This window comes from Ixodes scapularis, unplaced genomic scaffold (assembly GCF_016920785.2).
Source record: "Ixodes scapularis isolate PalLabHiFi unplaced genomic scaffold, ASM1692078v2 PGA_scaffold10__122_contigs__length_95168666, whole genome shotgun sequence".
NCBI classification, from domain to species: domain Eukaryota; kingdom Metazoa; phylum Arthropoda; class Arachnida; order Ixodida; family Ixodidae; genus Ixodes; species Ixodes scapularis.
Window position 1 is genome coordinate 20966617 of NW_024609836.1, and position 60948 is coordinate 21027564.

At 48.0% G+C, this 60948-nt stretch overlaps 1 protein-coding gene across 1 annotated transcript; it reads left to right on the forward strand.

Annotated features, from left to right (window-relative positions):
- Window positions 1–51740: 51740 nt before the first annotated feature.
- On the forward strand, window positions 51741–58860 carry LOC120836344. The gene is made up of 3 exons (XM_040222832.3): window positions 51741–52060; window positions 56515–56596; window positions 58768–58860. Exons 1-3 carry the CDS (start codon window positions 51831–51833, stop codon window positions 58858–58860), a joined length of 405 nt encoding a protein of 134 aa, XP_040078766.1. The 5' UTR covers window positions 51741–51830.
- The last annotated feature ends 2088 nt before the right edge of the window (window positions 58861–60948 follow it).

Genomic DNA, 60948 nt, shown 5'->3' on the forward strand with positions numbered 1-60948 from the left:
CCTTCTCGCCGAATACCGCGACTGCTTTGCCACGTCGTCGAAGGTGCGCCAAACCACCGTTGCGAAGCACCGCATCGTTACCGAGGACGACGCGCGCCCTGTGCATCGATCGCCATACAGAGTCTCCGTTAAATAAGGCAGGCGATCCAGGAGCAAGTTCAAGAAATGCTGAACGACGACATAATTCAACCTTCAAGCAGTCCTTGGGCCTCTCCAGTCGTACAGGTTAAGAAGAAAGACGGGACGCTCAGGTTCTGTGTAGACTACCGGCAGCTGAACACGGTGACGAAGAAAGACGTCTACCCACTCCCCCGCATCGACGACACTCTAGACCGGCTGCGCCACTCTCGATATTTCTCATCGATGGACCTGAAGAGCGGCTACTGTCAGATCGAAGTCGACGAAAGGGACCGAGAAAAGACAGCCTTCGTCACGCCGGATGGACTGTACGAGTTCAAAGTGATGCCCTTCGGACTGTGCACGGCGCCAGCAACTTTCCAACGTGTCATGGACACCGTACTGGCAGGACTGAAGTGGCAGAGCTGTCTCGTCTACCTCGACGACGCCGTCGTGTTTTCCAGCGACTTCGACGAGCACTTGCGACGACTCCGAGCAGTTCTCCAAGCCATACGGACCGCCGGACTCACCCTGAAGCCGTCAAAGTGTCGGTTCGCTTATGACGAACTGAAGTTCCTCGGCCACGTGGTTAGTAACGAAGGTGTCCGCCCAGACCCCGAGAAGACTCGTGCCGTCGCAGCATTTCCAGCGCCAAGAGACAAGAAGGCCGTCCGGAGGTTCCTTGGGCTATGTGCCTACTATCGGCGCTTCGTTCGAGATTTCGCAAGAATTTCCGCACCGCTCACACACCTCACGAAGGACGCCGAGAAGTTCGAATGGGCCGATGAACAGCAGCAGGCATTTGACGAGCTGAAGCGACGACTGCAGACTCCTCCTGTTCTTGGACATTTCGACCAGGATGCGGAAACCGAGATTCACACGGACGCAAGTAACGCAGGGCTTGGCGCGGTTCTGGTTCAAGTACAAGAAGGCACCGAGCGAGTCATCGCCTACGCAAGTCGGACATTGACCAATGCGGAGAGAAATTACTCCACGACTGAGAAAGAATGCCTTGCGGTCGTCTGGGCAATCACGAAGTTTCGTCCGTACTTATACGGGAGCCCGTTCCGGGTAGTCACGGACCACCACTCTCTCTGCTGGCTTGCGAACCTCAAGGACCCGTCAGGACGCCTCGCGCGGTGGAGTCTCCGACTACAAGAGTTCAACATGACCGTCGTCTACAAGTCAGGCCGCAAGCACAGCGACGCCGACTGCCTGTCCAGAGCTCCCGTCGCAACACCTTCCGGCAGCAGCGACGACGATGACGACGAGTGTTTTCTGGGCGCAGTGAACATCGACGACATGGCCCGGCGTCAACGAGACGATCCTGAGCTGCGCGCACTAATAGAGCACCTGGAAGGGCGCGGGAGTGCCATGCCACGTGTTTTTTCACAAGCGCTGCCGACCTTCGCCATTAGACAAGGTCTACTCTACAAAGAGAACTTCGGGAACAACAACTCGCCATGGCTGCTGGTAATCCCGACCGACCTTCGGGAGGAGATCTTTCAAGCCTGCCACGACGACCCGACGTCCGGACACCTTGGTTACAGCCGGACCCTGGCCCGTATTCGTGAAAAGTATTACTGGCCCAAGCTCCCCAAAACCGTCCACCTGTACACACGATCATGTCATGAATGCCAGCGACGAAAGAAACCTCCGACGAGGCCGGCCGGACTCTTGCAGTCAATTCCTCCGCCAACAGCACCCTTCCAGCAGATCGGAATGGATCTACTTGGCCCTTTTCCGCCGTCGACGTCGGGAAATCGCTGGATCATCGTCGCCACAGATTATCTCACGCGGTATGCCGAAACGAAAGCCCTTCCTTCTGGAACGGCTGTGGAAGTTGCCAAGTTTTTCATTGAATCCATTGTCCTCCGGCAAGGCGCTCCCGAAGTCCTGATCTCAGACCGTGGATCATCATTCATGGCCCAGCTGACGCAAGAAGTCCTTCGTCTCAGCCACACCAGCCACCGTCGCACCACGGCGTACCACCCGCAGACCAACGGGCTAACGGAGAGACTCAACAAGACCATCGCCGACATGATCTCCATGTACGTCGACGTGGAGCACAAGACATGGGACGAGGTGCTGCCGTACGTCACATTTGCCTACAACACGGCCGTACAAGAGACCACCGGAATGACACTCTTTCAGCTGGTGCATGGGCGCAAGGTAACGACAATGCTGGACGCCATGTTACCCCACGAAGCGGCTGTCGACGCAAGCGACGACGCCCAGGTGGTTGCCCAAAGGGCAGAAGAAGTCCGTCAGCTCGCCAGACTTCGGATTCAGGCTCAACAACGTGTCGACACTGGCCGCTACAACCTTCGTCGTCGGGACGTCCACTTCCAGCCCGGAGACAGGGTGTGGGTGTGGACACCGATTCGCCGCCGCGGTCTCAGCGAGAAACTCCTGAAACGTTACTTTGGACCTTACAAAGGGCTTCGTCAACTCGGAGATCTGAACTACGAGGTGATGCCCGACGGAACACGGACTTCGTCACGCCGCCCTCTACGATCGGAAGTCGTCCACGTCGTGCGACTGAAGCCGTACTACGCTCGATAGGACTGTGGACCTTATGTGTTCCAAATGACTCTTTAGTTTACCGTTTTGTTTTGTTTTTTTCGTTTTTTTTTTTGGGTTGCATCGGGACGATGCACTTTTTAAAGGGGGAGTAATGCCGTGCGCGCAACTGGCCAAGTAGGCAGCGCGCGCGTGGCCTAACGGTTATCGCGCTTGCCTCCTACGCGAAAAGCTAGGGTTCGAATCCTGGGAGTGACTTGTCTTTTGTTTATTCCTGCAATTTAGTGTTCTGGAGAATTCGAGAATCATGTTGCTTGTTTCAGGCCCGAATGTTCTACGCGTCGAAGTTTCTACGCCGATTATTCCAGAAGACCACGCATGTACATAAGGGGCTCCGCGTGGCGAGCCACAGTCAGTTTCGCCCCAGCGTTCGACTGTGCTGCTACGCCGACTTCGACGCCCGCGACGCTCTGTTATTATCTTTCTACCCTTTTATTTTTGGCACAAGTTCGCCACATTAAACGTTTATTTCTTCCTGTTCATTTCCTGTTTTTTTTTTGGTCACCATCCGTGACAATATGAGGAGCAGAACTATCATACGCTCGTGCATGCCAGTCCTCTTTTGCATCGCTGACAACCGGTTTTGGGGAATGTCTCTTTCCGGTGTTCCGAAACGCCAATAGAAAGTGCTGTTACTTCCACAAGGTTTACAATGACGGTTATTTCACTCACCAAGAAACTTTTTCCTCAATTAACGGTTCCACGCACAGATTTTTGGTTTATCCCGTAGATGTCCTATGAACTAATACTCACTGCTGCATATCTGATTTGTTTTTCACCACCAGGGAAGGGACTGAGTCGAGCCTCAAGATGAAGTGCAACGAAAACTGCTCCTGCAGCGAGATGTTATACAGCCCCATCTGCGGCGCCGACAACGTCACCTATTTCTCCCCTTGCTTCGCGGGCTGCCGCAAAGACTACGTGGTTCGGGATACGGTGGTACGTGCCCATTTCTCTAGGTTCTCGAGAATCCTCTCTTGGTGTTCAGTTGGTATCACTTGCGAGCACTCGTAAACTATTCTCATGTATGATAGACTGTGACATAATGAAAAAAAGCAGCGCTCAAAACGACCAGGGCAAAGAAAAGAACCATGCACGAAACACAAGCACGTGTTGCTTTTCTTAGTCTTTTTGTGCGCTGATATGTTCACTATATCATCGTACCGACTCGCCCAGCTAACAACACTTCAGCGATAGGCTGTGAGGCACGCCTAGCCCATTGGGTACCTCTGAAGTTGCTCTTTGTTTCTGCACGCTTAAAGAGGTAACCGTGTGTCGAATATTGTTATGCAGCACTGAGAGTCGACCAACATTCATCAACAGCAAATACCCGGTGATTGTACAAACTCTACACCAGATGGAATAAGAATTGAATAAGAAATAAACATACTGATCATTGACCACGGACACTCCTAACGCTGGCCCCTGCTAGCTTTGAAAGCTTTCTGGTCTCGTATATTAGCATGCTGGCGATAGGCATGTCTTCACCGGGGAGCTTCTGGACACAGACGCAGTGCTGCTTTCTTTCCATTCGCGTGCTATTTTACATGAAAACGGAGTGGTTGTCTTGATATAAACAAAGCGAGCGATGACCTCTGCAGCAAGCAAGATACAGTAAAATCTATTAGCGCTTAAAGGGAAGATGGGGCACTTCTACATTTGAGAAAAAACGCTTGAATTGCGTTCATTTGGCCTTTAGAATAACAGATATCACAATTATATTTCAATGCGACGCGCCGGAGAGCCATAAGAGCAATTTGAAAATAGGGCTGAAGCCCCGCCTCCCTAGCCTTGGCAAGCCAAAGGATCCGTCAATGACGTCACGTACAGCGACTATCTTTCGCGTTTTTCTCGCTTTTAAAAATACTAGCGCGGCAAATGGTTTAAGTATTCGGGTTCACGAGGTAAAAATACACTAGAACTCACTTCTCACTCATTTTTTTCAAGAAGCTCCATAGCTTCCCTTTAATGTTTGCGAATCCAATTAATCTCAAAATACAGGACACGCAAACATTTCGATCAATAGCGAGTTTTAGAATACGTCACCTTCGTTGAACGACAACGTTGTAGGCCGAGGCACCTTAAAGGACTCTGAGCAAAGTGGAAGGGTGAAGAGGATGCTCGTTCTGCTCTCTAAAAGAAAGGTGTAGCTTTTACACCCCTTTTCACATATTTGGCACTCCAAAACTTCGGTTAAACGTACAGCGCAATAATGTTGAACTGACGGCCCCAACCTTTACGAGAGGTTTGATGACAGTGGGATATATAACATATTAAACAGCTAAAGTACTTATCAAACACTACAAAAGAAAATCACTGAGGTTTTGCAGTAGGGCCAAAAAACCCTCAATTACTTTTTTTTTTTTTGCAGTGAGTCGTACGTACATTAGATATTTTAATAAGTTGTACAACTGGGCTGCCAAGCCGTTCGTGAAAGTTGGTACCTTCGGTTCAACCTCAGGGCGCTGTGCGTCGAACTGAAGTTTTGGGGTGTCAAATATGTAACAAGGAGTGCAAAAACCACACCTTTTTTTTAGAGTGTAGGCGGTTACAGCGATGCAGATAGGCGGTGAGACGAGGTGAGCTTGCGAAGAGCGGGCGGGACTGCGAGACGCAGAGATACCGACGGCAGATAAGCTGGAGAAGCGGCCGCCACTTTTGCCAGATTGGAGAAGGCCTGTGGCTGTTTATCCTAAAATCGGCTCCAACGCCTAAAACATTTATACTGCGAAGCAGAAATCTTGCAGGCTCGCAATGTAATGTTAGTAAAATGTGTCCTTTAAAAGGATTAACTAATATGTTCCTAAATCACACCAAAATAACGTTTTTAACATAACTTTTTACTACAACCTCGTAACCTGACGTCCGCCGCGTCTCCTCGAGTTGCATCGAGTGGAGGTAGTGTTCTCGAGGAGCTCCTCATCCGAGGAAACGCCAAGGCGCCCCTCTGAACCCCGATGGCTCCTCAAGTGGAGGAGCGCTTCTTTCCTCCACTCCATCGACCCGATGGAAGGCCATCGGGCATCGAGTCGTGGCGGGGTGTCGAGTCGAGGCCTGTTTATGAATTCGGCTGTGAGACGCCGCAGAACGGGCGAGACCAGGAGGGGCGCGCAGACGACTGACGGCGGAGAAGCGGCCACCACCGTTGCCAGACTGGAGAACGAGTGTGGCTGTTCTTCCTAAAACAGGCTGCAACACAAAAAAAATTGGCGATGCGAAGCAAAAAGCTAACAGACTTTAAATTCAATGTTAGTAAAACGTCTATTTTTAAATAAAGTGAACTCATATATTTTCATAATTCACACCACAATAATCTTTTTAAAGTAACAATTTTGCAACAACCTCGTAACCAGACGCCTGTCACGTCTCCTTGAGTTTCCTCAAGTGCAGGAGGGTTTCTCGACGAGCTCCTCATCGGAGGGATCGCCTAGGCGCGTCTCAATTCAATTCAATTCAATGTTTTTTATTCAGACAACATACATCAGACAGGTGTCTAGGGGGCCGTCGCAAAAGGCAACTAAATGCCTGACGAGGCGTCGACCCCCTTCCCTCCCTCCCCCCCCCCCCCCCCCCCCCCCCCTCCCCGCACATCAGTCATCGTGGCACACACGAAGGCAGAATAGTGAAAACTTTGAAGCTCGACGGCTCCTCGACTCGAGTGGAGGTGCGCTTCTTTCCCGCACCGCACGGAGTCGTGAATATGGCTGTAAGCGTCTAGCGTATGCTACAACCAACGTTACTAGATTACCTTAGTTGTGGAACTGTATACCTCGGAAGGGGGTACCCCCCTCACTCACTTCAGTCCGCCTCCCGTCGTTCGAAGCGCCATCTAGATTTTCGTTTACGAACTATAGAGTACGGTGGAGCGCCATCTAGACAGTGGGCTTCGAAACTTACGAATCCGATAGAATACAGTACAGTTATGGTGCCCCTTCTAGCCACCATAGTACAGTTACCAAAGCAGCCGTCCTGCGCGTCGAACGACGGGAGGCAAGTCGTGGTAAGTGAAGGGGGGGGGGGGGGGGGGGGGGTGTACTGCTCGTGCTTGCAGCGTCTATGAGCAGTTCCTTAAAAGGGCCCTGCAATGACTTTTTTACTAATTTTTAATTTGCACCGAACCTGAGCGCCTGAACGTAGCAACTTAGTGAAACTTTTCTTTTCTCGAAATTCCCATTAGTTTAAAAGTTATAGGCAAATTAAAATTACAAGAACAAGCAAAAAATAACCTCCCTCATGACGTCCTCTGAGAGTGGCCGTGAACTAGAGGAGAACTAGTGAGCTCATCGAGCGCTCACGGCTGCCGCAGTCCGTGTCGACGGCGCGAGACGGCGCCATTAAAGCGTGTTCTGGATAGGCTGTATGCAGCGGGCAGCCAGAGCGGCTCTTATGGCATTTGCTGCGCGATTAAACACTAATTCGGCGCGACACTTCGTTGGCCATAAACGACAGCAAACACGGGGTAAAGATCAGTTCAGAAAGGGAGCTACTTTACGCTGCCATACCGCGAAACGGCCAAACCGCAAGACAAAGCTTCTCGCCGAAGGCCTTCGGAACGCTCGGAGCCGGTCGGATCCTCCTGCCCATACGACCGCAGCGCCGCCGCGTACATCCGGGACCTTTCCGTGTCGGCGCCTGATCCCACTACTCCTTTCTAGTATGCGCCGCCTTCTCCACCGCTTGGTGGCGGGTATGTCGACTGGTCATTTCTTGTTTTCGTACTTTATAAACTGCATTCGTTTCTTTTTTTAATCTAAAATACTGAACAAAAACTACTTTTATAAATAATTGAAACGGTTCGCGCCACTTATTTTTTGTATTTCGACTAAAAAGAAGCTTTTAGCGGCTCTAACCAGTAGTAAGTCCAGGACCAAAGACGTCACGTTTTGCGCGCTTTCGGTACCGCGGGTCGCCCTCGTCGGTGGAGGAGGTTTCAGCGTCGTCCGGTTAAAATATGACGCATTGATATTTAGTTACTGTCTCCGTCCCTGCTGGCTTGCCCGAACCCCAAGAGACGTGGAAACTGCAAAAAAAGGTAGACGCTTAAATATGATTGCAGGGCCCCTTTAGAGCTAATCTAATAACGTTGGCTACAACGTAGCTGTTATACCCTTCTGTTTGCTGAGAGAGAACAGCTACTAAGCCCAATCCACTGGCGTCTGCGTGGAGCCCTGTTGAAGCGGAGTTATTCAAGTGTCGTAGAATAGGATAGGACTTCAATAAATTGTTTAGTTTCTCAAAAGACTCTTCACATACGCAATGCGGGAAGCGTACATACACACTGAGTCACACACAGATCGGAATCTCCTTAAAATATAAATAGTGTTTCGCCCAACGGCGCCCTAGTTCGTACTTATAGACCGCGTATTACTGAAAATAAGGGTGCTGAGTGGTTTCAGCCATGAATGCAAATCACAGGAAAACTCTTTTTAAACCATTTAAGGTGTAACACCTTTCGGTGTGTGTGTTTCGTAAGCAACTGTACCGTTCGCAACATTTCAAGTTAAAAAAACTACCAAAGTTTGATGTTCGCGTGCTTGTATTTGAATTCTTGGCGGATATATCCAAGAAGGAGGTTGGCCGAGAACTAGCGTGATATAGGTAAACAATAACGAAAGAGCGCTCTATCCTGTCTTTAGGTTGTTCCTCTCTTGTCTTTGCGCTAATTTTACCGAGAGGGTTGTTCATATACTAGAGTTTCTTCTGCCTTGAGACTACAAGCCCCTAGTATCGTAATTGTTTGGATGCTACGATGTAGTCGTGGATGGCTGAGCGTATAGCGTTGTGTGTTCAGCCAAGAAGAGTTGCTCCAAACGAAACAACGTTATTCATGGTGAGAGGACTGTGAATGATTGAACGAAATCACGGCGGCACTAGCACACAAATCGGTGGCGGGAAAAAAGTACCGCTTAATAGTTTCATGGACAAAGGAATGTAGCAGAAAAGCCAACTCTGTCTGAGTAAAAGTTGGACCCCGGAATCCTACATCGCAAGCGCGTCAGTGCTACCTCACACTGTAGAGCCTCACAGTAATCAAATTTTCAGGAACATTTTAGAAATCTAGAATAAATCATAGTCTACAAAGTTTTGATGGATCGACTCGTTCAACGGCTGACTGCAAACCGCCAGTCCGAGTGATTGTTCCTACACGTGCTCTGTCAGGCCCTTACGCGTCGCTTCCGACCAGGTGTACTCCGACTGCAGCTGCATCAGCAGCAGGCTGAGGAAGGAGCCCGGGGATCCTAGGACCGTCTTTCAGGCTGAGCTGACCCGCTGCCAGACGACCTGCAACGCCATCGTCCCCTTCTCTATCGGCCTCTTCCTTGCCCTGTTCGGGACGTTTCTCAACACTGCCCCTGGCATGAGCGCCACTATCCGGTACGAGTCGACTCTCCGGTCTCAAATCATTCGTGTGTGTACATGCGCACTTGTGTTACATGAAACAGCCTATGTTTCTCTCACGTTTTGGGGTTCATTTCAATAAGCTAATATCTTTAGCACTGGCAGAGCTGCTGGAAGATGCATTGCATGCAGCATCTGTCAAGGGAACTGCAGCGGTACATCTGCCAGCTCAATGCCACATATGTAAATGCATTGCAGGTTTCAGCAGCATCACCATCCTTGCAAAAAAACAAACACCTGTATGCCCGAGAAATGCCAGAGACCTTGGCTATTGAAGTTAAGAAAAAAAAACTATTTTCGGTGTGTTTCGTCCCGTTGAAGCTCGCCAAAAATGAAGAAAACGGTATTCGCGGTGTGTCATTTTCTGCTGAGCGGCGGGTTTCTCAAATTGGGATTGTATTAGGATTCTGGGATTCTACGGCTTTCTTGATGAGGCGCTACGCGACCGTTTTGTGTGCGGCCTCCGCCGAGAAGATGTGCAGCGCGTCCTCTTCACAGAAGACAAAAAGCTGACTTTCCAGAAAGCCGTAGAGAGGGCTCTTGCGATGGAAATAGCAACTAAAAGTGCAGCGTTAACGCACACCAGCGGTGCATCGGTCCCTGACGTCCACAAGGTTCGGGTCGACCACAAAGCGCGGATCGACAAGCAAGTACCAGAGCAGTCAAGTTGTTTCCGTTGTGGCTCGACCAACCACCGCAGTGATGCGTGCCCCCACGTCGGTGACACATGTTTCAAGTGCAACCGGAAAGGGCACATTCAGCGCGCCTGCCGTTCGGGTAACAAGAAAAACGGGTTACAGAAATCAGCCCGGTTAGAACACGGCTGCATGCTGTCGCTCGGGTAGGCAGTCAGTCAGTTCACGCGAAAGTCTCGCGCGCACGCTGCACGTCAAGGCACGAGCACTGCCACAGATATAACATTTCCCCCGGCGTAATTGAAGAAACCAAAGGAAAACACACACTGCACACAATGCCGAAAACGTTATGCGTCGTATCTGTCTGGAGGACGACGATGTCTTGTGGGGTAGCGCTGTTGCACAGCGGGATTGTCGGTTGCCCTCTGTGGGGTGGTTGCAAACTCACTGACCACAGGCTCGTCGACGCAGTTCTCTGGATCCCTCAGGTCGGGCAGGAATCCGTCTGATGTGGCTTGCATCGAGTTTTCACGATGATGAAGCATCTGGTTTTGGTGACGGCGCCAGATATATATGCCCCGAGCAGTCGTGACTCGAACCTGGAACGACACTGGGCCAGATTGCTTCAGAATTGTGCCGGGAATCCACTTCTGGGTGCCTCTATAGTTCCTCGCGAGAACATTGTCGTTCACACTAAAAATCCTTGTTCGCGCCTTTCGCTGCGAGGTCTGGACGAACTGTTGATGTCCTACTCTTCCCCCAACGGAAGGCTTAATGGCATCGAGTCTTGTGCGAAGTCTTCTACCTAAGAACAAACTGGCAGGTGTTTCTTTTGTCGTCGTGTGAGGGGTATTGCGGTACGTCAGAAGAAACGTTTGTACCGTCAACTCCAGGGAGTCTTGCGGTCGTCCTTTTCGGAGAGCAGACTTCAATGTCTGGACAAACCTCTCCGCGAGGCCATTAGTACTCGGGTGATAGGCCGCGCTCAAGATGTGACGGCCTCCTAGATTCTTAATAAAAGACTTGAATTCTGTTGAGACGAACTGAGGACCGTTGTCCGTAACAATGGCCTCAGGTACACCAAAACGACAAAACAAGTCCTGGAGACGTTGGATCGTGTGCTGTGATGTCGTCTTCTCCATCACATAGACCTCGGGCCACTTTCACTCTCAAGAAAAAAGGGTGTCAAAAGGTGTATTCTTACACCCTTTGTCCCATATAATACACCCCGGAATTTCAATTCGACGTACAGTGCCCTACAGTCGAACAGAGGGCCCGAAATTTTACGACCGGCTTGATAGCCGTGTGGTACAACATTTTAAATAGCTAAAGTACGTATCGAAGACCACTGAAAGAAAACACCGTGTTTTTACAGTAGGGCCAAGAAAACCCGGATTATTTTTTTCGTGTTCAGTAAAACGTACACTAGCTATTTTAATAAGTAGTACCACACGGCTATCAAGCCTCTCGTAAAAGTTCGGGCCGTCTGTTCGACTGTAGGGCGCTGTATGTCAAATTGAAGTTTGGGGGTGTATTATATGGGACAAAGGGTGTAAGAATACACCTTTTGACACCCTTTTTTCTTGAGAGTGTTGAGTGTGCATCTACGGCGACCAAAAACATCTTCCCCTTGACTGGACCCGCGAAATCCAAATGCACCCTTTGCCAGGGCGATGTCGGCCATGCCCAAGGGTGGAGGGGCGCAGGGACTGGCTCGTTCCGCTGTTGATAGCATTCTTGACATGCTTTCACTTGCTCTTCCAGGTCATTCTCAATTGAAGGCCACCAGATGTAGCTCCTGGCTAATTCCTTGCTTCTGACAATACCTGGATGACCCAGATGTATCTCCTCAAGCAGGAGATTGCGCAGTTTTGGTGGTACGACTACCCGCATGCCATACATCAGACACCCTTGATGCACAGTGAGCTCCAGACGTCTGTCAAAGAAAGGCTTCATTTCCTTGTCAGTGATGGACGATGGCCAGCCCACGTGTGTCAAGTCGAGTACTTTGCTTAACAAAGGGTCGTGGCGTGTGGCACGAGCAATGTCACGGCTGGTGACAGGTAGCGTATCTAGACGCAGAGAATAGAAAGTTTCGTTTCCTTCGGTAGATTCATCTGCCACAATGTCAAGTGGCAATCTTGACAAGCAGTCTGCTTCAGTGTTGTCACTTGATTTCTTGAACTGGAGCGAGTAGCTGTACGTAGACAGCGTCACTGCCCAGCGCTGCATCCGTGCAGCAGCCATTGTTGGAATACCTGTTTTCGGGCCGAAAATGGTTTGCAAAGGCTTATGGTCTGTAATCAAGGTGAAGAAACGGCCGTAAATATACACGTGGAATTTTTTAACTCCAAAGATCAGGGCCAGTGTTTCTTTCTCAATCTGACTGTAGTTCTTTTCAGCCTCCGATAAGGTACGAGACGCGTAAGCCACAGGTTGAACTTTTCCGTCCGGAGAAACTTGAGAAAGAACGGCGCCTATGCCGTATTGCGATGCGTCACAGGCGAGCTGCAGGGGTCTTTTGGGATCATAATGAACTAAGATCGGTGGGGAAGTCATCGCAGCTTTGATTTTCTGAAAAGCGGACTGGCAAACCTCGTCCCACGTCCATTCTTCTCCTTGTCTCAGCATCTTGTACAAGCGGTGTGCCAGCGTAGAAAGTTGCGGAACGAACTTTCCGTAGTAGTTCACCATACCAAGGAACGACTGCAGTTGCTGCTTGTTTTTCGGAGCAGGAGCATTCACTAGTGCAGACACTTTCTCAGAGGATGCGCAAACACCTTCAGCGTTGATGACGTGGCCGAGATAACGTAGTTCGTGCTGAAAAAACGAGCACTTGTCACGCCGCACTCGCACACCGCGTTCTTGTAATCTCGACAAGACGGCTTCGAGATTGCTGAGGTGTTCTTGCTTCGACTTTCCGGTGATCAGGATGTCATCGAGATAGCAACTGACACCCTTCAGGCCCTTCAGCATATTATCCATTATCCTCTGGAAGATGCCTGGTGCTGATGAGATGCCAAAAGCAAGACGGTTCATGGCGTACAGCCCTTTGTGCGTGTTCAGCGTTAGCAACTTTTTTAAGTTGTCCGCCATAACCACCTGTTGGTAAGCCCTGCTGAGGTCGATCTTTGAGAATTCTTGTCCGCCAGCTAAGGCCGCCAACAGCTCATCAATACGTGGTATGGGGTACCTGTCCACCTCCAGGCAGGGATTGAGCGTAGCCTTGAAATCTCCGCAGAGGCGTATACTGCCATCCTTTTTTACTACAGGTACAAGGGGTGTCGCATACTCGCTGGTAGCCACGGGCGTGATGACTCCCAACTTTTCCATTTTTGCCAATTCTGTCTCGACTGCTGCTTGCAGTGCGAATGGAATGCTTCTAGCCTTCAGAAACTTCGGCTGTGAACCTTCACGAAGAAAAAGTTCGGCTTGTTCTCCAGAAATGGTGCCAAGCTCATCTTTGAACAGGTCGCTGTGGTTCTCCAACAAGGCGTCCAACTTTTGTTTGAGACTCTCCGACGTGTCGAGCCTGTTGACAGTGACCAGGTTCTTCCAGTTTAGCCGAATTTCTCGCAGCCATTCTCTGCCAAGCAATGCCGGTCCCTTGGTTTCCACGACGTACAGTGGAAGCTCCTTACTTTGGTCGTTGTGCTGCACAAAGACCAAGGCCCGACCCTTCGGCTTCACAAAGTCGACAAAATCGAAACGACAAAGGCAGGTGAAAACGCTGACGTCCGTTCACGACGCGGTATCTCTGCAAGCGGTCAAGGCTGCGGGCTTGGAACCGGTCACCGTACCCATAAACGTTGACGGTGTGAAGCTTACAATGGAACTTGACAGTTTGTACGGAATGATAGCGCGGCGGATACAGTGGTATCTGGAGACATGATAGATTAGACCCAAGACAAACCGGGTTCAGGGAATAGATGGTGACTCAGGACAGCATCGAGCTCCTGTATGAGGATGTAATGGCAGACAAGAACCATAAAAAAAGCCTTCGACGCCGTGCCACATTGGGCGGTCAAGGACGGGGCGGCGAGATGGGGATTAGAAGGGAGAACGCTGAAATTCATCGACGATTTCTTCGGCAAAAAAGATTCAAAGTAAAAATCGGGAACACGATGGGCCCTGAGACCCCTAACAACAAAGTAGTACCACAGGTAGCAGTGATATGACCCACACTTTTTTTAATGTGGTGATGGCTGACCTACCCACACGACTCAGGCGTATTCAAGACCTTGGATTAACAATTTAGGCTGACGATGTCACGCTATGGACCAAAGGAGGCTCCCTGGGCGAACAGGAGCAACATTGCAAAGACGCATCGACGAGGTTACGAACTACTTAGGAGAAGTGGGGATGAAACCATCCCCAGAGAAGACGCAAAACATGGTTGTCGCAAGACCAAGGGATCACAGGAAGGGCATCGCTCACCTAGTGCAACTTCAGCTGAAAGGACAGACCATAAGCAGGCAACCAAGTATTAAGATCCTCGTAATCACTTTTGAAGAGACGGAACAAAGCATTAAATGGCTACTCGAGCTAGAAAAGACATGGAACCAGACACTTAAACTCATTCGAAAGATAACCGGAAAATCATGGGGGACCGATGAAAAGGCAATTAGAATCATGGCCGAAGCGCCCCTCACCTCTAAAGCACTGTACAGTTGCAATTGGATGAACCTAAACAGGACCCAGTGGAAGAAGATTGAAAGATTAAACCATCAGATTATGAGGATAGTTACGGGACTCCCAAAATTTACACCCCTCGAAGCCGGAACCGGAAATACGCGGGGATGAACGCGATAGAAGAACTGGCGGAGGCGCAAAAACTCGAGCACATTCAACGCCTAGAGAGAACCCCACACGGCCGGCGCCTTCTTGAGATTTTGGGCTATGCATCAGAAGGAAGGTACCCACTAGAGGACGGCCTGGCACCTTGGAAAGACATTGAAATAACGGACCACAAACTGATACCCAAGAAAGGGATGGGCAGAAGAGCCTTCGCAGCAAAGAAACACAAGTGGATGGAACAACGTACAGAAGAAGAAAGAAAGGGAGAAATAAGGTACACGGATGCCGCGAAGAACACCACGGCCGTTTCTATAGCATGGACAGAGGAAACTGGGAACAACAAAACTCTCAGAACAGACGTACGTCAAAGAGGCCGAACTGAAAGCTATACTGGCAGCTGCTGAAAACATTAAAGGAACTCTCCAGCCGGGCTACACGGTCCGAATATTCACAGACTCGCAGACGGCGCTTAAAGCGTGCAGAAACAGCAGAAGAAGAAATAGGACAGTTAAAAACATCAAAATAATCGCAAAAGAGCTTAAAAAAAACCAGGCTCTACAAAGTCTACACTGATAATTGAATGGCTACCCGGGCATACTGGCATCCCGGGCAACGAGAGGGCACACCAGGCAGCCACGGAGGCAGCTAGTAGCACCAGCTCTGCAACTGGCCTAACCTCTCTGGAAGAAGCAACCGAGGAAACTCCAATTGACCCAGAAGAAAGAGCCGAATTGGCAAAAGAAGAACGCAAACTCTACCTGAAAGGCTACCTGCTGACAGTAGAAGACCCCATCCCGCGAGGGTACACAAGGTGGGAGAATTTACGATTACGAAGAATCAGGACCGGTACAGCTTTAACACCGGCAAGAAAAGCAACATTTACAAAAAAGGGAGAAGGAAATGAAGACATCGACCCTGTGCAAGAAGTGCATCGCAGGAGGGTTGCTGACGACAACACACATGCTATGGGTCTGCAAGAGTCTGGAGAAATTCAGACAAGACGCATGGGCCTCGCTAACGAGTGAGTCGAAACCAACGAATTTAGAAGCCTGGACCCACCCAAAAGGACAGGCACAACACAGCAAGCAAATCCTGGATTCACTGATATGTTTTATCAGGACATCCGGGGTCCATCAATTCATCTAACCTAATCATCATAATAATCCCCTCTCCCTATAACTTTCACAATCCCCTCCCTCCTGCCTCAGGTTCACCAGACCATAGGCATGCAGGCGAACCTTCCTCATCAATAAAGACGCGATTTCGATAAATCAATCAGTTAGAGATGAAAAAATGAAAGACGTTTATAAATCCCTGTAATGCGAAAAAGAGCACAGCTCTTGAGGAGGAGGAGGGGAGGGTATGGAGAGGAGGGTGTGCCCCTGCTCCTCCTCGGTACCCTCCCCTCCTCCTGCTGCGCACTTTCCCATCCTCCTCCTCCGTACCCTCCCTTCCTCCCATTGTTTCCCCGCTAAATTTAACTGAAAAATTGACTCCATGTGACCTCAACACCAATTCAATATCCCCGCTAAATTTAGCGAAGAAATGGCGTCAGCACTTGGTATCACGTCACCTATGAACAAATTAAGTTTCTCCGCTAGATTTGGTGATAAATTTATGTCACGTGACCTCAACACCAATTCAATTCTCCGCCAAATTTAGCGGGAAATTGAATTGGTGTTGAGGTCACGTGACGTCAATTTCCCACTACATCTAGCGAAGGAACTGAATTTCTCCGCTGAATCTAGCGGAGAAACTGAATTTCCACGCTAAATTTAGCGGGGCATTGAATTGGTGTTGAGGTCACATGACGTCACTTGTCTCGCTAAATTTAGCGAGGTTACGCCTACACCGACGCCGACGCCGCGAAACCCGGAAACGAACGCCTGAGAGCCGCGCTCTAAAAAGCAGGTAGATTCGTGAAGAGGAAGAAGCATTGAACCCATAGTCTGGACTCGGTAGTTCAGCAGTATCTCTTTCTTTGTCTCTGCACCAACTTGTTCAAGTCAAGCCCGTTACTCAGTTTCTTTCTAGTCATGTGGGAGCATTTTCTATTCGTTTTCATTTCCTGCTCGCCACCGACATGTTACAAGCTAGGTTGCTGTCACGCTGCATCAAAAGGAAATCCTTCCGGACGATGTTCAGCAATGTTTCAGCTCAGTAATGCCGTCCCAAGGTCCCGACATGGGTGTCTCTAAGATTCTTAGGTTAGACTTTACGCCAACAATGATTGCTCACAAATTTTCTGCAGGCCAAATATTCCAACTGCAACGTTTTCATCAATCATCTTACGATCGCGAGACACTCCATTGAAATTATATGGAAAGATCGGTTTCTCCACATTCTTAAACATCTTGCAAGGCAAGACAAAGATCTACCAAAAATATGGCCTCTTCAGATTATCGGAGATGTTAACATCTCACACAATACCTTGCAAGCCCTCGAACAAGGTCCGAAGTAGGCCTAACCACCAAAGCTTATGTGTGCCTATACAGCCATTCATAAACATACCCTAGTTAGGAAGATCGGATCTAAAACCTATGATGAAAAAGCCTCCCAGATATTAAATGAAGGAATTGACTGCCTCATAAGCCACCCGAGTCCAAAACAACCAGGTATGAGCTTTAGCTCCCCAGTCCAAGAGCTCCGAAGCAAAAATCTAAAACTTTGTGGAACAGATAAAAAAAGGTGGTTTTGTTGTACTTACTTTGGGAACATACAGAGAAAAAGCCTCTTAGGCTGTGGCAAAGAACTTCATCCAGGTTAAAGAAAAACGACGCAGAAGTACGAAACAAGCCGTCATGAGGTTCATTCAAGAGAACCACCTGAACAGCCAATGCACAAAGATTAAAGGAACAAAAAAGGGCCCTTAGAAGTATTTCTCTCAGCCAAGACACACTAAGAGGGCTTACTCTTTCGGGTCATCGTGTCAAAGAAAGGTACTTGGCAAGTACATCTTTGAACCTTCTCTGCCAATCAGTTGTCTGTAATACAGTGCCATGATCTGAACAAGACTCAAAATTCGGAATGTGTGATTTCAATCCAATGTTGCCTCAGGCTTTTCAATAGACATAAAACATGTTTATTATTCTATTCCGCAGGCAAGCCTCGTGTCAATTTTTCCACAAAACATAAAAGAGCACAACAGCTATTGTTCCAAAACGCGGCGGGGATCAACTTGGATACCTTCTTGGAACTGCTGAGTGCATACCTAACAGGCGACAGTCGTTGCACACCAAGGCAAGCATTTTTTACAAAAAAGTAGTGTGTGTATAGGCTCTCGTGTAGCCGCACTACTCTTTGATTTGTTCCTAGCAGCATGTATCACCGCCATCTTCAGGTACGTTGATGACTTCTTAATTCTTACAACAACGGAGGTAGAAGATCAAAACAATCATTGCAAAGAAGTCGTTGTACTGCGCTTCCAAAGAAAGCTGCCCAATGTGCCGCAAAGTAACCACAAGAACATTTGCAACATCTCTCACAAGACACAATATGCCCCGTGCGAAACACGGGCTGTTAATAACACTTCCCTGCCGTGTTGCGAGTGCTACAGAGGCCAGACCTGGCAGATGCATTAATTATTTATAGGACACATGAACATGCAGGATCTGTCAAAGGAACTTCAGCGGGCAAACTACCAGCTTAATTACGCATCTGTAAATGCAATTCAGCTTTTAGCAGCACTACCATTCTTGCAACAAACAAAAACCCGTGTACCCGAGAGATGTTGGAAACTTTGACTATCGAAGAAAACGAAAAAAAAAAAAAAAAAAAAGAAACAATATTTGCGGTGTGTCTCGTCCGACCGAAGCTCGTCAAAAATGAAAAAAAAAAAAAAAACGGTATTTGAGGTGTGTCATTTTTTCTGAAGTGCGGGTTTTTCAAACTGGGGTTGTATGTGGAATGTGTGTGGCTCTTATTTCATTTCATGTCACTTTTTCATACTTGGTTTGTTTGTGATTAAACAAGACTCTTATGATAAAAACATGAAGAAGCAGATAGGTTCATGAAGAGAAAGAAGTTTTAAAACCATAGTTGGTATTCCAGCAGTATCTAAATTTCTGTCGCTTTTATCGATCTTTGATTTTTACGTTTTTCGTCCCCCAAATTCATGCTGGTCCTATTCTCGTCTTTTGTAAAGTTCGATGGATAGCCAAAGCGGTCAAAATAAATGGGTAGACGTAATCAAATCCCACGATAGCCAAACCATGCACGAGCAAGAAACTCCTTAGCTGCACACACCAGTCGCTCAAGGCTGCCGCCACCTATAGGATACATCTGTGACCATTCCAACTGGGCATGGTCTTCCCGTCACAAGCAGATCTTGCGAGAAGGCAGCGTTGGACTCTCCAAATAATCAGAAAGCAATAAACAATCGCAGAGTGCGGTCATATATTTGACGGGTCTTTTTGTTATTCAGTTATCACTGACTTTAAGTACCCAAGTGATCGCACACTTCCTTTTACCAACAATAACCGCTTGTGGCCATTATACAGTACCCACATTGTTTTAATGAATATGTGAAATAAAATAATGACGTAGCTTTCTCATCGAATCATTTACAATGGGGATAAGCTGAGCTAGTAAGCTATACACTGGGAAAACCCCGCTGAGCATTCAACTCTATCTCCTCTCATTTGTATGAATGTTTCTATAGTTGTGTGTCCAGCTGGTTCTTTCTAATTGTCCAACCAGTGCGTCGCATTTGACATTCAACCTCTCGCTACCTAGCAGAATGGACAATAGAGCAACCTGGTATGAGTTCATCGTGAAAAGCAGCGCGAAAGAGACAAGGACAAAAAAGGAGGCCAAGGGCAAGCACTAACAATTGATTTTTATTGGAATGTAAAAAGTGTGATCGCACACGGCACAAAGCTTACCGTGGATTTTGCACTTATTTTTTTTTTTTTTTCACTCCACGGTCTAATCAAGATACAGAAATTTAATTTTACTGTTCGTTAGAGTCAAAGAAACTTGGCTCACACACGAGGGTCGATTTTTGTGTTATAGTATACTATAACACAAAAATCGACCCTCGTGTGTGAGCCAAGTTTCTTTGACTCTAACGAACCTAAGGTTTAGACCTAAGGTTTAGGCGAATGAAATAAGTGTATACACTTCTTTCATTCGCCTAAACCTTAGGTCTTGATGTTTAAACAATACGGTGGTATTGAAAAACGTGGTTCACACCCGACAGTGCTTCGGTAAATGCGAGTACGCAGTCCCTTTCAAGAAGCTATGGTGTTCTCGGGTTCGAACGTTAAAGCATCGCCACGTCTTCCCAATAAAGGAGTGCTCGCAGGAGAAAAGGATGAAGTAGACCGTGCCTTTTACGCAGGTGGCGAACTTACTGTCGCCTGCGTAAACTTGAACTCTCACCACCTATGGGCATTTGTTTATCTAAGAAGTGTACACATCCTGCTATGGTCCTTATAGAATATGTAAAAACATTCCATTACGTGGGGCTTTCTAAAGGCTTAATGCTTCAATGCTTCTTAAAGAATGCCTGCGCGTAAGTGGGGGTCCAACCGCCACCTTAAAAAAAAGAAAATCGGATTGAAACTTTTTGTCAGCTTTTCAAGTCTCGGCTATTTATTTTTTTAAATACCATCGGACTCGAAGACACTGCAAAGGGGTGGAAGGAAACACAATCAGCAGGAACATTTCGGCAACTTGGTAAGAGCTCATAGTCACCGCTTCTTCTCACTTTACTATCCTCATCCGAGTCACACTGTTTTTTTACTAAGAGCAAAAACAAAAAAAGAAACTACAGGAGTAAGAAATTATATGAAAATGTGGGCTCCAAAGTTTAACGTAAATGATTGGTTATCGTAATATTTATGAATCGACTGTTATTATTGACACTAAAGATGCGGGAATGCGGTTCCATTTGGAGGACGTTTTGGATATGAAATACTCTATGTGTGCAGTGGAGCAACAGTTTAATTCCAACTGCAAACTGATGGTCAATGCGAGCAGAAATATACACAGATCGAAGAAAGAGCTGATCTTTCAGAGCAGGGTAAGAGTAATAAGTTTGATTAAAAGACGATGCGAAGAATGGAGAAAACGCTCTCCATTGTGAGCGAGCCCATGTCGCATAGAGTCTACCATCAGCCCCCCTCAATGGACCCCACGGTATCCCGAAACGCCGCACACCTCAAAACCTCAACGCCAACCACGTAAACACCAGCTCACCGCATTCAATATGCTTTTCAAGCCTTCTCTCTCGCCCGTAGGCTCTCGCCACAACAATCTCAATTCTCTCCTCTCCGCGTTCCCAAAGAGCTCTCCCCGTGCTCCTCGCTGTGTTATTCCCATGCCGTGCCTGCCGCTTACTTCGCTTTGTGTAACAGACCGTCCTCGCCTCTAGACATATTAACATGGAATCCTTAAACTCTTCGATAAAGTTCCTAATCATCACCTTTACGCTCGGCCTCAGTCCTGCCATGCCTCACATCTGGCGCAGGCGACCTCAAGAACTTTAAACTAGCCTTCAAGCCTTTCTCGCCCTTCGAAACTTTGCCAACGATCCCACTCGACTTAACCACCCAACTTCCTCTTCGACTCATCTCCCTTCTTCCATGCTGCTCATCAACTGGAAGCAAGCCACTGCCGCAGAGCTTGTCGGCTTCACGGCGAATCTCATTTGTGACGAACTCGGTTGACGCCAACTGGGCAGCACTGGTAACAAATATGAAATTATTCAGCGTCTCCTGACCGAAAACGCCGAAAAAAAGCCGCTACCCAAAACCGAAACCAACGCCCATGGAGTGGGCCTGTATGACTCAATTTCAGCGGGGCAGCCCGGCACATCAGCCACGCCTACCTTCACAGCCGACCCCGTCCTGAACATGCAGCTGTTAACTGCATATTTCCAGCACAACCTGAGATCCCGGCAAGATCCATGAGCGTTACAACCCTTTCAAATTTGTTGTCTTCGCTCACCACGTTCAGCGGAGATGGAGGAATTTCTGCTTCCGATGGCTGGAGGACCTCGAGCGCACCCCACAACAAGCCTCGCGGGAGCTCTCAACCCTTCTAGCCATCGCGCTAGGCAAACTCCTAGGACCAGCCGCTGATGGGAAAGTGACAACCAGGAACCAATTCAAGGCCTGACCCGAATGGAAACAAGCCCTTTAGACACAATTCGGTGAATAGCTCTCCCTTATACGGTGGTAAGGAAGAGTGGCCGCTCTACAACAAGCACAGGGTGAGAGCCTCGACATTTAGGCGCTCGCGAAACTCAAGATCATCGCGAGGTGTCCCGCCACCCTTATCGACCAACAGCGGCTCGACTACGTGATCCAGGGCCTCCGCGATAGGCAAGTTGCCACCGCCATCGCGGTGTAGCGTCCAGGCACCGTGCCACTCTTCATAACCATCGTTACGGATCTTGACCGCACCCTGGTACACAATCGAAGCCCTACGACGCACCCCTCGCCCAGAGCTTCTGCCGCTCCAAACCTGCCCTCCACTCGACCATGCCCATTGCAGCCTTTCGCCGTCGCGCCCGCGCCTCTAGTAAGCCACGGAACTTCTCCGTCCACAGTCCCGCAGCCCCAACGACCCGAACGAATCTCAACGCTGTCAGTTGAGCAACAAAATGCTCGCTAGCGGGACATTGAAGCGAGAGATGGAGCCCCAGCCCTACCAAAGTTTGAACAAACAACAATTTTAAAAACTTTTCCAGATCGGGCTACCAGAGAAATCCTGGGAGCGTACCACATAGCAAAATTAAGGGAGTGTTGTGTCAATAAGCCATCGATAGCGCTCTATGAAAAAGAAGTGTTTTTTCTGAACAGCCTTTTAACGACTAAATGTTACCTGAACCTGCAATTAGTCCTGCATGTGTGTCCTTATAAATTTTTAGTGTACATAAAAGGTTATATGCTGACCTGGATGTTCTAGTTTTCTTTGTTTTAGGTTGTCTAGACAACGTGGGATAGCCGGGAGTGGGATGTCCTGGAACATACGAGGGATATTAGTTTCCCGACATCTGAAGGTTTTGGGGTATAGCCTATAGCAGGGGTGGCCAAACCGCGGCTCGCGAGCCGCATGCGGCTCTTTGCTGGTCCAACTGCGGCTCGCGGATCTCTCGTAAGGGGACACCCCCGCCCCCCCCCCCCCCCCACCCCCTTTCGCCCCTTTCCGCGTTTTCCCAGGAAAAAAAAAAGAGGATTTCAGAATAAAGCACACTGCAGCTTGCAGTTTGACAGCCTTGTACTCCCATACGTACAGTCGTACAGCCTTGTGCATCCATACGTACAGTCAGACTCTGAACAAAAGTTAAATTTGCCCCCCCCCCCCCCCCCCCCCCCCCCCCCCGCGGCTCTTAGAAGTTCCGTGGTTTTGTTTGCGGCTCGTAGGCCAGGCCAGCCTGGCCACCCCTGGTTTATAGGGATACTGTATGTTTCCTAGCCTAAACTTTGGACGTACTCACTCCGCACATCGAACTAACTGGCGCTCGCTACATTATCTTTCTAAGAATCAACTCGACAGGAAAAAAGGGCTCTTGTTTTCGCCTAATCAACGTTTGACTACAACATCCTAGCGAGAATAAAACTCAGGCTCGGGCAATTTAGGAGCTGTCTTTTCTTATTTATCGACCACTCATCCTTTATAGAAGAAATGCTTTTGACATTTTGGTCAGAGAGAATTCAGTCATGTTTTAGCTAAATATGGTCACATTGGCGCAAAATTTCCCAATGAAATCGTTTTTTTTTTAACCGACAAATGGCTTGAAAGTAATCATTGTAATTATTCACTCCGCAAAAAAAAAAAAAAAGTTTTTATGCACTGAGAGTTTGAACTTTAAAGATTAATGCGTTTAGAAGTTTTATATTGCTTTACGTTCATAGACGCGTTCGTAGTTAGCGACTCAAGTTATTCCATTTTTCTCGTTGCAGTAATTCGCTTTACAGGAAAGTGGACAAGCCGACATAAATGTTTAGGGCCTAAAGATTTTATCATTGTACTCCATCATTTTGGGCCCTGTTCTGACTTGCTAAAGAATCGTAGGTGAGCGGAAGCTAACGTTTCGGACTTTTCTAGCATTTTTGCATCTTTTCGAGGGCCCTCCAGATATAAAGATAAAATGTTGCAAAATCCCACAGGAAATGCTCACTGCGTGGGCCACTAAGCTCCAATCTCAGGACGGGCATCTGAAAACGTTCAGAGACGATCCCAAGCTACTATATAATAGGTCGTATCCTTCGGACGCCATATTTGTCGCTGAACGTGTTTGGTGTACGCCCCTTTAATCATGGACCCAAGAGCTCGGAGAGTAGGGAACCTGGGTAGCCCTCATTGCGTCTGTTACCCTTGATGTTGACGGTGGCTGTGGCGTCTGACTAACGAGGCGCTCGTTCGCAGGTGCGTGGGGGAACCGTCCAAGTCGGTGGCTCTCGGCTTGCAGTGGGTGTCGGTCCGTCTCTTCGGTGAGCCTTTCGAACTTTTACCTACCGTCAAACGGGGAAAACGGGCGTCACTTTAGCGGCGATACAGCCATGCCTTGTTACGTTACACCCCACCGCGTGTTTGTATTGCCTCGACCTCTATGTAAGTGGCGGACAAGTCAAGTGACACATGATTCGAAACCAAAGACGACCAGATGACACAAACACACAACCAAGTAGAATCTATTTTATTTGCGCATCACGTTTGAAATTTCACCCTCTCACACACCCTCCACCGTGTTTGCACATTTGTAACGCAGCCGACGCCACGCCCTCTATATAACACAGCCAGTGTTACAAAACTCGCACTTATCTAAGAAAAGCCGTTTAAGGTCAAGCCACAAAAGAAAAAGGAATCATGCGTAACGTTAACAAGCTAGCATATTTAATTACTTTGCCTTTTCTAAGGCAATTAACGCAAGAAATAATTCTCGGTCGCGACCGTTTTGGCCAAAAACACAATTCGCGCTCTTACACCGTGTGCAGTGTTTTACGTGACGTATCGGAATGCATGCCCAAGTGCGAGCGTTTTGAGCTTCACCACACCTGCATTCCTCCTTCGATGATCATGCTCTGCTAAGAAGTTTGTAAGTCGTTTTGTCATGTGATGTGAAATTTTTTTAGCTTGCCACGCGTACTTGACCCGAATGGCCTATACTTTCCCCGAACTGTCCGTCGTGGCTTCTGCTCGATACAGCAGAACCCGCGACGGGTTTTGCGGTGCTTGGTGAGCAGGTTCTGCTTGAGAGAGCGTCCGACATCACAGGAGACGTGTACCATGTGGGGTAGGCTACAAATCCCTATTGCGATTCACGGCCACCAGGCTCCCTATACTGTCACCAAGAGAAGGATTATCTGCCTTCGGAGTGCTTTTTTGGTCAACTTCGGGGTGTGTCCCTCGCAGTCCAGTTTTACAGTGAGCTCAGCGTTTATCAGACTCTGCTTCTTTTAGATTTCGAATTCTCAGCGATTCCCCAGTTATAACGTTTTGCCAAATAAATACTGCCGCGTGCATGACCGAGAAGAAACGCTTCTCCGTACTTCTAGAAGGTTCGAGTTTACTCTTACCCCGAGTGTAAACGAAAGCAGACCAACATGACCTTGTCGAGTAATTCTCACCCTACCTCACTTCCGAATATTCTAAGTAAAGTATTCGAGACACCCAGTGGAGTAGATAAGGAGCTGAGCGCGACCTCGCCGGCTCCATCTTCCGACGACGGAGCACACGCTCTCGCAGTCTCGTTCCAGCCAGCTGTCACGCCGACGCCGCGACGTTCGCTGTTAAGCGCGAGTCACATGCGCGAAAAAACCATCCGATCCGACGTCCGATCCGGCAATACGACTGCCTGATCCGAAAAGTTTGATCGCTTCAGACGTCGGATCGGCGATCCGACGTGCGTCCAACGCGCCAGATAGTTTCGCACGGCGGACGGATTGTCGGATGCGTCCAGCCAATGACAGCACAGCTAGCGCGAACGTCAAGATGGCGTACTGGGTCTGTCGGGACGAATATGAAAACGGGACGGGCGATGGGAAGCCGGACGCGTGGATCCCGCTGTCCCATTCGAGAAAGATGGCCCCGGCAAAGAATGCACTCGCTAACGAGAACGAGCTTCTAACTTCGCTCGTGTGAGCTAAACCGTCAATATGGGACCAGAGATCTGTGAACGCGGACCTCCGCTGGAGTGCTTGGATCTCCTGGGCGGAGCCGAACGGATCGTTGTGTCGCATGCAAGTTCGGAAGCGTGTGCCTCAAACTGTCGCGTGCGGCGATTCGGAGCGGCGTTCGGACTGTCGGATCGGACGTCGGATCCGACGAATCAGCCGTCCATGTGTCTCGCGCTTTACTCTTTCGACGCTCATTCTTTATTTTGTGTCCGGCATAAGTTCGCCGATTAAACCTATATTTTTAGTTTTACGCTTGTCGATCCGTTTCCATCCGCGACAATAGTTCCAATCCTTTTTTTATATATTATAAATATAAAATTATGTTCAAGCTCCAATGAATGAAAAAATGAAAGATGTTTACAATCCCCTGTAACACCGAATTGGAGCGCAGCTCCTGAGGAGAAGGGGAAGGTACGGAGAAAAGGAAAACTTCCCCTCCGTATTTAGCGGGGAAGTTTTTATGCTAAATTTAGCGGGGAACTTTTTCTGGGGAAATTTTTCTGCTAAATTTAGCGGGGAATTTTTCGCGCTAAATTTAGCGCGGAAATTTTCTGCTAAATTTGGTGGGGAAATCGTTCCGCTAAATATAGCGGGGAAATTCTTCCGCTAAATTTAGCGGGGAAAATTTCCCGCTAAATTTAGCGGAGAAATTTACCCATAATGCACCGCGCCGTTACGCCGACGGCGACGGCGACGGCGACGCCGCTCAAGCCGGAAACGGGCGCCTAAGAGCTAGCTGCGCTCTAAAAAGGAAACCCACTTTAAGCATGAGCAAAACATTTTAAAACAGCAGAATTCGCGCGTAAATCTTTAATGCCGCCGGGTGTAGATAAGGGCTCATGATCAACTCAAAAATGCTTAACGATGCCGCACAAGAGCAACCGCCCTTTGAACGTTTGCATTAGGCACAGACAGAGCTAGCAGTCTCAGGCTCGGCTTGGATTGACAGCTCGCACCCTTGTGACAGCATTGGTTTCTATTACCTGTGAAGACTCCTTCAGACATTTCCGTCTTGAAGTGACAGAGTGCTTTACATACTCGGTAGTATAAAGAGGTAATCAAGGTTGTCGGCGGTGGCTGCGAATACCTCGAAGAAAGTAACTTTTTATGGGAAATCGGGAAGCGAAGGAAACAATTTACTTAGTTTACAATATGCAAAAAGTCTAAAGAATCACAGTTAATGTTTTTTTTATTGCAAAAATAAACTGCGCATTACCGAGCGCTCATTTTGCGTCAAAATCTAGCGATAACAGCTCGAACCAGATGCCAAAGTTAAAAAAAAAAAAAAATGAAAGCCGTTTACAACTCCCTGTAACACCGAATTAGAGGGCAACTCTTGATCGGAGGAGGATGGAAGGGTACTGAGGGGAGGGTATACCCCTCCTCCTCACCTCGTCATCCTGCCCGCTACTCCTCCTCCCCCTCCTCTTCCTCTTCCCCCTCCTCCTTCACCTCCCCCCCCCCCCCCCCCCGTAGCCCCCGTGAGGTCACGTAACCCCCACGACGTAACGGGGGTCACGTGACCTCACGGTTACGCCGACGCCGACGGCGACGCCGCTCAAGCCGGAAACAGGTGCCTAAGAGCTGCGCTCTAAAACCGTTATCGCAATCAAAAGTTAAGAAAGATTTTCTGAAAATTTCAACAGAAATTTCGCCCGTTTTCGTAATTGGCACCATTCAGCTCCATGTATTCGAGAGCCCCGTCGGCCACCCTTTTCCCTTTGAAGGTCTTAGAAAACATAGCTTTCGATGAAGATAACGTTTAGTTCTGAAACTCTGTCATCTAGTTCGGACCGCAAGCGCTACTTTTGGGCGAAGAATGATCTTTAGGTGTTGCGTACTTTATTTCTGTGGTGAAAGAAACCCCGTAATTCGTTTTTTGGGGACACCCTCTGCTTGATCTTGTTTATTCTTAAGGCCCTTTCACACTCTTGCGACCGAGTAAGACTGAGAGAGACCAGACCGATTTTTAAGCCTCTTGTAATATCTTAGGACCAGCTCCACTGCAGCGCATTCGGTCCTAAAAAGTCGCAAGAGGCTTAAAAAACGGTCTGGTCTCTCTCGGTCTTACTCGGTCGCAATAGTGTGAACGGCGCTTTACTGTTCTTGCCATACCGAAAACTTTTTAATCTACCCTAATACAAACATTTCTTGGAATGGCTGAAAGGGGTCTCTCAAAGTAAAATTGAACTACTTTTTGTTTCTCGGAGAGATCATTTTGTTACACGTGTATCCTATCCAGGCACTTTATACTTTCTGGGGAGCCGCATGATCCCTCTAAGAACGCTGACACTAATCTGCCGAGGCTAATTTGAATTATTCGAGATTGTGGTTCTGTCGTCGCCGCCTTGCTCCACTGCTGTTTTTTTTTTGTTTTGTTTTGTTTTTTTACAGCGGAGTTGGTAAGGTCTGATTTCCCCTGGGTCGTGTCCGTCAGCAAACAAATGATGACACTAAACTCTGGACAGCTCTGCCATCTTTAAGAGACGGCGACAACCAGACAATTGACTTGCCGGTTGTCTGGTTGCTGCCGTTGTTTATAGATGCCGGCATTCTTTGCAGCCTTTCCACTTGGGCTTGACGACTTGCGGCCGGCCATTACTTCATTCCCCCCATAGTACAGCTTCGCTGGTCTTACTTTTTCACCTAAATAAAAAAAAAAACTAAAAGATTTTTCTTATACATTAAGATTGACGTTTCTTTTTTTTACTTGCAGACGTCTATCTAATTTTTACGTTTAATAAAAAAAAGTAGTCTGGGACCCAAGCCGTGAACAGCGTTTCAGTGCCTAGACCCCACCCCGATGTGTCGCAGGCACCATCGTGTCGCCCATCCTGTTTGGCTCCATGATCGACCTGAGCTGCGTCCACTGGCAGACGCTGTGCCAGAGCCAGCGGGGCGCGTGCACCGTCTACGAGAACTCAAGCATGAGCTACAACATGTACGGGTTCCTCATCTTCCTCAAGACCTTGTCGGTGCTCTTCTTCTTCGCGGCCTGGCTCAGCTACAGGCCCGTCGCTCAGGGCGCTGCCCCTTACACGCCGGGGCTCGCGCCGGTCGCCCTGCAGAAGCCCGAGTCCGTGGGCCACGCGCCAGCGCGGCCGCTGGCTCCGAGCAAGTAGGCTCGAGCCAGAAGGGCTCCAGAAGGTCTTCGACGCCCGCGCTTCGCGGGCGAAACCCGCTTTGTCTCCCGAGTGAAATAAATTATAAATAAATGTAACCGATATTTTTCAGCACAATACATTTAAGCCACTTTCGCCTTGTCGGCGACGTAGGTACACGGCGCACCGGAGTTAGCGTGTATTGTCCCATTTTTCGTCGTTTGTCGTCTCCGGTTTTTCAAAAATGTGTAACATGAACCATCTCGCCTGCCTACTCTCTCTATCTTCAACGACTGCGACGCTAATGTAAGTTGTGTGGGATAGTTAGGGACCCACAATGTCGTCGTCTCAGGGCCCATTCGCAGTATTGTAACGTTTCACTACTTCACGGGGGTTTCGTGGAGGTACGATTTCGTGTCACCAGTCGATTCGTGATTCATGTGAAGCGTGGCAACCAATTCAGCGAATACCTTCCCACGCGGCGTACAAAGTGTCGATGGGTCGCCAACCTGAGTGCTGTCCATCTGCGATGTAATGCTGCTATGTGAACGGCCTAAAGTGGTTTCGATACAGGGGAGAAATCCCCAGGGATTTGTTGAGTAGCACCACGTGTCGAAAACTTCGAGCTTTCGCAATGCGGCGCGGCAACGTCAGTTCCGCGGCGGAAGCAGAGTGGTATGCTCGGGTTGTAAAAACAATTTCTGTTTGCCGGCTGACCAAATTGCTTCTAACAAAACTAACTTTTACAGAAATGAACACACGGTGACTACAGGATCACATTCCGATGCTCCCTCGAGGGCAAGGGAACTGGCAGGAACGCACATAGCCACTAAAGTTCCCATAAACTTGCCACCAAAGGTTCTCTGGAAACGCTGTTTTTTTTTTTTCTTTTTCTTTTTTTTTTCATGGAAGGGTTTCAACTCCGGTTCTTCTGACTAGACTCTATAGTCGATCAGTATTCTCAGGAGGGAGGACGGACGGACTAACGTTGCCGACGGACGGATGGACGACGCTAATCATAATGGGCTGTAGCTTGCGCCACCTAGCCTAAAAACCAAAAAAAAAAAAAAAGAAGTATAATTCCCTTTCTTGCCTTTTTAAGCAACTTTGCTTCCCCTCTGCATTTTTGTAACTATCACCAGGCATTGTGGGACATCGTCAGGGGGAATGGGCAAAGAAACTAAAAACATCAGCCCCGCCTGCTCTCCCCGGCGTCGCTGATTTTTCTCCGGTCCAACCTAGTCGGCGTTTCCCCAACACCTAGCAAGACAGGGTTGAGACTGGGCCGGGGAAAGTCGGGAGGGAGTCCCAATTTGCTTCTGCCCCGCCTGTTTCCAGCTGTGCTAGCTAGTTTTACCCTTCATTCACTTTTCTCTGGATAACGTTCATCAGTCTTCTAACCTCTTCTTTGTGACTGGAGAGTGTGTTCAGATAAGGAAGGTCATAGGGGTGACAGGCCTCTTCTTTGTTTTCGCTTAAATTTTATATGAGCTGGCAAAACATGTCCGTACAACGAAATAAACATTGCTTAAATATACATATTTCTTTAAAAAAAAGGTGCGTCTGATAAAAGGTGGAACTTTGACGGTCACAGGAATAAAAATAAACTCTTTTAGAATGTGAATATTTTTATGCATGAAGCACGCGAACTAGTCTACATGCAGCAGTTAGATAGTCTCTTAAAGTTTATATTTCCAGTGAAAAAAAATTATAAGCTTGGCCTCTTGCGGAACTCTTTCATATTTAAGAAGTTTTCGGCGATTGTTTAGAACACCTTGGATTTAAACTGTTAGGCTGACACCTTTTGTACAGAGTAATTCATAGTTTGTTCACTTATAACTAAAAAAGTTAGCGCTCAACTCTTGTAAATGAATGGTCTTTTCTTTATGTGTATGTTTGTTCTAGTTAAGCTGGCTTTACCTGAAGTATGAATCAAGTAGCTCAGCTTAAAGGGGCGATGCAACAATTTTTGTACTTTGCACAAATACCGCTTAAAACGGATCCCTGACGTTAATGACCTATGAAACGCGCGTTCGTTTTTCAGCCCACGCAATAGAAGTTCTAGAAAAAAATGAAAGAAAAACGAGCACCGTACGCCCCCTCAACTCGCAGCCAGAACAAGCGGCCACGTGATCTGGAGCCGATTATATTCCGCCAATGTTGATCATAGCCACGCGCTTGGGTTGGCAAAGCACAGGACACGCGCTGAGTTTTATGGCTCGGCTATTAGCCCCGTGCGCGACCGAAAGCGTCGCTGTGGTCGGCCTTCCACAATTGGCCGAACGCTGACTATGACGTAGGAAAGGGGATTTATCATCGACGGAAATAAGGGGAATGAAAGAATTTTAATTTCGACGGTGTTGGCAGTGTTCCTTTGAGAGCGCAATGATTTCAAGCTTCCACCATGCTATTTACAAACACCATCGAACTTGTTGTTTGCAAGGTAATGACGTAACAAGGGGGAACCATAGGAGGGCGCCACCAAAACATCTCGCCGCTAATTGTCGTCGTTGCAGCGATTGGACACGGGCCACTACCCGAATGCATGTTGAGGCATCGATTGTCACAAACCCAGATCGAATGCGTACGCAGTCTTCGCGTCCACTGTGTGAGCAGCATTTGAATATCGTCACCACAAAGCTCGATGACGCATTCCCGGGGATCGTACTGCTGCCATTGTCCCCACAGCTCGGTCATCAAATTTCGCGAAGGAGCAAAAGGCGGCTTTGGAAGGAGAGACTGAAAGAAAAGCTCCGCTTTCATCCTTTGAATTCCGCCGTGACGAAGACGCTTCTTGGTCAGTGGTGTTGCGTTCGAGTATTCTTGGGTCCCACTAGTGCCAGGAAGCTGGTGTAAAGTAAGAAATATTCCTACCCAATGTCGTTGCACAGCCCCTTTAAGTCCGTTACAGTGTTACTTCCATTGCGCCCGGAATATTTCGAAATATCAAAAGTCAAAAACGTAAAATTTTTGTGCGGCAATTAAATATATATATATATATATATTCTTCCTCAATTTTTTTTAAATGTCCTTCGATGAATTTTTTTGAAACGGGTAATTTATAATCCGCAATAACATGTTGTATTATGTTGTTTAAAATAAAAAAAAAAGTGAAAGCCGTTTACAACTCCCTGTAACGCCGAATTGGAGCGCAGCTCTTGAGGAGGAGGAGTGAAGGGTACTGAGGGGAGGGTTGACCCCTCCTCCTCCTCCTCCTCCTCCCCTCATTCTTTAATATGCTCTGGGGGTCACCTGACCTCGGGAGAGGGGGTCACGTGACCTCGGCGGCCACGTGACCTTGGGGGCACGTGGGGGCCACATTGGGGGTCACGTGACCTTGAGGTGCCCTTGGAAGGAATCACGTGACCTTGGGGGTAACGTGACCTTAGGGTGATCTTGGGAGGGGTCACGTGACTTGGGGGGTCACGGGACCTTGGGGTGACCGGGGGGCCACGTGACTTCGGGAGGGGTCAGGTGACCTTGGGAGGGGTCACGTGACCTTCGAGTGACCTTGGGAGGGGTCACGTGGCCTTGGGTGACCTTGGGGGGTCACGTTATCTTGGGGTGACCTTGGTTACGCCGACGGCGACGGCGACGCCGACGGCGACGCCGCTCAAGCCGGAAACGGGCGCCTAGGAGCTGCGTTCTAAAATACGCGTTTTACCAGGTCTGTGCTGCAGTCAATTACAGTTGGAGGCTTCATGACTTTACGGCTAGTGGCACTCGAGCACCGCATCCACAGTGACCGGGGTTATTATCACCCAGACCCAATGATGCCTTGTACAAAAAGAAAATGCGTTTATCTTGTTTTTGTTTTAAATTATTATTTTTATTATGAGTGATGTGGCTGATATTACCTATAAAAAGAACTTTGCGGCGCATTCCGCCTTTAGGGTATTGTGCTTGGTTGAGTGTGCTGCACTGCGCTAATTTTCCAGGGCAGCATTTTTATGTGGGTCGCCTGTTTACAAACTGATTCGATTCGTTTATCTATACATAACTATATAGGACGGATTGTAGCGGAGGTTACGGGCTTTCAACCAATGTAGCGTGTCAAGTTACGTCATTGCGCCCCTCTCAAATGTCAGGTGACACACGACATTGGATATACAATCTGTAGAGTCGTCTGTTGTTCTTCTTAGGGTACCACGGAGCATATACACAGGAGACATTAGGAATCTTATGGCCCAATCTATGGCGGGCTCGGCGAGGGCAGAACAAGACCAGATTCTGTCTAAGAAGTGGAAAGCTAAGTGGCGTCAATGAACCACCGTTATGCCGTCGCGCAAGAGATGCTTCTGGTGTTTGTAACGCCAAAGGATAAAGTTTGCACCATGCAGTGGAAGGCTGTGCCGGCTCAAGGAAGGAACTCCAGGAACGAGCTGCACCTGCCTTTCTCAAATACCTATATGCCACGCGGTTTTATAGGATCCTTAAAAGTAACCTAGGTGACGGAAATTTAGAAAAATAATGTTTTTAATCATTGTCAGGAAATTTTTGTTTTGTTGGTAATGACCGCATGTTAGCGTGCCACTATCTGAAAGTTTGCAGACAATCAATCAAGGTGCCATGTTGTAAAGTTTTATTTTTATAAAATATAAGTAATGTAATGAATATTATTATTTAGAACGACTGAGTTATACCCAAACAATGTTTCTCGAAATTAATGAACTTCTAATCACAAGTTTTATTGTAACGTACACATTTTTTTCGTTTCCAAAGAAGTAGCGTCATCGGCATGTGCCAATCCGAAACGCGGTTTGGGCTTGGCTAATGCGCACAGACGACTAGGCTATTTTTAGCTTACGCGAAGCTCTTTAGTACTCTATTCTAAAATTGCCTAATGTTAACACTTAAGCTATTTACTAACAAACATGCTCACGCCGGCGGTGCACCTAAATACAGGTGACAACCTAGCTCTTCACGATCTACAACTTTTTGTGTCGGAATATCTTTTATGCAAAAAAGATTCTGGATTTGATTATACTATCAATTGGGCGATGCCATTAAACTGTCGAGTGAATTAAAATATCGACCGTTTACCAATTGTTCAATCTCGTCTAAAGTTACCTAACACCATGGTGTTGGGCGAGTCGAGCTTTCAGTTGCGTGGTATAAACATCAGCCGGTGTGCAGTGGCATTCGAAACACCAGAGTCATCAATCTTGCGCAGCACTGGTTCAGTGGTGCGACCTCGCTTTCTACCTCTTCGTCCCTTTTTTTTCTAGGTGCAACCTATTCCGCCCTCGCCACCAGGTGCGGATCCAGACCTCCATTTTAGGGGGGGGGGGGGGGGGGCGGTTCCTCGGTGTAAAACGGCGGGGGGGAGGGGGGGGGGGGAGGGGCGTTTATATTTTTTGTAGAGTTATCGTTTTTACTGAACTCTGATAACATAATATAGAGAGTATTCACTGGACGCCATATTTGTGGGTGCTGCTTAGAGCGCATGCTCAGAACGAGCTCACATCAATAGGCTGCTAAGACCGGCACTCTTGATGGTGCGGAATGCACGTTGCAAAAGAACTGTGGAAGCTCGCCATCAGCACGCGCTGAGCATTGGCGCACACAGCTATGGCCGCCAGTGAATACTCCCTATAGATCTTGAGAGCTTTTATATCGGTTTACCTGTCAGGGATCAACTCTTTGAATTAAAATCTTTCGGGTGACCACGCTAAAGGTAAGTATCTAAAAACTTGTGGTGGCTAGGGTGCCTCAATGTCCTTCTGTTTAGGGTGATGCCACCCTTTGAAGTACCCGATGCCGACAGCACGCGCTCACGGGTAAAATACAAAGAAATCGACGAAAACAAAATGTCGCCGTAGCACAATCAGCGCCACGAACGCGTGCAGGGACACGTTCTTTCACGCGCTTCTGAACAAAAAATAAAAATAAAAATGTGAGACAAAATGGCCAGATGTCTCCACCCTAAGCAAAGCGCACATGAAGGCACCCTAGTGGTGGCACTATCCTTTCTGAAACTTGGGTTTCAGACCGACACTATGTGAGCAGTCGATTTAGGGCAGCTTAAAGACATTGCCTTGGCAGACATTCTGGTTGGAGCTAATGCTCAACTGCTGCGGCAACGGGAAGAGCGGCTTAAATCAATGGAGCGAGTACGTTGCAAACAAGCGACGAAAATGGCCCGGCGGCTTCGACGCTGCTCGCGGCGTCAAAACACTGTTGACGCAGCGAGCGAAACGAACGCTGCCAGGCAAGTTTGTAGATTGTTCGCCGTATATTTGGAATGTCCAGAGCGCAGCACATGCGGCATTGCCAACCCAAACTCGTGTTTTCACGTGTTCTGGATGCAACTCGAGATACGCAAGCGAGTAATTGTTGAACATTTTTGAAAGCATGTTGCAGTTCGGCAACTATAACTTTTAAACTCAGACAAGACCTTAAACCAGCAATGGATTCCTCCAAATTATATTCAATTGCACTTCGTCTGGATATTTACTGTATAAAAGGAACATTTACTTGTTTCTGGGTAGTTAGCTCATTCGTCAGGGTCTAGAGGACAGGTGCAGATATATGATGGGGCAGAGCGGTTGTCCGGTCGGCGAATCTCAACTGGGCCAAAGGCCGATCACGACTGCAGCATGGATGTTTGGGAGTCGGTGTTCACTCGAACGAGCACAGGCACTGTCTATTTAATTTATGTATAGTCGCATCTTTGAAAGGGCTCGTTCTCCCCAAGTCCCTAGGTAGGGAATTCGAAGCCGCAGTTGCAAATCGACCCCCGCCTCTGTTCCGTTCGACACACACATATTCGCTCCTGCAAAGCCACGCGAAAGCTCTGCCGTCAATCCACAGAAGCCGCGTTTAACTCGAAAAGTAAAGACGGCGCCAAGGGGAGAGAAGGGGTAGCGGGCGCCTTTCCTAAATTATGTCCCGCCACCCTAAGTTGAAACGGCATTGTTTACAAATAAATGCCTACGGCGTCGGCTTGAGGACCCCCTGTAAGCAGCCTCCAGCCTTTAGAGTGCTCGTACCGTTTATCTTTCTTTTATTAGGGAGTTTTAGCAGGTCGTTTCCACACGAACGATTCGCCTTCGAACGCATCCGCGACGCCACTGCTCATGCGCGCGCGAGTCGTTCGGGGAGTCGGGAGGCTCTTCTCGTTCGTTTCTCCCATTCCGGCCATTGGATTCGTCACCAAAACGCAGCCAGCACCGTTCACATCTAGGGTAAAAAAAAGTGAAAGCCGTTTACCACTCCCTGTAACGCCGAATTGGAGCGCAGCTCTGGAGGAGGAGGAGGGGAGGGTACTGAGGGCCACGTGTTCTCGGGGGGGGGGGGGGGGCACGTGACCTTGGTGGGGTCACGTGGGGGCAAACACGTGCCCCCCTCAGAGGTCACGTGACCTCGGGAGGGGGTCACGTGACCAAAATTTTTCCACTAGATTTTTCCGCTAGATTTAGCGGGGAAATGTTTCCGATAGATTTAGCGGGGAAATTTACCCATAATGCACCGCGCAGTTACGCCGACGGCGACGCCAACGGCGACGGCGACGGCGACGGCGACGCCGCTTAAGCCGGAAACGGGCGCCTAAGAGCTGCGCTCTAAAAAAAGATGGCGGTCGGTTCCGCGACCGCCTTCGCCGACACAGCCGAGCGTTAGGCTTAGGACAGCGGGAGCCGATTTGCCGTCCTGTTAGTCTGCTTCATTTGAGAGATTGAACCAAATAATTTCGAGGACTGCTCACAATGGTAAGCGATCGTGAATGCTGTAAACCGCGCATGCTAGTAAATTTTTGCGATCTGCGGGCAGACTAGCTGCCGTGCCGACCGCGAGCAGACGAAATGATTTGGTTCGACGGCACACAACGTGAACGATCGTTCAAGTTCAAGATGACGGAGACTCACCACATACCTTTACGGTCGTTCAGACACTTTTTGCTCTATCTAGCTTCGCAATTCTTGAAATTCCGACCGGCAAATGTTACGTCGGCCGTCTTGTTTACATCAGTCGTACGCCGGAAACACGAACCGCCACCACGGTGTCCTCCACCGAGCAGAATGTTTCACATGTTCACTAGAAGATGGCACCACCGTTAAGCAGGATCATCATCATCGTTTACACGGTCGCGCCACTTTCACGTTTTGCTAAAGTATGTCAAATTTGATGTACGGTTTCACGAAACGGACCAGCTGTACCGTTCATGATTTCGGAACCGTGTGCTTGAAAAAAGACTCGCTAAAACTCCCTATTAGCTTCCCGCCACGAGAAGTCGTACCGCAGGCAGTATGAAGCCCATTATTATGTTTAACCCAAGGTCGTGGGGAAGTCCGGAGCGTCTCCAGGAGATGCTCAGACCCAGACTACACTGTACCCAGGGCATTTGCTTCCTCTCTCAGTTGAGAAGAAAAGCAATTGGTCACCTGGTTGTACAAGCTGCAACCCCCCCCCCCCCCCCTGGAACGTCTCCTCCTGGTACGTCCCCTCCGCACTTCCCTTGACAATGAGCACACCGTGCCAGTAAGATACCTTTAGTGAGCCCATGGGCGACAGCATCTCAAAGCAAGCCAAAAACGACATGCCAAAAGACAAGCCCAGAACCACGAAGAAACCATCAAGCGAAAAGTGATGAAAAGGCGGCCGCTAGAGAGGAAGGATAGTCCGCTGTGTATAGTACCCTTGAGGAAGGCTGCTTGGCGTCTGTGTTTGGGAGCTTTCAGGGCACAAATTTTTCACAAACAACCTCCAAAGAGAGAGAGGGAGACAGAGAGAGAGAGAGAAAGGGGACTAGATATGTTGAAGGTATTTTCCCCCCGTGCTCGACGTGCAGGCCTTGTTTGGAAGTGTGCCTGCAGTCGAGGACCCTGACATTTGGTGCGCCTCCCCACTGTTTCTCCACTTCGAAACTCTTGGCGCCGTTCCTGTCGGGAAGACGTACCGTGACCTTGACGGAGATAAACCCCACTTTGGTAGCGCCCAGCAGGCGCGTCCACCCACCGCTGTTTTAATCTTTTGTCCTTCGCGTCGACTGCTTACGTTTTTTTTCGAGCTGACGAAGAACCCCGGGGGGGGGGGGGGGGTTGCATAAAGAGGCGTTTGGGGGGGGGCGATCGCCCCCATCGCCCCCCCCCCCCCCTTGGATCCGCCACTGCTCGCCACGCCCGCCATCGGTTGGCCATGACGTCTACTGTTCATTTGTTTTTCTTATCTTACGATGGATGGACCACGGACAACGAGTGCTGTCTGAGTGTCACTTACGATGGATGGACCACGCCCGCCGGGGACATAAACACGGCCGGCCGGTAAGGATTGGCCAGAAGTGCTGATTCTCAGTTTGCCCGCCGGGGACGTATAGCCAATGCTGTCTCAGTGTCACGTGACTCAAAACACGTAACAGAACATGACCTGGTGTGCCAAAGTAGAAAAGTAGCACTTTATAACTGCTAAAGAAACCCGATAAATGAGAGAATCCTTGAAAAACCAAGCTCCGAAACACGGGCAAACGGCAGGCAACACGCTACGCGGGCTGAAACAAGACCGCAAACATGGCTCCCGCGGCTAGGGAGACTCTAGTTAGGGTGGGCGCAACTGCTAGATCGGGGATCACGGGATATGGACGCCATTTAATTTCTAAATTTTACTGGGAGTCTACGGGGCAAAGGGTCGTTTTATTTCCTTACTCAGGTCATAAAAGAGCCCATCAATGTGTTTGAATAATTTACGCAAGGTATAAATGATTACTTTTCTTTAGCCACCAGTTTGGTTCCGATAAGTTAAGTATTTGTTTAACGCGAAAAAATGGTAAATTCCGCCATCTTGGACGCTGCTGCTTCTCTGGCAACCCTGCTTTCTCAAGGAAGCGAGCTCCAAAATGGATTCCGAAGAGATAGAAGACTGGAAGCTAACTTATTCGTCACCACTCAATGTATAGAAATAGCAATGAAGAACCAAACTCCTTCATGGTTAGCTTATTTGGACATCCAGGGAGCGTACGATAATGTGAACCAGGAAAAACTCTGGGGTCAGCTGAAGGAGTATAATTTAGATACAAATTTGGTTAGGTTTCTTCAACAGGTGTTCACAGTACACAGACAATAAGGTAGTGAAAACATGGGAAGCAGAAACTACACAACCCGCAGCACTAAAAAGAGGAGACAGGGCTGTCCACTGTCACCACAGCTCTTCATAATATATCTCAGTAAAATGGAAAATAAATTAGAGCAGTGCAAGATAGGTTTTGACGTGCGTTATATGGAAGGAGGGAGAAATGTAGTACAGGTAATACCAGGACTAATGTATGCAGATGACATAGTACTCATGGCAGATGACCAGGGTACATTACAGGAACTAGCTGGAATATGTGAAGAGGAAGGGACACCTTGGGCATGAGTTTTAGTAGTGACAAGTCTGGAGTAATGGTGTTTAACGATGAAAAGAGGGAACCCCTGAGGATACAAGACATTGTAATAGACCATGTAGGAAAATACACATATCTGGGAGTCTGGCTCAATGAGGAAAGGAAATATCTAGAGGAACACAAGGACAGTATAATTAAAAATGGAAAAGAAATTAATCTATTATGAAGCTCAAGGCACTATGGAACTATAATATATATTAAGGTATATAAAAAGGAGTGATATTACCAGGGCTGTCTTTTGGCAATGCAGAACTGTGCATGACATCTGTGGTTCAATCAGGATTAGAAATTCAACAAAGAAGCGTAGGCAGATTGGCGCTAGGAGCACATAAAAAAACACCAAATGACGGAGTACAGGGGGACATGGGATGGTCGTCTTTTGAGAGCAGAGAGGCAATTAGTAAGTTGAAATTTGAACAGAGGTTGAACGAAATGGATGATACGCGGTGGGCACGGAAGGTATTCAGGTATTTATACATGAAGAGTTTAAACAAAAAATGAACTAACCGAACCCTAAAGCTTACATTTAAACACCTACAGATTGGTGATGGGGCTGAACAGACTACTTCAGTGAAAAAGGGGGTGAAAGACGCAGAGAGGAAAATATGGGAGGGGAGAATGCAGGAGAATTCAGCTTTAACAATGTACAGGTCACGAAAGCAGGAAATAAGAAACAAAAAACTGTTTGACAATTCACTGGGAAGTGATTTGCTGTTCGAAGCAAGAGCGGGAGTTTTGGATATGAGGACCTGCAGGGCTAAATTTCAGGAGACAGACACATTTTGTGCCGCCTGCCATAATGATAGCAAGACACTAGAGCGCTTGGTTTTGAAGTGCACGGGGCTTCGCCCTGCCCTCCCTGAAGAGGTAACGGATTCGGCTGGAGCCCTGGGCTTTACTGGCGACGATGGAAGGTCATAAGAGAAAAGGATCACAGTGACAAAGAGCGATTAGAAGATTGGTGGAAATTATCTAGGGAAAATTAAATGACGCACAAATAACTAGCACAGCTGGGGACAGGCGGGACAGAGGAAAATTGGGACTCCGTGCCGCGTGGCACCGGCCCAAAGTCTCAACCCTGTCTCCCAGTGGGTCCGGTGCTGGGGTAACGCCGACAAGGTTTGACCTCGCCGTAGGGAAGAAGCAAGGGGGCCGGGAAGGGGGGGGGGGGGCAATGTTTTTAGTTTTTTTTTTTTCTCGATCCCCCGAAGGTTATCCTGGTGATATCCCACACTGCCTGGTGATAGTTAGGGGGAGAGAGGACGGAAGGTATCATGTTTTTGTCTTTTGAGACTTAGGCTAGGTGGCGCAAGCTACCGCCCGTTACAAAGGGAATAGCCATCCATCCATCCATCCATCCATCGAGAAAGGCTACGCCAAGGCGTTTGTTGCTTGTAATGGGAGGTGTGAGGAGAAAAGGCGCATGGGGCAACAGGGTTGCAACAGAGCGGGCGTCTGCTCCCGTGCAGGCAACATTGGCATATATCCTTTCCCAATCCCCTCCCTCAGGCGCCGCCATTAAATTGCAAACGCTCTCCAGAATTTGAGTTGCACCCACCCTAACTAGAGCCTCCATACCCGCGGTGGCCAATGCTAGCGCCCCTTGCGATGTGACGTCATGTGAATATTGCACCTATAAAGTGGGTTAGCCCTTAATAATCAATGGCTCCCGTTAAACCTGAAATTGCAACGTAGCCCACAAAACCATTGATTTAAAAGTTAGTTTGCAGTTTTTTGTTACCTTTGCATAATTTTGTGGCGGTCATTCACCTATCTAATAACTTAATAAGTGCAAGCCGATTGGGCTTGCAGATATTTAGAAACATATAATGAAGGCGACATCCGCTTAATTCTGACTCCCATATTTTTTTTTTTTTTAATTAAGGCAAAAGCTTTTGTGTGTTGCACCGGTGTCACTCGAAAAACAAATTATAATTACCGATAAATTATATAAAAAGAGCGTGGCACAAAGAAGGAGCTCAGCGAAGTTTGTCGCTTCTGCAGCATCTTCAGAGTCCAGTTGAAAGTCACAGGCACAATAAGCCAAAAAGGTTGCTCGTCTGGTTACTATGCATTGTTGGCGTCACTTCCGTGAATGCGTGCAGGTGCCAAAGATCGACGAGGGTGAACGAAATTGTTCAAGCAGGAGGATAAGCGTCTTCGTATGAACGTTCGTGCTCAGAAGTTCGTCACAAACGTCTAAGTAAACAAACTGTAGGGCCAACTTGTTTGATGTCACCTGACTAAAACGGTATCGGAGACCGAAAACTTGACACAGCACGGATGAATCCAAAGCCGGGGAAAGACGATCATCCCGTGCGCCTCTCCTTGCAGCGGAAGAAGACGAAAGGGTGAACTATTAGGGAGTTTTGGTAGATCGTTTTCGCTGTCCGCAACGCTCGCCGCAACCCGCTACGATAACCGGAATTCTACAGCCAAGGCCATCGGCGCGCAGGCACCGTAGCGGCTTCTTCGTTGCGGAAGGCTTAGCGGAGGGGAAAACGCGGTCTACGAAAACTTCCTATCATATGAGTTCAACACTGTGGGTCGTCTGCACAACTAAAATTAAAAAAAAAGACAAAAAATGTAGACGCCTATGAGCATTTAGAAGGAGCGAGGGTAGGACAGCTGCATGAAATTTGGAAAGCCTGTCTGTAGGCAAACATCCGCCGCCATACAGACATTGGGGAGAGGTGAATACTTTTTTTAGAGGTTTAAGTCGAAATCCCACAGACACTGGGGCACCTTCGTTTTTTGTCATAAGTGCCTTCGACTCCGCCGCTTACCATGGTCGGTTCCATCGGTGTCCTTCCGACTGTCGGCAGAACTGGTAGTGTAGTGATTCGTCCCCAGAGCTGGAAAGACTCGGCAAACGAGGAACGACATTTTTACTACCTCACCTGGCCTTGCTCATTCATTGCATAATTCATACACGCGGGGCTCAGTTCAAGTTCCGATTTAAGGAGGATGGGGATTACCTCCTCCTAGATCGCCGCCTGTTCGTACCTCACGGCGGAACTGTCTCCGCGAAGTTTGTTTGCGACTACTCAGTGTCCAGAAAGACGGCGGCTCTGAAAACGTAAGAAGACTCAGAAAAGGAAAGTGGGAGAGCGAGAAGGCAGAAACAAGAAAAGGAGTGGGGGGTTCAGGCGTACAAGAGAGTCAAAAGAGACGACGAGGACAAAAAATTGCGGAGAAGAGCCGACAAAAAAGTGAGGCCGCCCGGTAAGAACTCAAGTGGCACCCAAAGCTCGCGGGGTCTCTCGTCAAGGCCAGAAACTGGTCCTAGATACGTCGCCTACCTTTTCAAAGACAGTAAAGGCAACGAGGCATTTTGAGTTGCGTGAATTATCGCTCATTCTTCATAACCTTGAGGCTGTAGTGATCTGTTCAAACTTCAAACCGATCAAATGGATGCTATTTTTTTTTTTTTTTTCGTTGTGTTTGTGAGAAGTTGGAACTTCGAGTTGGGGATTTCGGAATGCCGCCTGTTGACAATAAATTTAAAGCAGGTCAAAATAAAATGAAAGACGTTTAAAACACCCTGTAACGCCGAATTAAAGCGCAGCTCTTAAGGAGGAGGAGGAGAGAAGGGTACTGAAAGAAGGGTATAGCCCTCCTCCTCCTCCTCCATGCTACTCCTCCTTCTCCTCTTCCTCCCCTCCTCCCCCTTCTCCTTTCCTCCTCATCCCTCCTCCTCCCCGCGCGGTGCATCTTGGGAAATGTTTCATAATGCACCGCGCGGTCACGCCGACGGCGACGCCGCTCAAGCCGAAAACGGGCGCCTATGAGCTGCGCTCTAAAAGTCTGTTCGAATGCAAAATCTCAGGGGGGGGGGGGGGGAACACTTGCAGGGGGCGTCCACCCAGTCTTATCACAGGGAAAGTTGGGACCCCCCACGTACGCAATTGTGCGTACAATAAATCAATAACATGAAGAGCACACCTCCACCTAACAGCTTTACTTCACACCGCCACCTACAGTTCCTGCTGGACTGGAGTGGATAGTAGCCGAATTGTATTGCCTCTTGGCACAGTACGAACAAGTGATTCTTCGCTGGCCACTATAACAATCACTTCCATTTGCTAATTCAAAATAATGCCCGGTGTTACATGCGGTCTTGAATTCCAGCGTGCCATATAGACGCTTTGCAGCAGCTGTGCATGGACGCCGCCATAACTGACCTTCAGTTTCTGTTTCCTCTTATTCCGTTTATTTCACTTCCTCATTACCATAGCAGGCCAGGTTATTGCTATATTACATTCAACTGTGTCCTTTTCTAAAGCATCGGCTTCTGTAGAGGATCGTCAACTACCGTTTCAGTTGCTCGGCATCTCGGTAAGACAAGAGAAGGTCAGGAATGGCGGCTGTAAATTGGCGCGCGTGTAAAGCGTCTATAGTATCGCGTTGAGTTCGGCTGTAATCTGTGCTACTCACTTGAAGCATTAAGGTAAACTGCATTGCTGGTGCAAGAAAACGTGCCACACTTCACTGTAGTTATGTTTGCTTTCAGGTTGATACGCATCGTATTGTAAGTTAGCTCGTCCGCGAAATTACTCACTACTGGGTGAAAAATTTTATGATCTTATTGTCTAGGCTAATATTTGCTTATTTTTGTCAACTTAATCCGATGCCGTTAGTCAAGAACATGAAAAAGCTAACGCGAACGCTAATCCACTTTTTGTCTTCCGGAGATCGATGCTTTGATCATCAGCCACAATATTGCCACCCTACGAGGAGTCTTGGGGTTTTCTAATATTCCGCCTTGCAAAAATATGTGCCCTGGACATTTTCCAAAAATAAAGCTTGAGCCCAATTTGAGACATACCGGGGATGCAAATAGAGTTCACCATGAATGTAGATATTAAAACATAAAGCGATCTTTCCCGTAGGGTTTGTCGTGCTGTGGGAAAAACACAGTGCGGGGCGAGGGCTGGAGCCGCAATTAATTATCGCTCTGGGAACTTGAGAGAATGCTATTAAATATTAGCTGTTGGTACGTTTTGACAGCATACAGTCTCTACTTAGTATACCTAGGGGAACTTTCTGAAATACCGGATGATTGTTTTATAAACTCGCGAGAACTACAAAATAGAGTGGGATTTATAAGGGTCTATGGAAGTGATAACTAATTTTTCTTTGGGAACCTAGAAAAATAATCGGAGCGTGTTGAAATTTCTTTTATACCTATAAATCGCCCTTATCTCAATAATCTCGGGGGAACTTTTCTTCATTTTATCTTAATCTGGTAGATTCTATTGTTATTTGGTCGATCGCGTACACCTGCCAATAGATGGTGCAAGTGGGTCATGCTCCGCATGTTCCGTAATGTTGTGGGTGGGTCTAATTTGTGTTCCTAACGCGGTGTGAACGTAATGCGAACCTGGGGGGGAACGCAGTGCATGATCTTAACGTTTTCTCGTGCCGCTGTCAAAATTAAAATTCCTTATTTTTCTGTTTATTTATTGTACTCTCGTGTTTCGCAACGTCCCACTAAGGCCCTGATCGTGGTAAGAACGCATCATTAGGGCCTAAGACTTTCTTGGGCCGCTGTAGAAGTTTCTTTTCTTCTCACAATCTTTTTTCAATGGTTTTTTTTCTTTTTTAGCATTTAGCTCTGTTGAAAGAGAAAGAGGAGCATGTGGTTGCGCGTGTCACTGTGTGCGCGTGCAAGTTCTACTAAACGTTTGGTTGTTAGTCAGCATATGTCCTGTGTCCGTCTTCTACTTTGTGTCCCGTCCTTTTTGCGCTGTTTTTTTATTATGTCGAATAATCGCGTTTTTGGAGCGTTGCAGAGGCTGGTGGGCAGCGTGCTGAAGACACGTTTTTTACTTGTTCGTCGTCATTCGATGAAGAAGTCCTTTAAAACCGCGTGTACGCCGCGAGACTTGCCGTTGAGAGCACGTGGACATTTTTACAGAAGCGCACTGCCGCAGAAAAAAAGCACAACTCGTCGAAAGCAAGTTTTGCAGGTCTCGCGGCGTGATCAAAGCTTTCTTGGCACGCCGAAGCGCTGCATCTCTGTACCTTCGCACGTCGAAGCGCTGCGTCTCTGTGCCTTCGCACACTTGGATACCGATTAAGAATCAGTGCTGCGGCAAAGTTTTGAAGGTGTGACGCGTGATGATGTCTTTGCATCATATATCGGCCACGGAGTTCTGGATCGTCCAGCTGTTCCGGCAAGTTGCTATCAATAAAAGGGGAAAAACAATCGGTACGGTTGCTCTTACGCGCTATACATGCCTTGCACCTACGTCAGATGATGACGTCGAACACCGGTATCTACCATGCTGGTGGTTGACTCGACGGCCCTTCGCAGCGAGAGCAATGGTAAACTGCGCCGCGCTCGGCTATAGCAATTACCCTGTATACCGATGATTGTCCGATCGTTTCGTCGGCATGCCCCGCAAGACAGAGTAGCCGTCAAGTTAGAGAAAGTATAAGCGGCAGGAAAGGGATGTGGCCGCGGATTATCGAGTTTGCGGGGCGCATTTCATAGCGGCGAACGACGGCAGTTTTCTACCGTTGTTTACGTTCGCGCACGCCTTTGCATCGGCTTTTGCTCGTTCGGGGTGGGCCTTTGACCTCCCGGCCGAATCCGGGCGAGTGTCGCGCCGCTTGCCCGGCCCGACGGCGATAGGTCGGCGGCGGCGGCTGCAAGCTCGCCGAGCCGCCCGGCCATCGGTTTGTGCCGTCCGCGATACGATAACCTTTGCAAGGAGCGAAAGTATGCAGGCGAGCCGGTTAGGACACATCATAATATAAACCCTGAGACATTGAGAGTTTCTTGTCCGTTATTTGATTTATCCTTGTCTTAGGGTTAAGATTATGCCGGTAACGTTGCGTTGTTTACCAGTATTCCGCAAAATCGCAAGTTTTTCTACAAGCGACCCCTAGAGCCGCTCGTCAAATTATGAAGCGCGCAATTAAGCTTTTTCTTTTTTTGGCGACACGGTATCCCTTTGCGTCAAAACTTCGTCGGCGGCATTTCGAAACGTTCTGCTCGTAGTGCGATCGCACCAATGCCGAAAATTCCGCATGTACTGGATAAACGTCATCATCTTAAGCTCAGCACGTTTTTCTAAGTTCACGGTATCTTTGTTGAAAATATGGTGCATGTCCGGGCCGTTAGCGGCATCCTACGCCTTGGTAAGCGCATCCACGCGGTGTGAAGTCAACCACTGGTGCCGGGCCCCAACCTTCCCTAGATGTTCCTTAGCGTGACGTCACTTGCGAGGCATGTATTAACCACGGTTATGCTCCAAACCAACTCTAATGAATCACATGGCAGCGCAAATAGAGCAACGCTATGGAGCAAGGAGGGTTTTCGAAGGCAAAACTACAAGGCGGCGATAATGAAAAATTTTGAAGCGGTCATGTCATACGGTCATGTGCGAATTGTTGACCAATCAGTCTGTCTATGCTAGATCGCAAACTCAACGATGAATTTAACTCAATCGGTCGCTGATTGGCTGCCCTTTTGGTCACGTGATGTGACGTTGCGATTGAGTTTTTCCCTACGGATTCCGATGGAGTTCGAGCTATGCTGGTGAAATAATGAAGTTCGCGGTGACGTCTAAATGTCGTCACGATTGAGTTTGGCGATGGAGATAACTTTGTAGTAGTCGGGCAGCAAAAGTTGCCAAAGTCAATGAAGATGGCGACGTTCAAGCTCGCGGACGGGGCGGACCAAAGCGGACTATCGCTACGTTTTTACGTGTTCGCCGTTCAAGGTTCGTCAGGGACGTAATCGGGGAATACTGCCCGACACTCGCTGGTGCTGACATTTGCCGTGGAAGCTTTGGCGGCGTCGCGAGGGGCCCCATATGGTGACCGCCGAGCAGCAAGTGCTCTCTTTGAGCGTTGCTGGCGGCACATTTTGCTGCGACGAAGACGTCACCGTGCGTCGGTGTGCTGCGAATCGCATTCTTTGGATGCTACAGAGGCGATAATCGATAACCCGGGGCTGAAGGTGGGTGGGCTTCGCGCGCCAAGTGAAGACGGAAAGACGACGGCCAAGAAGTTCAGCGATGCGAATTCAGCGGTGTTGTCGGTAAGTGCTCAATACACATTTTCTCAATGCGCTTGCACGAGAGCTCTCGGTAGAAAATGGGTGCCTCGTTCGCCGTGATGAGTGTCGTGTGAGATAGTCGCACGGATTCAAGCTTACTTGTGATTGCATGTGTATCATCCAAATGTCTCGGGCCTCAACATCTGGATATTGTTCTGCTGCAGCACGTTGTGTACATTTTCATTTTACGATTGCAGGTTCAAACTGGTGCAGTATCTTGATCTTTGCTTGTGTTGTCTGAAACGTTTCTGCTGCTTTTCTGCCACACCGGGTGGGGCGCCTCGTCAAGCTGCAAGCCATGCAGCTTGACGTTTGACATTATATGCCCCATCTCCCACCTTTGTATATAAAGATAAATAAAGAGATTATGAACTCAATTGACACCTCTTTGCTCTGAAGGCATAATTTTGGGTATTGTGCAAGACAAGTGGAATATCTCCACCTTTTTTTCAACTTTTTTATTATTACATTTTCAGCGTTTTTGGGATGCTATGCAACTACTATCTCCAAGTAGATGCTGCATTAGCATGTAGAATTTCTATCTAGTCTTGATGTGCTTTTGGACAACTGAAAAGGTTGTGAAACATTCATGTCAGATACCGCCTCACTGTTGTGTGCAGGTGACAGCGACAAAACCCTGAAGCCATGCTTGCACACCAATTCCTCGCAACCTCAATGGATGCTCTGCTGTTCTGAGGCCAAGCTTAACAAAAAGCATTGCTTAGGATTCTGTCGTAGAGCAGTGCAGGTTCCGGTAGTTGCAAAGGTGCTAAGCACCTTTGCAACCACCGGAAGACTATCGAAAGACTATCTTAAAAATGCGGCGAGGTCATTGCTCATGCTTTGCGATTTAAGTGAGGTAAGGCAAAGCGAAAGCCTCCTGCCCCATTTATTGCTGACTAACGCGCCCGATATTGCAGCTACAACGACATATCAGTTCCAAAGCGAGCGGCGCTCACTCACCGGTGCACCGCCATGTTTCCCCGCATCTCTACCGAGCCAGTCACGTGATTTTAAAATCCCACTCCTAGGTACTGCGGCTAACTTTAGTCGCGGTTAGCGCTTCGAGCAAACGGGCCCAGGCGGAAGAGGCCGCCATTCCACTTGCCCCCCACGTAGCACGAAAACGTTCTGAGAACATTCCGGGAATGTTCAAAATAACATAGACAACATTCTTGGAATGTTGAAGATTTACGTAAGAACATTCTATCAACGTTGTCAGAATGTGGCGCAGGCACTTATCGCTACATTCGGGGAATGTCTTCAAAGGGATATTCTTAGACCGTTCTGAGAACGACATAGAACATTACCAGGTCATTCAATCAACATTGAAACATCCTAACAAGGTTCTAAGAACGTTCTCAGTACATCCAAAGAACTTCTGCAACATTCTCTGAATGTTGCTAATTTACGTAAGAACATTCTATCGACGTTGTCAGAATGTGGCGCAGGCACTTATCGCTACATTCGGGGAATGTTTTCTAGTTGATATTTTCAGAACATTCTGAGCGCGACAGAACATTTAATCACCATTCTAACAAGGTTTTAAGAACGTTCCCAAAACATCCATAGAACTTGAGCATAGTTGTAACCCGAGACTGGGGATACGGACAAGGGCAAAACCTCCACTTAATTTGCATATTTTTGGCACAAGGTGGCATATAGTGGATGGTGTTTCGAAACACAGGTTGCTTGAAAGCTCCGTAAAGTTGGCTTCACCTGCGAAAATCCTAGGAATGTTCGGAAGCGAACGTTCTAAGAATAGGGAGTTTTCGTAGACCGCGCTGCCCCTTCCGCTAAGCGTTCCGCAACGAAGAAGTTGCTACTGCGCCTGCGCGCCAATAGCCTTGACTGTGGAGTTCCCGCTATCGTAGCGGGTTGCGGAGGGCCTTGCGGGACGGCGAAAACGATCTACGAAAACTCCCTAATGTTGCACATATGAATGTTCAAAGGAGAACGTTCTGAGAACATTGTGCATACGAATGTTCGCCAACAAACGTTTTTAGAATGTTGAGCAGCTTACCTTGTAAGGAATGTTCGCATACGAACGTTCCTAGAACGTTCCGAATGGTGTTTAACGTTCCTTCAACATTCAGAACACCCAGGGAATGTTCGCACGACATTGGATGCTACGTGGGCTAGGCCTCACCGCCACGCCATGCCCCCCGAGGTCATCGTATTTGACTCAAAAGCTGCCATCCTGAATTTCGCTAAAGGTTACATATCTGCCCCGGCCCAAATTATCCCAAGAGCCAAGCCTTTTAATTCGTTTGAATCAAATGTCAGCCTAATCTGGACGCCAGCGCACGCGGGACTCTGCGGAAACGAGTTGGCCCATTCCCACGGTGTAGGAAGACCTTCCTACACCGTGCCCATTCCACAGCCTGGGTCCATCCCACACCGACCGGGTCGGATGGACCCAGTTTCGAGATCACGGGGCTCGTTCTCATTACCGTCTCTCCCACCGCCTTTACCCGCCTGCGACCCAAGCCCTCTTTCGGGAAGAGAATATGTTATGTGGCGTCAGCTACAGACACACTTCTTCCCCACCCCTTTCGTCCTTTCCCATATCTACCCATCCCTCTACAATCCCACCTGCATTTTCTGCAGCGCCAGAGCTACCCTCTCCCATATATTATGGGCTTGCCCTTCGTCCTTCGTCGTCCCCCCCGGCCCTATCCCTTCCCCTCGGAGGAGCGGTGGGACGCTTCCGTCGGGCTGCCGAGGTCGCCGAGGCCCGTGGGGTCCCGACCGCAGGGTGGGTTTAACTGCCGAAAGAGCGCGGGCATAGCCTCCACCGAGGCCCTCGACCTCTATAAATAAATAAATAATTTCCATACACCCGTTGATGATCGACCAATCACAATTAGGGGAGCCGCTCTCAAACGTCAAGTGTATTAATCAGTGTAGGGTGACCACGCGACTCGCGGGACTGTCCCGCATTGAGGGCTCGTGTCCCGCGTTTCGCGTGAAATTCCCAAATCTTCAAAATGTCCCGCATTTCACGCTATCGTAAAATTCACTCTGCAATTCGCTGCCGAACAGCGGGGCACGGGGAAGCGCGGAGGTCGCTGGTAATCCTGTGAATCGCTGGTATGCAATTTTCTATCCAAGCATTGCGGCAAGCGACCGTCGTTCTTGCAGGAAATCTGACACGCATGGTCCGTTGTGCCTCTCCCCTTGGTGGCAAAATATTGTAGGAAGAATTGCTCGCCAAAAGCTTAAATATAAAATGTAAACTTTAAATTTGCCAAAGTTTGAATATAAATAAAAAAATGAAACCAATTATTTTCTAATTGCTGTCTCAATGCGAAAGGGTTTCTGTGGATTCTTATTTTTTTTTTAGTGAAGACAGTTACACAAGGCAAAAAGCCTGTAACTCGCAACGGTTGAAAAATAACAATGTTAAAACTTTGTGTAGGACCATATTGAGAAAAGTGAGCGTTGACAGGAAACAATAACCCGAAAAAGATTTACAGTTTCTTATTTTCATTTGATGCATCAAGTTCTGCGATTTTTATGTTTTCAACTTGGTTCGGGGTGTGCGTGTTAATCTAGACTCCCCCCTGCCCCGCCTGGCAGGGGGGCCGGGGGATACGCGTGGCAGGGGGACGCGCGCGGGGCAGGGTCACGTGTACCGCGTGCACGCGGGACATTTCGCTAGCAGGAAGGTGGTCACTCTAGAGATCAGTGACAAGGAGCTTTTGTGTGCAGTATTCTGTAAATCGTCTAATGAGGAAAAAAGACGTACCTTCTCCCCACTCTTCCGTCGGCCTGGACGCTGGGTCAAGCTCATTTCTAAATTCTGGACCGCGAGTGCCGCAAGTTACAAATACAGTAGCCAGAGTAAAGTAAAACGCTGCTCTAGAGGCACACACGGCTTCACGCACATTGCACTCACAAAACACATCCACACGGTGTCAAGTCTTGATAGGTATCCAAGCGTTTGAACTTTGAAGGCACAGACACTGTGGGCACAGAGGCGCAGCGCTTCGGCGTGCCAAGGAAGCTTTGACCACGCCGCGGACGCCGCGAGACAGGTGAAACTTGCTTTCAAAGAGTTGTGCTTTTTCCCTGTTGCACTACGCTTTTGTTGAAATTTCCACGTGTTTTAAACGGCTAGTCTCACGGCTTACACAGAGTTTTCGAAAATAATTCTTCGGCGAATGACGACGAACGGGTACAAAACATGCCTTCAGTACGACGCCGCCAGCCTCTGAAACACTGGCGAAAACGCAATAGCGCCACATGCAAGATGGCTGCCCGGTGGCTGCACTCGCGCTGCAGCAGTGTTCAAGCGGGCTGAGCCTTCAAAACTAATTTTCTAACAAACATACGTGTAATTCATAAAATAACTATTTAAATACATTTTTTATTTATATGTTTTGTTTTAGTGCGTGCTTACCGATTTGCTACCAGCTGCTTACCTCGTTTAATATGAGCCACTTCTCGTTTTACTTGCGCCGCGCGCACCAGCAAGTTTCGGATAATCGTCGTGGGTGCGTGCACGTTTGTTAGGTCCATGGTGTGCCCAAGAAAGTTTCCGCGAAACATTCTGGCTCCGAAAGTGTGACCTCGGCCGTGCCATCGCACAAGTAGGCGAGTCCCCGAATAAAGAGGGACATGCAGACGGACGGCGACGACGCGGCCGACGCCGACCCGTCGCCGGACGAAGCGCTCGGCTCCGCTGGTAATTTGTTGACAGAGTTTACGAGTCACGTGTGGCTCGGACAGTGGCAGTGCGCCCGGGCATGTGCCCTGACCGTCTTGCGAGCCCCCTTCTCCACCTCGGAGGATAGGTTGTTCGTCCGAGACTACGTCCGAAGCGTCGCTGCTCGACCCGGCCAATTCAGGTACGGAGATACGCCCCCCTTTTCATAGCGATTTCTTTGCTCTACAACGTGGGAGTAAAGGAACGCGATACCGCATCGAAATCGACACCGTACAAGCAGTCATCTTTTTCAACTTTATGGAGAGCTCAAGTTCGTCTGCTTCCTGCAGAGGGTTCGCGATGATGTCAGAACGCCAAGATCTTATTGGCTGATTGACATCTAGCATTAGGTCTACCCACTAGCCTTTCAATCAAAGCCAATCAGAGCTCGGCACCTTTCTGACGTCACCGCAACTCCTGCGCAAGTAGCAACTCCTTCGCCGTTTCACCTGTCCAGGGTGCAACCCTTCATGAAATATCAACCCCGATATTAGAAGCGTATCATAAGTGCCTGAAGCTCGTTTTAATAAATGTTCATTCACTCTTACACTTCACAGCGCACGGGAACAGACACGCCTCAAAAGTTAACTCCCACAAAGAAAGAACACTCATACTGTACTGACTCTCAACTGGCTGCTGCAGAACCCAGGATCTTGGGTTCAATCCGCACCCCCGCCCGTTTCGATTTGGGTGATCATCGTACCGGCGCGCGATAGTGTATCACTACTGCGTGATGCACGTTAAAGACCCCAGGCTGGAGGTTGTACTGCTCTGGCTAAATGCCTCATCTACAGCTGGGAGACTTGTCGCTCGTTAAGGCAGACCAAGTTCGAGGCTGTATAAACATACACACAACCCATTTTTTTTTCTCAACTGGCTTGAATTAGTTTTTTTATATATAAGAGTTAGAGAAGACAAAGATGAAGCTCAATACAAACCAGTGTTGAGAGCCGACACAGTGTGAGTGTTCTTTCATTGTGTGAATCAACTTTTGAGGTGTGTCCGTTCTCGTGCTCTGTGAAGTGTAAGCATAAACCACCAACTCGCCCAAGCTGAAATAATGACCAATTTTATTCACTCACTTTGCAGAATAAAATAAATACATTGAAAAAAAAAAAAAAAAAAGAAGGAAGTTTACGGCTACGTGACTTTTGGTATCTTTTTCCCCAGTCCGGTTTCGGTTTTGTGCAGTTGTATTTTTTTACTTTATTAAAGTTATATGCGACACTGCAGCGATATATTGATTGGGTAATCTTCTGACACCATGTAAAGTCGCCTGGCAAAAACTTCAAAAAAATTTTGGGGTGTGTCATGTTCTCTTTAGGCGGGCTTTCCAGCGGGCCAGGTAGTGGTTCAGAGTTTTGAAGTAGCCCAGGTTCATTTGGGCTGCCAGCTTGTGTGCGTGCTCTTGAAGCGGGCTGCAGTGTTGCTTATCGCTCGCCTGCTGCCCACTCGGTATCCAAGAAATTCACGAGTGCTTCATCGAGCTCTTCACTGAAGACTGGCCGCCTGTTGTTTATGACTCTCGTAAATTTGTTTTTCCCGTTGCACTGCTGCAGAATTGACTGGTAGTTGCTGTTTCATTTGTGACCACGTTTCCTGTCCAGCTCAATATCTCTTGCAGTTCTGCTGACTTTGTCTCCGTTCTTCTCGTGCCACTGAAGAACTTCCACCTTTCTCTTAATCGTGCAGCTGTTCCTCATGGTCGATGCTGGAAGGGAGCGCGGGTGAACAGTTGCGGGGCAGGCAGAGGGATGACTGTAGAGTTTGTTCACTTGAGCTGTTTCTCCTTTTCTTTGGCACCCTGACGTCTCGAATCTTTCCCTTCTACTTTTCCCTTATCTCGCCAATCTAACCGGACAAGTATCTTCTCTTTTGTTAGAAATAGGGTCAACGGTGCTGTTCGTGGACGGGTCATCTAAGGTTTTTCCAAAGGGGCCCTTGGACGTGTTCACGGCAGGGGCTTCCCGGGCTTTTTAACGCGAATCAAAATTAACTGTTGGGCTAGTTGGCTACACATTGTATAAAAATTCAAAAGCGCAAACACCAAGGAAAAGAAGAGGGGACAGGACAGAGCGCTTTTAGGGGTCGGCGATGTTTGGGAATTTGTTAAAAAAAGGTATTTCATCCAAACAGCTGGGTGGGCGATATTTCGGGTGGGGGTATTCTGTTGGAACTTTACGGTAGTTCCCGTCATCACCTTTTACCTACTTGGGCGACTTGGTGATTCATTCTGTATTAAAAATAGTGCACAAAGGACAAAACGGAGACACAAAAGACAAACAGAACTCTAGCTCTGTTCTTTTTTCTTGTCTCCTTTTTGTTCCTTGTCCTTTGTCCGTTGTTTTAGGGCGCAGCTCTTGTGCTATGATATTTAGGCGCCCGTTTCCGGGTTGAGCGCCGTCAGCGTTAGCTTAACCGTGCTAAATTTGGCAAGAAAATTGACGTCACGTGACTTCAACAGCAATTCAGTTTCCCCGCTAAATGTAGTGGGGAAAATGACGTCGCATGACTTGGTGTCACGTCACCTATGAACAGATTATGTTTCTCCTCTAGATTTAGCGGGAAAATTAGTCACGTGACCTTAACATCAGTTCAATTCCCCGCTAAATTTATCGGGAAAATTGACGTCGCTTGACCTCAACAGCAATTCAGTTTCCCCGCTATATTTAGCTGGGAAAATGACGTCGGATGACTTGGTGTCCAGGCACCTATGAACAATTTCACTTTGTCGGCTAGATTTAGCTGGAAAATTGATGTCTCGTGACCTAAACAGCAATTTAATTCCTTGCTAAATTTAGCGGGAAAATTGACGTAATGTGACCTCAACACCAATTCAGTTTCCCCGCTAAATTTAGTGGGGAAAATGACGTCGCATGACTTTGTGTCACGTCACCTATGAACAAATTCGGTTTCTCCACTAGGTGTAGCAGGAAAATTGACGTCGCGTGACCTCTACAGCAATTCAATTACCCGCTAATTGACGTCACGAGACCTCAACACCAATTCACTTTCCTCGCTAAATTTAGCAGGGAAAATGACATCACATGACTTGGTGTCACGTCACGTATGAGCAAATTCAGCTTCTCCGCTAGATATAGCGGGAAAATTAACGTCTCATGCAAAGGATGAGGAGGGGAAGGTACAGAGGAGGAGCAGGGGGAGAGGATGAGGAGCAGGAAAGGAGGGGAGGACGAGGAGCAGAGGAGGACGGGAGGAGTAGGAAAGGAGGGAAGACGAGGAGCAGAGGAGGACGGGAGGAGAAGAGGGTACGGAGGAGGAGGAGGGCATACCCCCCTTCTTCTCCTCAAGAGCTGTGCTCTAATTTTGCGTTACAGATTTGTAAACGTCTAATTTTTTTTATACAGCTTTTACCTACTTGTTGGCTTTTGTGGCAACCTGGCATTTTTCATATCAATTCTGCTGAATCAGTTACCAAAGTAGAGGACATGACTCAACACAAAAAAAAAAAGGTGCACTGCCAAATTTCTTTTATTTTAGATGAATTGCTTGTATGGGAGGGCCTCCTTTTTGGCACCCGTCCCTCTTTCGCTACAAAGATAAGGTTTTGTCTGCCCACGACTTGAGTAATGCCCTGCGGTACCTTCTTTGCTCAAACATGGTGCCATTCGAGCGTAAAAGTGCCGAGATTGATTGAATTGATTCATTAAAAGATTATTTGTAAGCAGCGTTTGTCACTCCAGTGGAATGAAGCAATCCCGAAACAACCTTTCTCCCGATGCTTAGAAGCTACTCCGTTAGCCTCACGGAACAGGAAATCCTGCGGCTGTTCTTCCCTCTGTAACAGACGGGCTCAAATTTCATTCTATATATTTTCTATTTCTTTATTCTCTATCTTGCTATTTATTTTTTCTTTCTTTATTTATTTTCTCTTGTCTTTGTAATGCCAAAGGCATTACTGAGAGGAGGGTGGCACTGTAACATATAAATGCAAAGAATGAATATGCAAAATTACGAAATTAGTGCAAAATGTCATTCAACAAATTCTAACGTAGTAGTGTTGTAATATGACTCTGGGAAGGTGATTCCAATTAATGGAGGGGCAGGGAGGCATTAAAAGTAGATGTCGTGCAACAAGGGACCCTAACATTTAGTTTGACTGGTGCATGATGACATGTAAGGTGGTTCTGAAAACAGCACTTGAAGTGTTGGTTGAGAGTGATAAATCTTGTCAAAACAAACATAGGCAAGATTTTCTTTTTTCCTGAAAAGACAGGCAAGGGTTTCATACAGGTGATGCTAGCTGTGCTCTGATAGCTAGACCAAATGCCATGGTCTGGGCAAAATAGTTCAAATATACCTTAGCACATGGTTATGTGTGAGTCATCCCCGAGCTGAAAATGGTGCATAAAAGGACCGGGAAGGCACCCCCATGTCCTCTTTCTGGCTGCCCCTTCCCCTCACGCTCCTCTCCAACCCATCAGTGTAGCTAATTTTTAAAGTAATCGAAATGCCCAGGTGCGATTTTGTTAGGTCACGGTCAGGAACTACTCTCGAAGACAAGAATTGCCGAGTTTGAAAGGCGAGGCCCCTTGTGCTCGAATGAGCGGTTTCTAACGCCTTCGCTCCTCGCAGTACGTCTGCCAACCCGCTGTTGCTGTCGCCGAATCATCTCAGCTGGCTCGCATGTTCCTTCCTGGAGGACAACTACCCCGAGGTTTGTAAGCGCCTGCGACGTCCACTTGATGTCGCGTGTGCATGCCGCTTGGAGAGACACTCCCGCATTTCTTTGAAGTGCCTCCATAGCACTTGCCTGTCACAAAACAAACAGAGGAAAAATAAACAGTTTACCTTTTGGCAATCATTTGAGAGTCTAAAAAATGGGCTCCTATTTGTAGCTTGACAATAAGGCAAACAACAACGCGAGGTTAAAAAGAAAGGGGGAAGACACATCAATTGAATTGAAAATGTTATGCAGTGTCAAGTATGGCAGTTTTGTTAAGGGAAAGTGACATCAATTTCTAAGGATGCCATATGTTGTAGTAGTTCCGGAAGTGTATGCTGAACTCTCAGACTTGCAAAATTGGTGCGTGATTTGGGAATATGCCATGAATGAGTGGGCTTGATATTGATAAACTGTGCAAATGAGGTTCAGCGAGGTTGAGGAAAAACCTCAAACTTAGCTTTTATGGCAGACTGATAACTCAATGTTAATTATGGGAAATAAAATTTTGATATACATCTGTTGTGGTCAACTTACGAAATAGTGGTGATGACAGGCATATTGAAGGAAGATTAGCCTACTGCTGGAAGAGCTTTTTTCTCTTACATATGGAGTATATTTAGATTGGTTTAACCAGTTAAAGCATATTTCGGAATACCCCGACAACAATTTTCGTAGGTTCAGTTGTACATGGTAAATAAAAACAATGCAAAAGACGAGAACAGAAGAAGAGTAATTCGACGAGACAGCACTGTTTTAGTAAACACCGCTTAGAACTATTCCTTGACGTTCGTAACTAATGAAACTCTCGTTAGTTTTTCTCTGCATGCAATGGTAGTCGTGGGAGAAATGTATAAAAAATGAATGGCGTTCACTCGTGTGGTAAGCTGGTGAGTTGGTAAATGTTGAACATGATGAAACATCACGCACAAAGAAACAAGAAAAAAAAAAAAGGAACACAGAACCCAGGCAGGCACATATTCATAACTCTGGTATATTAAGTGAAGAAAGGAAAGATGAAGCAAAATTCATTCATGACAGGGGACACCGGCACCAGGGGGAGTACGGTTCAGTCAAAGCCATATGATCACAAAAAGGCAACTTCTTTATTTGGCTGTGACTGAACTGTATTCCCTCAGGTGCTGGTGTCCCCTGTTGTGAATGAATCTTGCTTCGTCTTTCCTTTCTTTGCCTAATATATCAGAGTTGTGAGTATGCACCTGTGTGTTCTCTGTGTTCCTTCCTCTTTTTTCTTGTTTTCTTGCGCGCAATTTTTCATCGCATCGCTGCCAGAGCAAGCAGCCACGTGACCCGGAGCCGATCATATGTGGCCAGCGTTTATTGTAGCCACTTGCTGGGTTTGGCAAATCGCGGGTCACACACCGATTTCCACACATTGTTAAGGTTCGTCTATTCCCGTCATTATGGAGACTGCACAAGCACGTCGAGGCATTGATTGTCACGAGCCCAAATCAAACGCTCCCTCGGTGCTCGCGTCCACTGCATGAGCCACATTTAAGTATTGTCGCCTCTGGGACGCAAAGCTCGATGACGAAGTCCCAGGTATCACATTGTTGACAGTACCAACAATGGGATCGCCTCAACATCTCAATGTTGCAAAGGAGAGACAGAGATAAAACGTCCGCTCGTATCCTTGACATTATGGGTTGACGAAGAAGCTTTTTGGTCAGTGGCTTTGCGTGCAAGTATTGACGACTCCGGCGAAACCGATGCCGCGTAGCAGCACAGCCGAGAAGCTTAGGAGAGGAGGTCGTTTCGACTTTGTAGTCTGCCATTGCTGCTTGGTTCCCGTAGGCAGCAGAGAAACAAACATTGTTTCCAGTAATTATTTTTATGCTTCCGCCGTGTCATTCCTACGAACTGACTAAAAGGAGGTCTCTACCGTCGAAAAATCGCTTTGCTTTCATATGTAACACCCATTTTACGCTCCAGTGCACAAAATTTATGGTGGTCCACGTGCTGAACGATGCAAACGACCTCCTTTCGTCCGCCATTTTGCCTAACATGCGCGCCCCCTATAGTTCGCTGGAGTCGCGAATACTTGGATCCCACTTGTTCTGGTAAGCTTGTGTAAAGTGAGAGATCTTCCTAGCCATTGCTCCTGTAATTAACAAACTGTTTGCTTTCTCCTTTCCCATCATCAGGAGGCGATTGCAGAACTGAAACACGACGCAGAGTTCCGAGTGCTCCTCTCCACTTTTGCTGCGGATCTTCCCGACGCGTGCCGCGAGGTTTAGTCTTTTTTTGATCTTTTTGTCATTGCTCGCAAGCACTGTAGAAAGTGCGGGTCCTCGCTCGTGGCACTGGGGGGAGTGCTTGCATGGGCACCTGTTGATGTTGTGCGTGTCGCATACTTTGCTGGCAGGCCTTGACAAGTGCATGTGGGTTTGTGAAACGTATAGTTAACGGGAAGTCTATTTGCAAAAATACGGCGTGTTCCGAAACTATGAGCTTCTTAAGCCGCAAAAATAAAATATGCGTCGCGGAATGCTCAGTTTCCGCCCAAATGGAGCACTAATGGTCTGGACCGGCGGCCATAGTTTCAGAACTTGCAGTTATCTTACTCAAAAGTATTTACTGATTTTGTGAGACTTCCAGGGAAAAACAGGGCCCGTTATCGGCAGTTTCTGCCAATCAGCCCCGCGCATTCGTGTACTTTGTCAGCCACCATTTTACCGTAGAAAATGTCTCAAAATCGCCTATAAAAATAAGATAGGTTGCTCCGAAACTTTGGCACCTGTTTGGACCACTATCGCTATATTTGGGCAGAAACCGAAGCTTCCACGAAGCATAGTTCATTTTCGCGCTGAAAAAGAACTCCGTAAATAGTTCTTTTGTGGGATGTAGAATGAGCAACGGGGATGCCCCGAAAGCTTTCAGGTAGGCTGGCATTATTTTTGCTCGTACCAGGTATCGGAGTCTTAAAATGAGAGTGCCAAAAGGTGACCTCTATTTTCCTCTAGTCATTTTGTTTGTATGTAAATATATGTGCGAGATGGAGGTGCCCCTTGTACCTGGGTTAAATTTATACCGTGAGCTTCCGAAGGATTGCCTCCCCTAAAGTTGGACGGGGAGGTTCCAGGCTGTGAATTAGACACGAGTGCTGGGCTCGGCCAGGAAGCAAGTGCCAGCTAAATATCCGTGACCCGTGCGGTCGGAAACCAATGCACGTTTGGGACGGACCACGAGGACGCCGACTGAAGCCCATCTTGTTCGCGAAGACACACCCGGCACGACGCAGGACTGGCTAAGGTCGCACCTTTTGATGCACAGGGGTGTGACATCTGCGCCAATTGCTTCATTTTGATACAAACCCAGTTTTCTGTGCCTAGTTACGCAAGAAACGTTAAATCGGTCGAAATTGTGCCACACTATGCCAAAGTAACTCGGGAAAAAAAAAAAAAAAGTTTGCGGCGATGCTAGATTTACCGGGAAACGAGACCTTGGTTGGTAACATTTAATCTCGTCGTAGTAAAATACACAACGCGGGTAGAAGGTGGCGCAAGCAACCGTCGGGATTCGAAGGTTTCAGCTGTAGTACCCTTCTATACCTATGATACGTGGTCTTTTCCCGATTTTCCGCTGTCATTTGTGACTGCATGCTACCGGTGCGCTGTCATGCGGTCTCGCTGTCGGGCCGCGGGAGGTACGACTCACAGGCTATCATTTTGAGGAAACCTAAGTATCTGTTTCGTTTTGAGAGCAAACCTTTTCTTAACCCTTTCATGGTCGCATTTTTTGTCCAAAGATGCGCCCCCGTGGTCGGGTTTTTTCACTCGATGTGATAGCAAAGAGTATACACTAGTTTATTGTCGCATAAAAAAAATGTAAGACTTAAAATAAATAGTACACACGCTTCAAAATATCTGCGGCACACTCGCTGGAGGCTGAACAAAACAAAAAAGACTAAAACTTCGACGCACCCGCTTCTGAGACGGTCTAGCAGACGGTGCGGCTGTGTGTCCGACTCCGGACTCCGAACCGAGCTGGTTTCCAGTTGTTTGTGGGATGTCGAATTGTCATCCGACTCGGAGTCCGACAAGGGTTCAAAGTCTGAACCCGAAGAGCCATCGCTCCAATCTCCACTACGCTACCCCTGAGCAGCCAGCACGGGTGGCCGTCTTCAAAGTATCACTTGCACAGAGCGTCCAGTTTCGCGATTTCAAAAAGCCGCGCCCAAACAAACTCAACCGGAGTTATAGGGTCGTAGCTCCCTACGAACCCAACAGATGGCAGCACGTCCCCGCGAACGCGCCCGTTCAAGCAGAGGCGCGAATTTTTGAATGAGCAGTCGCAGACGTGCCGGTACGTCAGCAACCATGCGG

Excerpts from the sequence above, each read along its gene's own strand:
- LOC120836344 (XM_040222832.3), top strand. The coding sequence starts at position 51,831 with ATGCAGACGGACGGCGACGACGCGGCCGACGCCGACCCGTCGCCGGAC. Across the intron at positions 52,061-56,514 it reads GCTCGACCCGGCCAATTCAG|TACGTCTGCCAACCCGCTGT; the intron begins GTACGGAGATAC and ends CGCTCCTCGCAG. Across the intron at positions 56,597-58,767 it reads TGGAGGACAACTACCCCGAG|GAGGCGATTGCAGAACTGAA; the intron begins GTTTGTAAGCGC and ends TCCCATCATCAG.